At 38.1% G+C, this 72089-nt stretch overlaps 1 long non-coding RNA gene and 5 pseudogenes across 2 annotated transcripts; 4 read left to right on the forward strand and 2 right to left on the reverse strand.

Moving 5' to 3' along the window:
* The first annotated feature begins 3106 nt into the window (after positions 1-3106).
* Positions 3107-4909, forward strand: LOC148937191 (uncharacterized). The gene is made up of 3 exons (XR_016138598.1): positions 3107-3773; positions 4244-4501; positions 4703-4909. It is a non-coding gene; the product is annotated as an uncharacterized LOC148937191 (long non-coding RNA).
* A 200-nt stretch (positions 4910-5109) lies between these two features.
* Positions 5110-7213, forward strand: LOC148937192 (myosin light chain kinase, smooth muscle-like; annotated as a pseudogene). The gene is made up of 3 exons (XR_016138671.1): positions 5110-5439; positions 5606-5711; positions 5991-7213. The product of XR_016138671.1 is annotated as a myosin light chain kinase, smooth muscle-like (transcript).
* A 13001-nt stretch (positions 7214-20214) lies between these two features.
* Positions 20215-21955, reverse strand: LOC148937193 (uncharacterized; annotated as a pseudogene).
* LOC148937194 (uncharacterized) lies at positions 20999-22661 on the reverse strand (annotated as a pseudogene).
* A 1609-nt stretch (positions 22662-24270) lies between these two features.
* LOC148937195 (uncharacterized) lies at positions 24271-25961 on the forward strand (annotated as a pseudogene).
* Positions 25962-27436: 1475 nt separating this feature from the next.
* LOC148937196 (uncharacterized) lies at positions 27437-30299 on the forward strand (annotated as a pseudogene).
* Positions 30300-72089: the final 41790 nt, after the last annotated feature.

The raw sequence follows: 72089 nt of genomic DNA on the forward strand, positions 1-72089 counted from the left end.
GCAAAGGGTGAACCTGCTTCAAAAAAGGTGAAGACGATTCCATCAGCTGGGAAGGTAATGGCGACTGTTTTTTGAGATAGTCAGGAATTGTGTGTATCGACTACCTTGAAAAAGGTAAAACAATAACGAGAGCGTATTACGCATCATTGATAAATTGAAGGCAGAAATTGCAAAAAAACGATCGCATTTGAAGAAGAAGAAAGTGCTGTTCCAAGACAACGCACCTGCTCACACTTCGGCGGTCGCCATGGCCCAAATTCACGAACTGCACTTCGAATTGGTTGACTACCCACCGTATTTACCAGATCTGGCCCCAGCGACTTTTTTCTGTTTCCTAAGTTTAAAGTTTCGCTTGGAGGACAGAGATTTTCATCGAACGAAAAGGTCATCGCATACATAAACCCCTATTTTGCGGAGCAAAACGCCAACTAGCTTTTGGAGAGGTTAAAGAGGTTAGAGTATCGATGGGAAAAGTGTATCGACTTAAAAGATTATGTTGAAAAATAAAACTATATTTGACCGAAAAAATACTTGTTTCTATGTTAGGCTCAAAACTTTCCAGACTACCCTCGTATATGAAATATGTCCATCTTATATATACAGGATGTTTCATTTTAAGTGATATGGTCGATTGTCTCATAAATCGATGATTTTATTGAAAAATTTTTCGAATGAAAGTTGCATGGCTTGAAGGGAGACACATGATAGAAATGTGGACTTGACCTTGAGTGACCTTGTCAAACTCAGATCAAGGTCATTAATGTTTTTTTAAATGAAAATCGCTATTTTTTATTACATATTCTTGTAGCTTATCTCGAGAGTTTTCCGAAACACTATAATAAAGTTACTTTTCGTTAAGTACTTGTTAAGTTATGAGACAAGACCGATCACTGATCCGGCCAACTAAGGCAAGACCGATCACTGATCCGATCAACTAAGGCAAGATCGATCACTTACATCTTGGGTTAAAGTGATATAGTAGGGATGGAATTTATGTCTTTGTAAAATCCACACAGTGATAGGAATTCCTAAATTACGTTGCAGTTCTCTAGTCGAAATATGAGGATTCAAGTTTTGTCATTGCCAGCCATGCATAGCTATCACTGCTAATACACGCGGATTAACGTCATCTTCAGCATTTATTTGCTTGCGGTTTCTCTTACGGATTCTTCTACGCTCTCGTAATAAAATTCTTTATATCTGCATTGCATTTGGATGTCGTCTAAACGGATATTTATTATGAAACAATCTTTCTGCTCTACAATAATTTCGTCCAGTTTCACCAAGCACAAGAATAATATCAACGATTTCACAAATCAATACACACACACACACACACACACACACACACACACACACACACACACACACACACGCACGCACGCACGCACGCACGCACGCACGCACACACACAGGGTGTTTCATTTTAAGTGGTATAGTCGATTATTTCGCGAATCGATGATTTAATTGAAAAATTTTTCAAACAAAAGTTGCATGTGTGTGTGTGTGTGTGTGTGTGTGTGTGTGTGTGTGTGTGTGTGTGTGTGTGTGTGTGTGTGTGTGTGTGTGTGTGTGTGAGAAGGTAGTTTTCAGGACTTTTCCTAACACCCCAATTTTATTGTATAGATGTTGAGTACGTTTCGCACAGATTACGATGCCATCAAAAAAATTTGAATAAAGTAGATATTTTTCAAAATATAAACAATAATATATGTGACAGTTTTCAGGTCTAATAAAATTTTCAATGAAAGCAAATAAAAAATTATTTTTAATAGTTGTATCGATTAGATGTGGCATGTATGAGTAATAAAATATTCAACACGTATTTGTTTAAATTAGAAATTAAAAGAATTATAATAATTTTTTGATGTCCTGAAAACCGTTTTTCAATAGATTAATATGTTCTCGAAAAGCCACTTTCCAGACTTCTATGCATTATGCATTAAAAATTTATGCATTAAAAAATAAAAGTTTTCTATATTTTGTCTTTTTATATAAAAACAATAAAAGAAATAATACTAATTGCACAAATTAATATTGTTATATAGTATTATAAATATGCAGAACATATGATATATAAAAATTATATGACCTGAAAACTGCCTTTCAAACAAATGTTGGATCACTATTTGGCACTTATCAGTTCCATGAACTTTTTTAATGGAACATGCCAGATTGATTTGTTTTTATATCTATTATTATTATCTCAATCTATCATTATTATCTCTCTACAATTTATTAAAATTTGATTAAATAGAGTATGTCACATTATTATAATTAGTAAAATATTTATCATTTTCTATCGAAAATATAAAAATTAGTCAGCTTTAATAAATACATAGTACAAAGTTATACATTGATTATTAAAACATTATTAGATTAATGGATTGATTTATTATAAGTGAAAACTTTAATCAGTGAAAAGTAATCTCAAAAAAGAAATAAAATTTTATAAAAATTATAATTAAGGATTAAAATTAGAATACTCCATGAAAATTTGAAGAACAATCTAAACAATATGCAAATCTAAAAGCCATCTTTATTAAGAAGTTTCTATTATTATACGAGAAAACATATTTAATTGACAATTTAAATTATGTCATATGTGAATACATCTTTGAGTCCTTAAAATGTTAAATAATGCAATTATTCATCTATAGATACAAGATTATTATTAACTATGTTACTGTTTTCTGTATTTTAATAATTGAAATCAAAAATATGTATAACTTATGCTATTCTTTAAATTTGATAAAATGGTTAAATTTATATTACAATTTATAAAAAAGTATAACTGACATGTGTCTGTAGTTAATAAATTATGTTTTCATGTAAATTATGTTGCAGTAAATTGTTGAAGATAGATTATTTTGCAGTTTGTCAATGATACTTTAAGCCAGAATATTTCTTTTTTTTAATTTATTAAAAATCAATTTCCATCTTTAATATTATCTTTAGTATTCAAATCCTTGAAAGTTATGTACTATTCTATGAAAACACATACATACATCTAGTATTAATAAGTATTAGAATTGTTTTACATTTTAACAATCGAAAGGCATATTCATATGCACATGTTAGCATATCTTAAATGATGAACATTACATCAGGAGACACGGTAGTGTCTCGGGTGTCAAGTCAACCGAGAACACTGCCGTGTGACTTTACGCGAGTCGTCGAGGTTCGAGCATCTGAAATTATCGAATCTCAATAACGGCTATACTGATCAAGTTCTAAGTAGGCTTGATCGATAGCTTGAGTCCGACTTGCATAATAAAAATATTTTTATTTTTCTGTTACGTGCCCTACAAGCAGAGATATTGCTACACAAAGTCCGATTTTTACTTTAAGAAACGTCATTATCGTCGCCTTTGTACGGCTGCAACGTCTGTCACGAGATGTCATTATTAATTTTATCGACTCAGCGAATTATCAGATTGATAAGTCAGAGTTATTGTAGAATCTAGCAAATCAATGTTCGCTGGGTCCTACAGTGACTCTGATTTATCGGCCTGATTTATCCGCTGAGTCGATAAAATTGATTGATGTAAACACGGTAGTGTTTTTGGTTAGACCTCTCGGGTATATAATAATAAATACGCGTATATTAAAATTAAAAAGGAAACATTAGCAGTATTAATAAATAATTGCATACTACTATTATTCTTTTTCTGCACGTCCGAGTGGTGGCCAACGATGTTGACGTTCGCGGCGAGTTTGACAATTTGTAATAATTTCGGAGTGTAATTCATGTTTGTGTCTATACTTTGCAGGTAAGTTCTATTTTTCATTTTATCAGAGAACAAAGATATTATTCTTTTATTCAATCTTATCTACATACTCTTATTATGTCACTCTAGAAAGATCAGTTCCAAATCGAATAAAAATGAAAATTTGTCAAAAAAATAACATATCTAGAGAACTATACATATATTATAATTTTGAATCATATTTCTAATCAACTATTTATTATTAGACAATTACATACATACATACATACATATATATATGTGTACATATATATATATATATATATATAAAATTGCAAAATTTACAAAGAATTTAAAGATTGATATTTGATAATTTCCAACTTATATTGATCTTAAACTATTTAATAACAATATATATGTGTGTATATATACACATTGTTTGATCGGATTGCATGGATGATTATTTAAGTTTATTATTTTTTCCAATATATATAGAATATATGAAATAATAAGATTACATGTTTATTTATTAGGTATAATAGGATATTAATAATCAACTTTAACCCTGTATGGATTTACAAATTTCCCAATGATGTTTTCGTCAGGCCTTAACTGTAATCTCTCTTTCCCCAGTTGTTTGGGTTATCCACAAGATAGTGAGGAATTAATTCCAAAAATGGCGCGTGAGTCAATCATTCTTAATGTTTATGACATAGTAAGTTGTAATTTGGGATACTCCACTTCTTCATATAATGGCAAACAGAATTTCACAATGATTTTCATCATATAAGGTATATACACGAAATAATATAATATATTTATATTAATCATTAGCGATTTTTTGAAATCGGCAGAGGTGAAAAACCTCTTAAAATAATTAAAAGTACAGACGCAAGTATTCATAATACTTTTTAAAAATAAAATCAAATAAGGACTCTCGATAAGAATAAAAAAACAATATTATTGACATGCTTTTAAATATATAATTTCAGGAGTGTTAAAATCAGCGATATGTCTGATAAGCGAAGCATAAAGAAATACGGCTCGAAACTTGACTCTACTAGTAGTAGTCTATCTTGATCCAGAAGCACCACGAAAAAACTTATTCGTTAGTATATCGCTTTACTATGTCATACCTCTAAGGATTAGAAATATCAATCGTTTTTTTATCTTTCTATTTCTTTAAATTAACATTTATTTTAATATAAAGAATAAAATTTTACAATATTTTCTGACTTCAATATTCCATTAGAATAAAGAACATAATTAACAAAAAGAAAATTTCAAAACTATATCTTTAACAAAAAAAAATATTTTAAAAGATAAAAATGATCACACATAGAAACTTTTAATGTTAAAAAAACATAGAAAGATGCATCATGTTTAATCCGATTTGTTTTTAGCCGTGGAGAACGCTGCTAGGAAGAAGCAGAGCGATGACAAATCGCCGAAGATCGTGGACCATTTAACAAGCAAGTATATGAAAGATGGCGAGGCTCAGTTGCCGAATAATCGGTGCGAAGAAGTTCGACGTAGTGTGGCTGCACAACAATAAGGAGATTAAGCCTAGCAAAGATTTCCAATACATTAATGAAGCAAACATTTACAAGCTAGTCATTGCCGAGATATTCCCCGAGGATTCCGGCACTTACACGTGCGAAGCTTTCAACGATGCAGGAGAGAGAGCTACTCGTCGTGCACGTTAAGCATACTCGATGAGAATCTGCTAGTTTTATCAACCATATCACAGAAAAATTGGCGAAGACGATCTTTGTTCTTCATTTCGATTTTACTTTTAATTTTACTTTTAATTCTATTTCCTTTCTTATCTTAATCTTTACTTTTCCTATCTTTACTTTTCATTTTCATTTTCATTCATTCCGTATTTCTTCCAGCTCCAAACGAAAAGCCCAGCGTTCGCGACATTCCCGCAGTCTGCAACAGTGAGTGAAGGCGAATCGGTTACTTTCATGTGCAAGATTGATACTGCGCCTTTGAAAGGTAAAATGGTTTTACATAGCAAGGACATCGAATGTAGACTGAGCATTACTTTAATTTTAAATCATTTATTATATTCAAATAATATTTAAGTAATTTTTTTAAATCCAACAAAATTTTTCATAAAATATACTTTATAATTAATTACATATACGAAATATTCTTGTTCATGTTTGACAGCTTATCTAGACAGAAATATAAATTTTTATCCTTATAACGATTCTTATCTGAATCTTCTTTTTTATCAGTAAGCAAAATTGAATTGTGTTAAAAATTTCCCAGTGACTTGGTTGAAAGATGGCAAGGCAATTCCCGAGACGAGCAACAGATATCACTTCAGTTCAGACGGTAATACGTCCTTCGAGTTCGGCATCAAAATATACACGGCGAGTGACGTCGGTCAATATGTGGCACGTGCGATCGACCAGAAGGGTGAAACGAACTCGGCATTCGCAGTCAACGTCGTCAATCCCGGTGAACTATGAAATCAATCTTGATATCGGGTTACAACCGATTATTATCACGATCGACTCGAAGTATTTATGATATATTCTTCAGAGAATATCTTTCCCGATTAATTTGCGAATATATGTTAAAGAGCGCACGCTTTTCTCGATGGATCTATTTATTCGAAAGCGTTCTTCAAAAAAGAATATATCTTTTCCGCATGCATCCAACTCGCGGGCAACCTCCAATCGATCGTTATCGCGCTTTCCACTTTCTAGCCTTTCAGCTTCTGCGAGATTTAATGGGAGTGCACTCGCGACGCGAACAAAGAGCTAGTGCATCTCATTCACAGCGAACATTTTTAAAATATATGATCCTTAATATATATATCCTTGTATAGAAAGAAAGAGAATAAAAAAGAAAGAAAGACTAATGATAATCTTTCTTTTTTCTCTTTCTCTCTCTCGCTCTCGCGTTCTATATATCTATGTAAATTATTCTGTGTTCTTCTGAATACTATATTTTTTTCTGTGTTTGTCATAATATCGCATGATCCGCGCGAATCATCAGAACATAGTCGTGTTTCGTTGCCACGACGAGAATCCGAATTCGCCATTTTCGCACACAATTACGGATAGCATGTACAACTTATTACGCTAAAATATTCGGCTTTGCTTGTATTACACGACTCGGCATACACTCGAGTACACGCGGCTATTTAATGAGCACATCGCGGTAGCATCTGAAAAAAAAAGAGAAATGAAAAGATCCTAAAGACATCAACGTTCGCGGACGCAATTTTCCCGGTGAAACTTGCCAGCATCCTCGAACATCCAACCAATAACCATTTTTAATATCACCATCCAAAAATTTCACTGCGGAAATCCTTCGATAGCATTAGAATGAATACGCAAATATCTGTATACGATACTATCGCGATGCCACTTTATTCTATATTCAATATTAATTACGCACTGTCATGTTTTACTTGTTTGAAGACTGTTTTCGTCAGAAAATTTAAACAATAAAATAAAATTAAAAATAATTAAAAATAAAAATGTATCTATCATTATCCATACTTTATTATTATACTTATTATATTTATTTTGACATAGTAACTTAAAATTTATAACTTTCATAAATTTTTCATTTTCGAGTTATATTCATGTTTTTTTTCCTCTTCCTCTTCCTCTTCCTCCTCTCCTTCTTTGTCCAAAGTAATATTCGGCGGAGACCAACTCGTACAAAAATTGTATAAAATTATGCTCTCGTCTTCGCCTCGCCGCCCGTGATCCTCTTCGTCTTTCTGTAACATAAAATACAATTTTTCTTAAAAAATAGTTTACCATTTAAACCTGAGTCATTATCGTGTCTTTTGATTATTTAATTCTGATTAGAAAATTATTATTATTTGACCTTGAGAATTTGTGAAAACGGATGTTGTGGCAACGGATGTTTTGACGGGTGCTGTGACGGCAGGCGCTGCAGCCGCGGACGCTGCGGCGGCGGGCGCTGCGGCAGCGGAAAATATTGCATCCTCCGAAAAATCAAATTCCTGAAATGAAAGTTAAAATGTTTTAAAAGGTTAAAGGTTAAAGTTAAAAGGTTATATTATTAATATTTAGAATGTTGTCTATTATACGAATATATAAGACGTGTTTTTAATTCATTGATTGATTAATCGCATAATGTTGGCGTATAATACGATTTATTAATCGATGAAGTAAAAAACTCATCTGTAATTAAAAAATATGAATATAATAATGGATTACTTACGTCTTCTTCGATTTCCATCTTAGAAAATAAATGAAAATCAAACAGCATTGCCACTCTCATATTATCATACAGGACGCGACAATGCTTGCTGCGCGGCAGAAGTTGTCACAGCGATAGCCAATCGTTCTTTTGCTCTTATGGAAAGTGATATTGATTGGCTATTTTTCGGAGACTTCTGCGACGCTGCAAGCGTGTCGCGTTTTGTGTGCAGAAGCTATTAGTTCCGGCCTACAATGTATGATTTAAGCTTTGAGAAACTGATCAATCATAATCAATTGTTCTTTTCACATTCGATTGTAATTGGTCAATTTTTTATGGCTTAAAACTTAAATCATCTATTGTAGACAGAGACTTATGATTTCTATTATCACTATTTTTTATTGTGTATATATATATATATATATATATATAAGTATTACGCCACAGGAAATCGTTGATGCATGCGATTATAATATCGATTGTAATATCGAATATATTAAAAAATTCATTGACATAGTTCAATGTCTTACAAGTATAAGTATTACGCCACAGGAAGTCGCTGATGCATGCGATCATATCGATTGTAATATCGAATGTATTAAAAAATTCATTGACATAATGCTTATGAATAAATATTAATGCGATTTATTTATTGTGATATTTTAGTATCTTAATATATAATCAGACAGAGAGACGGAAAGAAAGAGAGAGAGAGAGAGAGGAAGAGAAAGAGAGCCGAAGATTGCAAGATAAAAATTTTTTTATTTAAGAACATATAATAAATAAATTCAATTAATTTACATATTTTCATAAAAATCATGAAAAAATACTAAAATTAGTTAATTAATTGAATAACTAAAAAGACAGTTATGAAGAATCTGAAGTTAAATTGAAATGTTCTGAATTTGATGTTAAATTGAAATTGAGATGTCATGTAATAAAATGATAACATTGTTATATTTTTATACTCATCTAAAATCATAATTTTAACTTCATCATTAATTGTTTTATTTGTATAGACATATTAGGTCCTTTTAGAATATCATTTGTCTCTTTTCAACATTGATACGTTTATGTAACTTTTATGTAACTTTTATTATTATTATTTATTATTATTTAAACCTGCAAGAAGAAGAAACATTATAATAGATAAATATCTTTTCTTCATAAGGAGAAATGAAAGAATTGTTAAATTTATCAATCAATTATTATACGACTATAAAAACAATAAAAACAATTACAAAGAATCTAAAGTCAAGTTGAAACCTTTATATAAAATGATAATGTTAATATTAACATTTCAATTTCCTATTCTTCTGAACTTTATTCTTTGTCGTTCAATTGATTAATTAATTTTAGCATTTTTTAAATAAAAATTACATGAAAGTTATCAATATCAAAAGAGATGTTATTGAATAATACTCTAAAAGGATCTAGTATGAGTGTATAAAAAACGATGTAAAAGTGACATAAACAATACTCTCAATACAAAAAGGGATATGTATGGGTGAATGAAATCGTTTAAATTAAAAGTGAAATTAAAATATGAGTGAATGAAATCGTTTAAATTAAGAGTAAAATTAAAATAGAATATAAAAATATGTCTTAAAATGAGTATAAAAATATAAATGTTACCATTTTATTATATGAATATTTCAATTTGATATTTCTAGATCATATTCATACATATTTATATAATACATATCTATATAATATAAAATAATTAACTTTATCTAACTGTGATTGGGAAAAAATGCTAAAATTAATTAATTATTAATTGAATGACAAAGAAATAAGTTCAGAAGAATAGGAAACCAAGTTGAAATGTTATCATTAATTATTAATATTAACATTATCATTTTATATAAATGTTTCAACTTGGCTTTCGATTCTTTGTAATTGTTTCTGTAGTTGTGTAATTAATTGATAAATTTTGTAATTCTTTTATAATGTTTCTTCTTCTTGCAGGTTTAAATAAAAGTTATTAAAAATAATAAGTTAATAAAAATTAGCAATGTTCAAAAGAAATAATACCCTAAAAGAATCTAATATATATATATATATATATATATATATATATATATATATATATATACAAGAAAACAATGTTTAAAAGAGCCATAAACAATACTCTAAAAGGACTCGATATGTATGGGTGAATGAAATCTTCTAAATTTAAGATAATATTAAAATATAGCTTTAGAGTATAAAAATATATGTAAATGTTCCTATTTTATTATATGAACATTTAAATTTGATGTTATCTAGATTTCTCCATCAGTTGGATAGAGCTAGTTGTTTTATGTTATATGAATATATGTATATTTGAATATATGTATTTGAACCTAAATAACATAAACCTGTGAATATGTATTTGAGTATGAATCTAAATAACATAAATCTGAATAAAAAGATATTCTTAGATCATAAAAATCGTATAAAAAAATACTAAAATTGTAACGGAACGTCCCTGCGCGCTCGGATTTTTGTCGCTAGGCACGGACGCGGGGACGTGCGCTCGGATTTTCGCTCGTCGGATGTCGGGTTCGTATCGGTATGCGCGTTGCCAGGCAACCGGGCCCGCGTGTGTGCGTTGCTAGGCAACCGCTGACGCTCGCCGTGACACGTGGGGCGGACGTCGCGGAAAAGTCCGAGAACGCTCCGACTTTCGAGATGAGATGGAGGAACAATACTGAGAACTCTCGGTATTGTCGGGAGGAGGAAAATCTGAGAACACTCTGATTTTCCTCAGACGGGAGATGCAAGAATATCGAGAACGCTCGGTATTCGTTGCGAGAGCGAGAAAGCTGAGAACACTCCGAATTCTCGAGGAAGGATAGAACAGGAATACGGAGAACGCTCGGTATTCGCTGAGAGAATCTTCTCTCGCTGTTCTGGTCGGAACGGTTGTCGGTGTTGGTCAGGTCGGAGGAGCGGATAGGACTGGTGTCTTGTCTTAAAATTCGTCGGGTATTTATACCCCTATCCGCGCCACGTGTCAGCGTTTAGTTTGTTAGCGTTTGTTAATATAACAATAGCTGTCACGTTGTCGCTGCGTGACAGCTCGTCGGCGCGCGTGTGTCGGTCGGTCGTGGTCGGGAGTGTTCGGGCGGCCTCGGATGGCGCGGGCCGCATTTGCGCGCGCTAGTAACAGAGCATCTTTCGGATGCTCTGTTACATCTCTCCCCTTCGTTAACTTAATTGTTCTCATTTCGAGCATCACACCTCTCGCTTGTAATGGCACTCACCCTGCCTGTTGAAACGCAGTACAAATTTACGCGCTCCTACGCGCGCCTTGTACAAGCTGTGAGATGTGAGCCGCGAAATAGGGCACTCTTACACAGATCCCGTCGGCTACAATCACTTCGATCGGCGGCGGTCCTGCGGGTCCGAACGAGGGCATCGTCGGTCGGTGTGCGGTGATGCTGCCTCGGCCGGGACGGGAGGAACGCCGCCGCTCTCGGTGGCCGCGGGTATGGATCTCGGTCGTTCGTCTGCGGACGAGCCGGCTGGTGTGACGCGGTGATCCCGCGCTGCGACCGTGGCGGTGGAGACAGTTGGCTTTTCACAGGCGCTGGAATGGTGGTCCCGCGCTGCGACCGTGGCGGTGGATACGGTCGGATTTTTGTTGGAACGGTGGTCCCGCGCTGCGACCGTGGCGGTGGATACGGTCGGATTTTTGTTGGCACGGTGGTCACGCGCTGCGACCGTGGCGGTGGATACGGTCGGATTTTTGTTGGCAGTTTTGACAAAGGGGCGAGCTGACGTAAATCCCCCTTCGTCATCGGACAGGTCCGATAGGCTGCCGAAAAGCTCGGCTAATTTTGCCGCGCACCGGCTAGCCGGAGAGACGGTATACTTCTTACCTCCTCTGGGCGGTGGTGGTGGCGGCGTCTGGAGCAGACCTTGAAGCTTCCGCTCATTGCTCGCGGTGGATCGCTGCACCCTCGTGCCCACAGCCGGAACCACTCGTATCGGGTGGCGGACGGTGGTGATGCTCCGAACGGTCGGCTTGGCGGCTGGTTTGACCGTCGTAGTGGCGGGTCGGTAGCGATGCCCGGATTCCTCGGCGGTGGTTGCGAGTCGTTCCCAGAGGATCTCGAACTCGGGATCGTAGCGTGTTGGAGTATGCCGTTGATCTGCCATGCTGATGCGGACTTTTCCTCGGATCGGAAATCCCGCATATTTATACCTCTTTCAGGGTATAAAAAATTTACCCCGCTCGGGGACGGAGTAGTTCATGGCTTCTCGTGATTCATCAGATTTTTCACGTTTTCTGGTAAACTTGCTTTGTTTAAACGATCTTAGTTGTTGTCGGTCTCGTCGGTTTCGTCGGTTTTGTTTACGTCGTTGTCCGGAGCCGGCTTTAAGTCATGTATGTGTATATGTCGATGCCACTTTCCCCGGTCGTCGCGCAAGTCGAAAATTACCGACGATATTATTTTGCGTACGGTTAACGGTCCGGTGTATGTCGGCGCTAATTTTGCCGCGACGGCCTCGTTTTTATTAGATAGGATGTGCACGCGCCTCCACATCTTGTCTCCGACGACGGGTTTCCATGCGCGGTGTCGCATGTCGTAATATTTCGCCTGCCTCTGAAATGCCTGCGAGGTTGGCGCGGACGACCTCATATGCTTCCCGGAGGATGCGGCAATTCATCTTGGGTGGCGATACGGTGATGTCGCGTTGATCCGCGGGGAGGGGGCTGTTTATTTCTCGCTCATAATTTAAAAACGCCGGGCTATACCCGGCGGTTTCATGCCACGCCGTGTTATAGGCGAACTGCAACGCCTCAAGGTTTCGGTCCCAACGACGGTGATCGCGATTCATATATTAGCGGATCATGGTTTTGACGGTTTTGTTGGTTCGTTCCACTGGGTTGCATTGGGGCGTGTACGCGGGGGAGGTGCGGTGCGAAATATTAAACGTTTCTAACATCTTTCTAAATTGGCCGGAGATAAATTGTCGCCCGTTGTCGGAGACGAGGGTGCGTGGACATCCGTGTCGGTAAATGATGCGATTTTCGACGGCTTGCGCGACGGCGGCGGCGGTGGCACGGCGGAGTGGTTGTAATTCCACCCATTTTGTGAAACGGTCCTGCATCACTAGCAGCCATGAATGTCCATTTACCGAGCGGGGCAACGGTCCTATTAAATCGATCGTTATTTGTTCCCACGAATAAGACACGGGGGCCGTGTGTAAAAAGCCGGCGGGTCGGTTTTGCAAGGATTTGTGCGCGAGGCAATTTTTGCAATTTCGAACGTACCGGGCGGTGTCAGAAAACATGCCAGGCCAGTAGTATAATCGCGCAGCACGAGCGATCGTTTTGGCGATACCAAGGTGGCCGGCTGTCGGTTCATCATGCAACCGCCGCAGTATTTCGGTACGTTTTTCTCGCGGTATGCATTCCTTCCATTGTTCGTCGGCCGGGACCTCGCGAAAGTCGGTCGAATGTAAGAAATGGCGCTACAGCTTCCCGTTCTCGATCCGGTATTCGGGGAAATCGGCAGGTCTTTCCTTCACCCGGTGGAATTGCCGCTTATACCAGGGGCATGGGCTTCCTTGGCGAGTGGAATGAACGGGCGTCTGTCGGGAAAGTGCGTCGGCCACGCGGTTCAACTGCCCCTTCCGATATTTGATATCGAAGGTGTATTGCTGGAGCTCGAGCGCCCAGCGGCCTAATCGTCCCGTCGGAGACTCTAGGCGTTGCAGCCATCGGAGGGCCTGGTGATCGGTTATCATCGTAAATTCATAGCCCTCCAGATAGCCGCGCAGATGTCGGATTCCCCACACGACTGCTAAACATTCGAGCTCGGTCGCGCTATAATTTCGCTCGGCCCCGAGCGTTCGGCTAGCGTATGCGACTACGCGTTCGCCCTCCTCCAGGTGTTGTGTCAATACCGCCCCGAGTCCGTGAGTGCTTGCGTCGGTCTGTAGTATGAACCGCCGCTTAAAATCCGAGCAGGCGAGGACTGGGGCGGTAGTGAGTGCCTTTTTTAGTTCGCGGAATGATTTCTCTTCCGCTGCTCCCCATTGCCATTTGACGCCCTTTTTTGTTAATATGGTCAGTGGGGCGGCGGTGGTGGAAAAGTTCGGTATGAACCTTTTGTATCACGAGGCTACTTCCACGAATTGTCGAATCTATTTGACATTGGTCGGTGCGGACCATTGGGTGATGGCTTTTATTTTGTCGGGATCGGTCTGGATGCCGCGGCGGTTAATTACATGGCCGAGGTATTTAAGCTCGGTAAGGCAGAAATGGCACTTCTCGGGATTTAACCGGAGGCGGGCGTCGCGCAGTCGACGAAAAACTTCTGCGAGATGTATTAGATGTGATTCGAAAGACGGGCTGGCGACGACGATGTCGTCTAGATATACGAATACGTTTGATTCGAGTTCGGGACCGAGTATGCTATCGAGGAGGCGTTGAAACGTGGCCGGTGCAGAATGTAGCCCGAACGGCATGACTTTGAATTGCATCAGCCCTCGTCCGGGCACTGTGAACGCGGTTACCGGTCGGCTTTCGGGGGCGAAGGGTACCTGCCAATATCCCTGTTTGAGATCGAGGGTAGACAAATAGCGCGCGCCGCGAAGTTTGTCTAGTGTAGCGGCGATGTGTGTCAGCGGATACGCGTCTCGGTTACTTCGTTTACCTTGCGGAAATCGATTCAAAACCGTCGCTTGCCGTCTTTTTTCCGAACGATCACGACGGGGGAACTCCACGCGCTGGAGGGGGCTCGATGATGCCTTCATTCTCCATCTGTTGCACTTCTTCGTCGATGATCTTTTGCATCGCGGGGTTTCGGGGGCGATATCGCTGTTTGATCGGTACGGGGTTTTTTACCCGGATGACATGCGTAATGCGGTCGGTGGGCCCTTTTACGCCCTTGAATTTGGCCATTTCGACATTCAGGAAGTCTATTAATTCGCGTTCTTCTCGGGGCGTGCGGCGTGCCAAACCGGCGGTGACGGCATAGGAGGGGTGATATTGTCCGGTGGTTGCGGAGGGAGGGAGTAGTGTCAAGCGGAGGCGGGCCCATAGGTCGATACCGATCAGGATCGTACTGTCTAGAGTCGGTAGGATCTGGAAGGGCGGATATCTTGATGGTGAGTGGTTAGAGGTAGCGTAATCTTCCCGTTAATATGGGCGAGTGCCCCATCGGCTAAATGGATCTGGCTTTTGGCGGGGGTAACTTCGCAACCGATTTCTTGAGCGTAGCGCGCGGTCTCAGAATTTATCATTGAGATTTCGGACCCTGTGTCTATGAGTGCGGAGAAGTTTCGCGTGCCGATTCGGACGCGGATGTGTGGTCGTGGCGTATATTCTACGTCCGCGAGTTTTCCGGCCGGGGTGTGTTGTTGGCGGCCCCGGCCGTCGGGGCGTTTCCCGGACGGGGATGGCATTCTTTCGTCAGTACCCCGTCTTTGCCGCATTGCGAGCAAAATTTCCGGGGAGGTCGTTTGCACGAGAAACGATCGTGACCTCGTTGCTTGCATCTCCAGCACGTGTTCTGGCGATCGTAGGGCATTGGTTGCGATGGCGTGGCCGTATTCACGCGTCGACATTCTCGTCCTTCTTTATCCTCTATTACGCGAGCTTTTTGTATTTCTTCGTATTCGGTGGCTTGGTCTGTAAGGTCATGTAACGTGGTTCTCTCGTTAATCCGGACGAACATTTTATACTCGGCCCTCTTGTTCTCGTAGAGTCGGTCTATTTTTTCGGGTGTCGAGTGATTTCCCGCTCGGCGCATTAATGTGAGCATATGCGTGACGTACTGCGCGAATGTTTCGTCGGGGCGTTGCCTCCGGTCGCGAATTTCTTGTGCCAATTTTATCTGATAGCGACGCGGTAGGAAGTGATGGCGGAAATCGGTTAAGAAATCTTACCAGCCCGACCATTCGTTCTCATTATTGCGATACCAGGACAGTGCATTGCCTTTAAGTAACTCGGGCAGCCCTTTTAGCATAGTCTCGTTGGAATATCTATATTGTCTCTGTAATTCGGTAAGTCTTTCCAGAAAGGAGAGAGGATCGCGGCCGTCGAAGTGACACCCCCATTTCCGGATTTGATTCATGGTTTTGGCGTGACTCATTTCTGCCGAGGGTAAGCCGGAAGGCGATGGGGTGACTGGGGAGGTTTCGGTGTCGGTGGATGTTCCGGCTTTTACGGTAGGCATGATGTGCGGATGAGTGTTCGCGTACGTTCGTAATCGGCGGCGGAGGTCTTCGAGAGTCGCGGTTGTGTCGATACCGAATGACTGTGCTACACGAAGGGCGTCTGGTTTTGAGAGAGTTTGTACCCAGGCTGGCATCGGCTATCCCCTTTTTCTTATTTATTCTTTAAAACGGTGCCTGTTCGGGCGCCATGTAACGGAACGTCCCTGCGCGCTCGGATTTTTGTCGCTAGGCACGGACGCGGGGACGTGCGCTCGGATTTTCGCTCGTCGGATGTCGGGTTCGTATCGGTATGCGCGTTGCCAGGCAACCGGGCCCGCGTGTGTGCGTTGCTAGGCAACCGCTGACGCTCGCCGTGACACGTGGGGCGGACGTCGCGGAAAAGTCCGAGAACGCTCCGACTTTCGAGATGAGATGGAGGAACAATACTGAGAACTCTCGGTATTGTCGGGAGGAGGAAAATCTGAGAACACTCTGATTTTCCTCAGACGGGAGATGCAAGAATATCGAGAACGCTCGGTATTCGTTGCGAGAGCGAGAAAGCTGAGAACACTCCGAATTCTCGAGGAAGGATAGAACAGGAATACGGAGAACGCTCGGTATTCGCTAAGAGAATCTTCTCTCGCTGTTCTGGTCGGAACGGTTGTCGGTGTTGGTCAGGTCGGAGGAGCGGATAGGACTGGTGTCTTGTCTTAAAATTCGTCGGGTATTTATACCCCTATCCGCGCCACGTGTCACCGTTTAGTTTGTTAGCGTTTGTTACAATAGCTGTCACAATGTAACAATGTAACAATAGCTGTCACGTTGTCGCTGCGTGACAGCTCGTCGGCGCGCGTGTGTCGGTCGGTCGTGGTCGGGAGTGTTCGGGCGGCCTCGGATGGCGCGGGCCGCATTTGCGCGCGCTAGTAACAGAGCATCTTTTGGATGCTCTGTTACAAAATTAATTAATTAATTGAAAAGAATCTGAAGTCGAATTGAAATCATGTAATAAAATGATAATACTCATATATTTTTATACTCATTTTAAATCATAATTTTATTAACATCATTGTTAATTTAGAGTTTAATTTGTACACACATATTAGTTCCATTAAAGATAATCATTTATTTCGCTTTTGGACATTAATATAATTTAACATTAACATAATTTTCATGTAATTACATATTTACATAAAAATAGTGAAATAAAAAAGTACTGAAATTAGTTAATTAGTTGAAAAGAATCTAAAGTCGAATTGAAATGTTCATGTAATAAAATAATAACATTTATATATTTTTATTTTCCATATCATATTCATATACATATACATTATATATTTTATATAATATAAAATAACTAGTTTTATCTGTGGTGGTGAAAAAATGCTAAAATTAATTAATTAATCATTAATTGAACGACAAAGAATAAGAAGAATAGGAAGTTGAAATGTTAATATAAAAGTTACATAAAAATTATCAACGTTCTGTACATATTTTAGATTCATATTTATTCATATACATATCTATATAATATAAAATAATGATAATGTTCAGAAGAATAGGGAATTAAAATTTTAATATTAACATTATTATTTTGCATAAATTTCGTAAATTTCATTAATTCGCACATATTAGGTTCTTTTAAGCTGATATCAGGCTAGAGATTGAGTTTGCGATTAGATTAGAATTTAACCAAAAAAGAAAACCAATCTCATGTTTAGTGAACTTTGTTCGGATAGTTTCTCATGTAATTGAATGACTACAAAGCAATTACAAAAAATCAGAAGCCTAATTGAAACGTTTATATAAAACTTGGTAATATATTAATATTAACATTCCAATATTCAAATATAAACATATTTACATAAACATATTTACATTTGCAACTTGGTTTCTTATTCTTCTTAACTTTATTCTTTGCCATTCAATTAAAACTTTGCCATTCAATTAATTAATTAGCATTTTTTCCACAACACTTAGATAAAGTTAGTTATTTTATATTTTGCGAATATGTATACGAGTATGAATCTAAATAATATAAGCTTGAAGTAATAAAATTTACATATTTTTCATAAAAAATATAAAATAAAAAAATTGAACAACTACAAAGATAGTTACGAAGAATCTCAAATTAAATTGAAATGTTCATATAATAAAATGATAACATTTTCTTGAATATTTTTATACTTATCTAAAGCCATAATTTTATTAATCTCATAGTTATATTTATACACACATATTAGGTCTATTTATGGAATCATTTATATCTCTTTTGATAACTTGTATATTTAAAGAGGAAGAAATATTGAAATAAATAAATATCTTTTGTTTCATGTAATAATGTTAATTCTTCTTAATTTTATTCTTTACCATTCAATTAATTTTGTTTTATTAATATGTATATAAGTAGTATTAATATGTATATAAGTGATAAGTAGATAACATAAATCTGAAATAACAAAAAGATATTCTCAGATTCTTATCTTATTTAATATCATAAAAATCATAAAATAAAAAATTACTTAATTAGTTAAACAACTACAAAGACAGTTACGAAGAATCTGAAATTAAATTAATATTTTAATCTCATCATTAATTCAGAGTTTCATTTATACAGACATATTATAAGTTCTTTTACAGTATCGTTTGTGTTTCTTTTCAACATTGATAATTTTTATGTAAATATTATTTAAACCTGCAAGAGGAAGAATTGCAATAGATTCCTGAAATCATTTAGAGATGAAAATTCTAATACTAAAATGTTGAGTCTACACTAATGCAACGGATCTAAACGCGCAAATAATGGACAACTCGATTGAACATTTTTAAACGTTTCCTATTTGAAAACTATTGTAGGCTCAACATTTTAATATTATTATAATTTTCGTATGTAAATTAAAATTTTTGTATGTAAATAATTTCAGGAATTTGCCATTAGCAAGTGGTGCGTTAGGTCTGAAATATATATGTATATATGTTCTTATATGAAGAAATTTTTACTTTCACAGAGATTTTTTATTTTCACAGAGAGAGAGAGAGAGATTGATTGATTGATTGATTAGACTTTATTTAGCTTTCTCAGCTATTTTGCAAATACATGATACACACTTAAATTATACTTAATACATGCTCTTTTAACATTCGTTTAAACATTTCTAGTTTTTCACATCTTTTCATTGTGGCTGGCAACGCGTTGTACATTTTTACTCCTTCGTAGAACATACTTTTTTGTGCTCCTTGTTCTACGAAATCTTATTATAATATCTCCGGTTTGTCGCGTTTGTCTATCATTTTTACTCCCCACTAGCTCTAATTGATCTTTTAATTGTTCCGGTAGCATGTTATTCACAACCTTAAAGATAAACGTACACACATTATAATATAGCCTCTGTCTTATGGACATAAACTGCAGCGTTTGCAGCATATGTTCCACCTTGGTATATTTATTACACTGCAGTATGACTCTCATAGCTCGGTTTTGCGCTTTTTGCAATTTGCTTAACTGCGTTTCACCCATGTCAATCAACAACGTCGCACAATACTCAAAATGAGGAGCTATAATTGTCTTATATACCGTGCATCTGGTGTAAGCCGATATAGAACTACCTATTCTATTGAGAAAACTCGTTTTTTTCCCTATTTTCTTTAGCATATAATCACAGTGGTCGTTGAATCGAAGTCTATCGTCAATAATTATACCTAGATACTTCATCGTTTCCACACGCTCTATCTCAGTTCCATCCAAGCATTTCAACGTAATATTACCTCTTAGCTCTTTTCTTATACTTCTAACTATCATGTATTTCGTTTTCCCTGCATTCATTTTTAATTTATTTATATTCATCCACTTTTCTACTATAACAAACACCGTATTCATTTTTCTTTCTAATTCTGCGCTACTTTCTCCCTCCACATATATTAAAGTATCATCCGCAAACATTTTTATCTTACATTCTTCTGGACAGACTTTGATTATATCGTTTATATAAAGTATAAATAACAAAGGTCCCAATACAGATCCCTGTGGAACTCCATATTCCGTTGCCATTAATTTTGACCATTTATTATTAAATCGCACCTGCTGTGTTCTATTCTTTAGATATGAGTTTAACCATTCAAGGACTTTTCCTCTGATTCCATATTGATATAATTTCCCTAATAATCTTTCCCTATCTATCGTTTCAAACGCTCGCTTCAGATCCATGAAAATTACCCCTACCATTCTCCTTTCACTGACTATCAGTTTCCATTCGTCAACAATAGTCTGAATCGCTGTTTCACATGAATAGTGTTTTCTAAAGCCCGATTGAGTTCAGTTATAATACTATTATTTTCCAAATACCTTTCAATTTGCTCTTTTACTACCAATTCTAACACTTTCTCAAATATAGGTAACACATTAATAGACCTAAATTCACTCGCCTTCTTGGCTTTATCTACTTTTGGAATCGGTATTATTGTAGACGTTTTCCAACTTTCTGGACAGCAACCATCTCTCAGGGAGTTATTTATTATATCAACAAATTCCTCTTTTATTACGCAAAACGTTGCTTTTAATATATTACTAGTTATTCCCTCTTCCGTGCCTTTCTTATTTGGCAGTCCTTTAATAATTTTCTCTAAATGCTCTACCGTGATTCCCTCAAAATTTTCCATAGTTACCATATTTTCTATAGCATAGATAATTCTTTTACCTGCGCCTGTAGACTGATCCTCTATTATAGATTTTATTATACTCTTAATACTCTGTATATAATATAAGTTAAATTTATCCGCTATATTGCATCCTATTGTATTATAATGTTATCTAATATTTCAAAATCTATATCTTTTATTTCTTTAGCACATACTGGCTCGCCTCTAATAATTTCTTTTAAAGTTTTTCACATAGTCAAAGGATTATCCTTATTAAAATCTATCATATTTTCATAATATTCTTTCTTTTTCGACCTGATTAGTTTTACTACTGCATTCCTATTAACTTTAAATTGCAACCAGCTTTGTTCTGTATCGGCGTACACTGCTTGCCTAAATGCCTCATCCCTTTTATCCGCAGCCTCTCTTATTACATCTGAGAACCATTTTTTCCCTTCCCATACTTTCAGAATTCTAATTTTCCTCTTCGGTGCCATTACATCTAACGCATTTACTATACTATTGACAAATTTTTCTGCTCTCTCACTCACACCCATACATACACACTGCCATCCCTGGCTTTCCTGTAATTTATTTTTTACTAACATAACAAATTCACCTTCATCAAACTCTTTGTAATTCCTAGCGCTAAACTCTCTATATTTACTTTCAATTTTATTCACACTCAACTCAACTTCCAGCCACGCGTGGTCCGTAATTTTGGGTTCATGAATTACTTGCACTTTTTTATTACTATTAGCAAAGATTAGATCTATAATTGTTTGACTATCTTTCGTGATTCTCGTCGGTTCGTTAACATATTGTTTCATACCCAAGCTTAACATTGCCGTTTGCAATTTCTTCGCATAAAACGAGTCCATCATAAGATCTATATTAAAATCTCCTATTACTATGCATTCACCTTTTATTACTAATTCCTCTACTATATCCTCGAAAAATCTCATGAAATCCCCGTGCGATGCGCTTGGTGAGTGATATATTACCATTATCACTCCTTTATATAATTTATCTTTCACTTCTACCGCGACACACCAACAATTCGATTCTAATTTTTGTACTAACACCGTTTCGTAAATAATATCATTCCTTACATATAGAACAACGCCTCCTGTATTTCTATTCTCAGCATTACATCTAGTCATATTATAACCAGAAACGTTCACTTCACTGTCTTCAATATCCTCGGTCAATCTGGTCTCCGATAATGCTAAGAACGCAGGATTTATTTTCTTCATAATCTGATGTTGAATCTCATCCTTATGCGCTATCAAACTCTGCGCATTTGTATACAGTATAATTTCTTCTTTCTTCTGTAGTTGCTACTTCTCCTCCCAGCCTGCTCTCCTCTTCTCTTCCTGTAACGCCCTCTTAAAAGTCGGACATTCTCGGCTGATAGCTTCATGATCATCATTTATCTTCAAATTGTATGTTCGATTTTTGAACATACAGTTCACACATTTCTTCTCTGTCGCTGTACAGACACGCGAGCTATGATTCCCCGCGCATTTGCAGCATGTTTCTTCTCTCTTACAATTTTCGGCAATGAAAATATCCCCAGCACTTAAAACATCTTTTGACACTGATGTGATTAAATGCAGGACACTTCTTCCATCCTACATTTAGTTTTGTTTTCTGCAATATCATCTCGTGTGTCTCTTCATCTACTTCCATTATTATTGATCCTTCTTCATTTCCTCTTCTTTGATCGTTATTCTTTACTTTGACCATTTTCTTCACAATTCGCATATTTACTGTATCTATTTTATTCTGCTTCTTTATCGTATTTATGAGCTCATTATCATCTAAGTTCATCTTTTCTAAATTTATATTAATAATTTTTATTTTTGGTTTCGATTTAGACTCCGTCACTTTGTAATTCTCTCCCAGTTTAGCTTGAACTGTCTCTTTCAACTTTTTTACCTCCAAAAAATTTTGGTCACGAAATAATATTAAGTTTTATAATCCTAAAGCTATTGAGAAGATTTATAACAAACTTGATATTAAAAATCACGTTGAAAAACGGTTAGAAGCTGAAAGAATCGTACGTATGCATATTCGAGATAGTTATATTCGCAATATGTAATGTATAAAATATTAGCTTTACTAAAAAAGAAATCAGAAGTATGCTTGAGTCTTGCTATTAAATGTAAAACAATTAGTGATAAATTAAGTGCATTTTGTGGTAAATCGAGGCATACAACTTCGTCTGAAAATTATTTTATCGATTCTATGTATCGTAATATTACTTTATCACAATCTCTGGAATTAAAAGATCAAAATACAAATGTATTATCTTTAATAAAAAAACAAACAAAAAAAACATGATTATGTAACGAATTATGTAAAATTCATGATCCAATTCTAATTGATCGTTATGAAACATTCCTTCGAATGATAAGTATATGTACTTTCAAGAGAATACCGGAATTATTACAGAAAATTCATAAATATACAATAAAAGAGAATTCAAATACGAAATTGGGTCACACACATATTTGTTACATTGATACAACTCTTTGCAAAGCGATGTTTCTTCCTGTTCAATTGTTATCACCTCATTTCTCATTAGTCAGATATTTTAAACAGTTAGTTTATCAAATGACAAATTTCTATGAAAAAATGTTAAATTTAGAGAAAGCTTTAACATCTGCTGATTTAGAATTTGATTTACATTAAATCAAATTATAACTTTGGCACAAGAAACAGCAAATCGTATGTACAGACATCAGTATACCGATACTACTTTGAGTGATGAAGATATTATTTATAAATATAAAAAGCTTTAAATCTAAAAAGCGTTTAAAGCTTTAACTAAGCGCTCCATGGACACTCCTCGATATGTTTGTGTATCATGTGAAAGACTTTGTTACAAAAGAAATGTATCCAAAATTAATAAGTTTAAAGCACAAATAAATATTCCAGTTTGGAGAGATTTAATGGCATATATAAAGGAAACAAGGAACAAGGTATTATTAATTTACAGTATATATGCGATTATTGTGAACGCAAATTCCGTAACGGGTTAATGCCTGCATATTGCGTTTTAAATAATCTCATTGTTCATGATGTACCCGAAGTAATAGCATCTCTTAACACATTCGAAAAAATTCTCATACAAAGAGCTAAGGCATTTCAAACTGTTGTTAAAATGGGAACTGTTATTAACAAAAAATTGCCTCAAAGGCAAATGATACAAAAAGTAAAAGGTAGAATTTTTCATTTACCACTTCCTTTACAAGAAACGTGGAACAAATTATGCAAGGATACCGATCCAATAAATATAAATCATGAATTATACATTTTAGTTAGAAGTATTCCGACAAAATCTAAGATTATTTGGGAAGAAATAGTAAATGTTAAAAAAATATTTGATGCTTTAATATGATTAAAGCATAACAATCCTCTTTATCGTTATATTATACTGCCAAAAACTCACGATACACGTTTAGAAAAATTGAATAATCCAGAATTCTAAATACAAGAAGTGGAAAACAATGATGAATTTGTTTTGGATGACGATTACAAATTATTATTGAATCCAAAAGGTACAATGGAAGAAACAAACAATAACGTAGAAACTATCTTAAATAATCAGTACAAAACAATGTTAACTCAGATTGTTGATGACAGTGATGGTCATTATGACCAATATACCATTTATCTTTTATATGAAAAAAAAAAAACACGCGAATCTGCTACCAACCTATATCAAATGTTAAAAATTCAAGATTTGCCTTTAGATAACCGTGAAAAAGATTTAGATATGTTGTGTTTCCCAGATTTATCCCTTTGGTATTAATGGACAATATCAAACTAGATCAATTAAACTTCATGATCATGAATTTATCAAATGTCGTTTAAAATCAAAACATCCACAATATAGATTAAACCAACAATATTTATTTTATTTATTAAATAATGCGAATATACGTCAATTAAATCGTGGTATTTATCATAAATTGAATATAACTAATTTGCGAGACCGTTACACGGCTTTAGAATATTTAGAAGCATTGCAAAAAGATTTATTAGAATCTGATTTAAGTACTATTTTTTCTACTTTAAGAAATACAAAACAATATTGGCATAAACCAAAAAATTATTTAAATTGTATGACGCAATATTACGGTCCTGCAACGTGGTTTCTAACATTGAGTCCTAGCCAGTATATGTGGAATGAATTAGGCGAATATATTCGTGAAGTAAATGGATGGTCTAATGAGTCTTCTTTATCTACCAGTGTTCTTATTGCTAGAGATCCTGTATCAACATCGAGATTTCTCGACAATAAGTTTCGGGCAATGCTTAATTTTATTTGTTCCAAAGATCCGATTGGAGAAATAATACATTACTTTTGGCGATGAGAATATCAAGATAGAGGTATTCAACATTTTCATTTGTTACTTTGGGTTAAAAATACACCAATTATTGGTGAATCTTCTCCAGAAGAAGTGTCTACATTTATTTTACAACATATAACTTGTAAATTGCCGGATAAAAATATTTCACCATTATTATACAGATAGAGAGTTAATACATATCAACAACACAAACATAATGATTATTGTCTTCGTTCTAAGAAGGTAGGACGCAAAGTTGTTCGTGTATGTCGTTTCGGTTATCCGCATCCTGTTACAGAAATATTTGTTATAAAAGATGTCATAAGTTCAATAGCAGGTAGGAAACAATTAAAATATAAAAATAGGTTTTATGACCTTCCTCGAACCGATATCGAAATTGGTATAAATGATTATAATTCCATTCTTCTTACTGCATGGGAAGGAAACATGGATATACAATTTATAGGTGAAAAATCATCTATACTTACTTATTATGTTACTAAGTATTTGAATAAGGTAGGAAAATGTGAATTATCTGATTCTGTCCTTGATAGTAAAAATAATAAGAACAAATCGCTGGCGAGCTATCTTTGAAATATTGCTTTGCGCTTCATGAATAATAGGGAATGTGGAGCTCTTGAAGCTGCTGGACACATTGCTGGATATTCCATTGGGATATGGGATTGATCCAAATACGACTGTTAGATGGTTAGATGTTAATCAGATACGATACAGGAAAGTTAAAAGCTATAAGGAAATTAAAATTCTTGATAAAGATTCTACAGACATTGTCGCGCCCACTATTCGTTGCAGGCACGATGTAGACGGGAGGTTACCCCGAATACTATTTTTGAATATATTATTCTCACACGGTAAGGATCGAGGATTCGGCCTCACGTAACACAGAACTGAATGAGGACTCGGCCTCGCGTTACTATCTCTTATCGCACGGATCCGTGTACTACGCTCGTCAAACTCGATCTGCCCGTATTCAGACGCGAGCTTATATATATAACAAAATCGGGAGCTGCAATCTAGCCAATCACAGCCCGATCCTGTGGCGGTTCTGTCCTTGTCGCGAAGTTCCTCGAGCCGCGAAACGTAGGCTCGACGATATAAACAAGGGCAAGAATACAAAAAGAGCCGCGACATGTGTCTTTTTGAGATACATAAGAGGCGGCGTCTTGTAATATGATTTTAGCCGCTATTCCGTCGCAACAGACATTTTATTCATCTTTAATAGATAATCATTATCCAGAGAGACCAGAAGACTTAGAATCGATGTCATTATATGAATTTGCACAGTGGTTTGACATTACAAAAATAAAACCACAAAGTAAAAAAATTGAGTTCTTTAAGATGACTAATGGTCGTTATCTTAAACGATGACAGCGTGAATATCTTATTAATCACTATATATATGATGTTAAAACGCGACCAGAAAATTATTTCTTTTCATTACTTCTTATGTTTAAACCATGGCGGAAAATAGAAGAACTTAAAAATGGATATGATACTTATGCGGAATCATTTCACAATGTAAAATTCACATCTTGTGAATGCATTGCAGTATCATGAAAAGTTAGAGGAATTGTAAAAAACATTTGAAACTGCAAAACAATTACTTCAAGAACATTTAGATAATTTAGCAAATCAAAATGTGTCTCAAGATGATCCTGATAATCCAATAGGTGTGCAAAATGTTGAAGCTGGTGAAGCAATGCAAGATTTTAAAGATCTTGGAAACAAACAGGAAATAGATATATCTGAAATGATTTCTAAACTGAATATAGATCAAAGAAGAGTATTTGATAGAGTCATTAATACCATTACGTCAGATAAATTGTTATTACGATTATATGTTAGTGGAGAAGGAGGTACTGGCAAGAGTTTCCTGATTAAAACAATTAAGTGCTGGATAAAACAAAATCTTAATAAAAATACTGCCATAACAGCACTAGTATAGCAGCATTTAATATAGATGGTTTGACAGTTCATAGATTACTGCAGTTACCTGTTGAACATGGTCATACTCCTAAATATAAACAATTATCTGACCACGTTTTGAAAATTATACGAGCCGATCTCAAAGATGTTATTCTTATAATAATTGATGAAGTATCAATGATATCAAATTTGATTTTAATGTATATACATTTACGACTATCCGAAATATTCGATACTACTGACTGTAATGATGGTTGGTTTGGTCAAAAGCATATCCTTTTATTTGGAGATTTGCTTCAGTTATCTCCCATACATGAAGATCCTGCTTTTATACATTTATCAGATGAAAAAATTCGTAAATATCTTGGTTCTTTAAGTGCTATTAATCTATGAACAATTTTATTTGACTATGACGAATTGACGATCAATATGCGCCAACAAGGAGACGGATCTTACCGTGAATTACTCTCGAGAATTCGTGTTGGTTTATTAACCAAGTATGATTGTGAAATTCTCGAAAAAAGAAAAATATCTTTTAAGGGTGAATCTTTTGAAGAACGAGTAAATGAATTGTGTAATTTTATTAATAATTTGCCATCTGATACCGTTTGTTTATTGCCTACTTGTCATATGTGTGACGTTCTTAACACTGCAATGTTAAATCGTATTGCTTAAAAAAAATATTATTAATAGCTGAAGATACAATTGATTGTATTTCATATATGAAAAAAAGGTTAATAAAGATATTGACAGATAACGATGATGATAATACTAGAACAGCTGGACTTTCAAAACAAATTATAATTAAAATTGGGGCGAAAGTTATGATAAGACGCAATATTGATGCTAGTTTGGGTCTTGTAAATGGTACAATAGCTACAGTCATTTCAATTGTACAAGATACTGACTATATAGAAAAGATAAAATTCTTCTTTTACCATTTGGTTTGGAGTATTTTGTTGAAAGAGTGAGTGTTAAGTTTCAAGTGATGGATAGAGCATATGTTATTAGAAAACAATTTCTATTATCCTTGAGTTATGGTATCACTATTCATAAAAGTCAGGGATTAAGTTTGCAAAACACTATTATGGATATAGGTAATTCCATATTTAATTGTGGTCAAGTGTTTATGTTGCTTTATCTCGAGTAACGTTTCTGGATGGATTGCATTTAATTAATTTTGATCCTTCATCCATATTTGCTAGTGAAGAAGCTATTATAGAATATAATCGGTTAAAACGAATACATAATCCAGAATCAGAAATGATTACTGTTTCGAAGGAGCGTTATCGTAAAATTAAAGTGTGTAATGGATATTATTGAAAACAATTACTTCTGTTCAAGAGTTAGATCAAAAGGCTCTCTCAAAAGATACCAAATGGATTATGTATGGTTTTCAAAATATAGACAAGGTTTCATGTTATGCAAATGCAGTATTACAATTATTGCATTTACAAGTTATCAGAAAACAGTTGTTAAATTATGATAAACTGGATGTATTAAATTTACTTGCACGATATGAACATGGGATGAACAATTTGGATACCTATGAAATACGGAAATCTTTAGGAGAGAATTTTTCGGTTGCTATAAAACGAGACGCACTTGAATTTCTTACAGCTCTCTGTACAAAATATGATTATATACAAAATCTAGTAAATCATCAAATTATTGCAACTTGTCGATACAATTCATGTGGTGATACAAAAGTTACTACTAAAAATAACACTCTCCTTTCCATTTCTGTTAGCAATATGAAAAAGAAAAGTTTTGATCTTTAGGCATTACCTCACAACTGCTAATTTTATGACTATCACTTCAGCCATACGAATCAGTTGCAAAATATCTTAGCGATGAGATTATTAATGCATTTTTTTCAGTGCATGCAATGTGAGGCTGAACAACAGAATTTTGACTCATTAGTCTTTAATACCATGTTCTATGAGAGCATTTTAAGAAGAGGCACCATCAGCTGCGGATTTAAGAAGTGAAGTACAATGTTTAATGCGTGGACAAAAGATACTTGGTTAATTCCAATGAATTATTCCAATCATTGGATTGCTGATAGTATTACGTAAAGAGAAGGTAATAATATATTTTAACTCATGGCAATCTCTCTCAACAACGTTGTTATAAATGGAATATTAAGATTTATCAATATTAAACTAAATGTTGTTTGGCATGAATGAACGTTGTATATGAATGATATATCATCACAAATAACAATTGGAATGAATGGAAATACCAACGTTATAATTGTAGCATTTATATTTGCAGCTGGGCGGCGCTTCGACGGCATAATAGATCAGCTGTTTTATAACAAATAACATTTTGACACAAGAACAAAAGCCTGGTATATATACCCGGCACATTTTCCGCCTGACATTAGTCCCCTCCAATCATCTGACCAGTTTGATTCGATACTCCGATCCGATCCGCCCGACATGAGAGTTCTCGTCTTCATCTGGAATACCAAGCGTTCTCGCTATTCTCCCTTTTCTATATAAAAACTCTGAGCGTTCTCAATCTTTTCTTCTAACACAACAAGTGTTCTTGTTACTTCGAATTAATATTTGAGCGTTCTCGAATAATCCTATCCACATTGAGCATTCTCGTTCATCCTGCACGAATATTTGAGCGGTCGCAAGTATTCCTCCTACATCATGAGCATTCTTGTCCTCCACCTTCGATATTCGAGCGTTTTCGAATATTTACTCTATGCAACGAGTGTTTTCGTTGCGCCATCCGAGTAACGAGTACTCGCGATATTCTCTCCTCGACAAGCAAAAACACGTGTCGTGAAGGCTTTTTCGGTTGCCTAGCAACCGTTCCAATCCGATCACTTGATAACACGCGAACCCAGTTGCCTAACAACGCGCTGCGTCGCCGACCCACGCGTTATCCCGCGAGTGTACACAGCCGCTTAATTTAAGATTTTGACCATTTTTGTATCTGACCCGAACACCCTCCCGAACAACTCACCCGAACATTGAAATCGAACATATCGAACGTATCGAACATATGCAAACGGCGTCACAATAGCGTCTTTCAATCTGTAGCATTTAACTTCTTACTTCTAAATAAATTGTTTATTTATTTTTGTTAACTAAACCCTAGCATCTGCAATTTTTTTTCCGAATCCCGACATTCGACGAGTATATCCGAATCCCAATCTACGTTCCCGCTTTCGCATCGATTATTCCGACCAAGCAGGGACGTTACAATGAAAAGTACAAAAAAATTATAAAACGATAAAATTATAAAAACGCAAAACATGTATAAAAATGATACACACACACACACACACACACACACACACACACACATATATATATATATATATACATGTATATATATTATTTTTATATATATATATATATATATATATATATATATATATTGTTGTACCCCGGATGGGCTACAACGTTAATTTTTAGAGATAGTTGGGTCCGTTAAGCCTAAGGAGTTGGGACTCCGAGCAGGATCAAACGAATGGAAGAGAATCTTGAAATCACTAACACACTTTCTTTATGATACTTGATTTATTTAACAACTGCACAATTTCTTGGTTTTAATTATTGCTTATATTATTTCTTTCACTCACGGTTAAACGTCGGCGGGCGCGTATCGCGTTACTCTGGCGGCCGTCGACCGAGTATGTCACCTGAGACGTTGATAGTACGGCTCGCGTGAACTTCGCTGTGCTCGTGTAATATCTTGCGCGATAATTATAGTAACGATTCCGAACGACACGTAATGTTTGATTGATTCCCGACTCTGACTATTCCGCCTTGTGTAGCCGGTTATATAGTCTGATCGATGCCTGGTCAGCATTCTGATCGTTTGCGTCGATCGGTTGCGTGATATTGATCAATCAATATCACGCTCGATTTGATCATCAAATTTAGGAATTTGCTGATCAGCTTTTTCGCAATGTTCTCGCGATGCATTTCTTCGGTCTTTCGAAAGACTTTTCGAGGTTCATGCAACCTAATTTTGTTGCCATGCGGACTACTTTTATTATTGGTTGTAGGCCTGGCTACAACAATATATATATATTATATATATATATATATATATATATTATATATAATATATATAGCATATATATATTATATTAGGTGTACAAAAAAGTTCTGAGCTTTTTTTTGTAAAATTCAATCTTTATTCAAAAACCAACCAAAAAATATTAATCAGTGAAATATTCCCCGTTTGCATCAATGACCTTTTGCCATCTTTCGGGTAGCTTGTGAATTCCTTGACGATAGAAGCTCACCGGCGTCGAAGCGATAAAGTCATCAATGCATTTTCGTATCTCTTCAAATCTCACGAAATGTGTATCAGCCAAATGATGCTGCAGCGACCAGAATAGGTAGTAATCGGAAGGCGCCATGTCTGGGCTATACCGCGTATGGGAGAAGTTCCCAGGCTAACGCAAAGATATGGTCCTGAGTCGCTTTCGCAACATGTGGTCGAGCATTGTCATGAAACAAGATCACTTTACGACGTCCTTGGCCAGTAAATTGCCTCCAAATGGCCTCTTTTCTTCTAATGCATCGCTCAAATTGATCAATTGTTGTTGGTAGCGGTCTGCCGTGATTGTTTCACCCGGTTGTAACAACTCGTAAATACAACACACCTTTCCAATCCCAGATACAGAGCAAAACCTTCTTGGCGTGAATATTGGGCTTCGGCGTCGATGTCGAAGGTTGACCAGGGTCAACCCATGATTTTCTATGTTTAGAGTTATCATAAAGAATCCACTTTTCATCGCCTATAATGATTTTCTGCAGAAAATATTTTTTCCGGAACTTTGAAAGCAAAGTGAGTGCAGTGTCACGCCGACGATTTTTATTGTCTTCGGACAATTCATACGGAACCCATCTGCCTTCCTTCTGAACTTTTCCCATCGTATGTAAACGTACGGAAATGGTTTGCTGCGTAACGCCAAGCTGTTTTGCAAGCTCCTTTTCAGTTTGCGCAGAATTTATATCCAGCAGTGCTTGCAATTCATCCATTTCAATCTTTTGAGGGTGTCCAGCACGCGGTTCATCTTCAAGACTGAAATCTCCTTGGCGAAATTTTTGATACCATCTTTTACATGTAGTATGACTTACAGCGTTCTCTCCATATGCAGCACAAATCATTGCAGTGGTTTTAGCAGCATTTTTCTTCAGATAAAACGCGCAGTGGATGGAAAATCGAATATGCTCTTTTGTTATTGCCATCGTGAACACTACTGATTTTTGAGGTTATGTGCATCAAACGCCAAACCGCATTTTAGAAGGCCAAATGTCAAATCAACGCTTTAAAACCGCAAAGGGGAAGATATATAAAATTTAAATTATTATTTCAATTGTATGAAATCTAAAGCTCAGAATTTTTTTGTACACCTAATATATAGTATATATATTATATACTATATATATATAGTATATATACTATATATATATAGTATATATATATTATATATATATATATATATATATATATATATATACAGGATGTTCCGCGAGACTTCTTCCATCGCTTATAAAAAAGTAGATGACAGAAAAGTCCTATATCATTTTGTGATATTCGGAATAATAATCGAGATATTAAGCGGCTCGTAGCTATTGCCATTTAAAGTAAACAATTCCTTACGCACCAACAATGATTGCCAGGCGGGAGTATCTTACCGCGCGCTTGCATTTGCTGGTCGGGCTAATACAGTGATTTTTAATAATTATTATTTCGATTATTATTGCGAATATCACAAAATAGTATGGGATTTTTATGTTCATCTCGGTCCCATCTATTTTTTTACAAGCAGTGGCAGAAGTCTCACGGAACACCCTGTATATATATATATATATATATATATAACCCCATCACGTGTAAATAGTATACACAAAAATCCTTTGTTCTTTCTATTTCGTTATTTTTTTTTAATTATAAATCACATTATAGAATATGTCTTTATTCGTTATCATTTGGTAGTATAGCTCGTTCCCTCTTCTTTAGATATAAGCAGCGCGACAAGAATGAGTATGTGTGAGAATGCGTACGCGAGTAAGGAATGAAAGAGTGAACCACGGCATGACTATACACCACACGCCGACCCGACGGAACGTAGGCCTCCCGGGGGTATATAAGCCGACCGAAATCAACAGACGAGGAGTTCTTATCCCAAGCTCGAGGCGTTGTGTCGAGAGCAAACCTTCCGAGTTGTCTTGGACTTAGAAAAATCCTCTCCGGTCGAGGCTTTGTCTCGACCTACACCGGTGCCAGAAGCAGTGCCTCCAGCACATTCAGTCCACCCAGTCAAGACGTTGTCTCGACCCGGGGTCAGAGGCGTTGTTTCAAACACATTCCAACCGACCGATCAAGACGCTATCTCGACATATCTCGCGTCCGAGTTGTCTCGGAATGCAACCAAACGAGACGCAGTCTCGTCCCTCCGCGGTCGAAGCGTTGTCTCGATCAAACCCAGCGCCTCCGAGCACTGAAGATACATCGACCGTTGTCACGATCCCACCAGCCATTCTCACGGCCACATCGGTCGTTCTCATGATCACGAACATCTTTTACGGCGGACTTGCCGCACTAGTGTGTAACATAATCCATCACTTTAAGTTTAAATCTAGGAAGACTGAACCGCGCCTCATACCGCGCCGATTTTCATACCCCGATTATATCGCGCCGAACCATACACGCGCGCGTCGATTGAATGACTGAATTCGACTGCCGAATCACATCACATTGTACGTATTATTTTTTATTTTCTTTTTTTATAATAAACCCTTGATTAAATGTTATCAAAATTCTCTTGAGTGTCACAATTTTGTTCCTTTCCCTATTCCCGAGCCTTGGCATCGACCGAGCTATCCGGTAGGCGGAAAACCAGGCAAAGCCGAACGAAATCAGCTCCGTTACAACATATATATATATATATATATATATATATATATATAAAATGTATATATGTATACATGTGCATGTGCATAGCATCATGTGATACCCCATGCATTACTCCATTTGGAGTTCCATATCTACATGTATGTTTTTATTTCTATATATGTATATATATATATATATATATATATATATAAAATTATGATTATTATGTATTATTATGTATATAATTTTTATTATGTTAATTAGTAAAAAATTATGCATTAATAATGAATATAATATAAATTAGTAATATAAGGTATGTATAGGTATGTACTCTGATAGCAAAACCTACAAAAACAGATTTTGAGCAGAGCTTGCTATCAATATTTGATGATAAAGAAGCAACAAATGCACACAGAGTCTGTAATATCTGACGTCTGTAATATGTGAGCAAACTGCCCTCAAAAATAGGACAAAGCCTGCTGATAAGCTATGTCAGCAGATTGCTAGTGTTACGTCCAGAGGACTTCACGAATTCTTCTCTTTCGGAGAAAGATAACGGCTGCTAATCGGGAAATGAAGCGCCTCGACTAATTTAAAAAGATCCTAAACAAATATACAAAAATTCCTCTCAAGACACATCTCGCTATCAAAAAATAATTCTTCTTGAAAGATAGCTTTGTCGACGCCAAAAGCGTTTATAACATACTAATAAAATTCGAAATATTAACAAAATTAAATTCTTGACGGATGAGAAACGCGTCGGATCATTCGAGGGCGACACTTCCCAAACTGGTGGGGAAACTAAGGAAATGCTAATCAAGAAGAAGCAATTAGCGGCACACCAATGAATAATTGAGGGTGTGGAATGGCGGATGAAATTTTCATTAATTAATTCGGTCATTCGCTAGGAAATCCGGAAACATAAAAACAACCACAATCCACAGAACATCGCTCCCCTCCTTCCTCTATACTCGCAATTTTTCTAAACTATTATTCGACAGCCAACGCGGAAATTCACGCCCTCAGATATTCCCATCCTTTTGAAATCCTTTATAAATCGCGACTTGGAGCGGATCTCTCTCTTCTCTTCGCTCCACACCTTCATGGACGAGATCATTCAAAGTTGTTGTAGAAATATTCCAGTTAGAATATGTGCGCGAAACTTTATTTTCCGTGTGATTCACGATCCAGTCAAGCCACCTCAACTTTCGTCAACCACCTGCAACCCGCCACAACAAAAGTAAATCCGTCTTTATCATTCTTTTCTGCAGTTGACTGGCTGTTTGGTTCGCAAACTTAAATCTTAATTTAATTGTTTCCTTAAATCACTCCCCACAGTTTTCCTTAAATCACTCCCCCACATTTCAAATTGGCAAGCTGCCATCTGACTCGGTGAAGCTGTCTCCCTCGATTCCTCAACATTTCAAATTAGCAAGCCGCCGACTGACTCGGTGAAGCTGTCTCCCTCGACTCCTCAACATTCCAAATTGGCAAGCCGCCGATTGACTCGGTGAAGCTGCCCTACCACGATTCCTCAATTCTTTTACTTCTCTCAAATTCACTCACCCTCTCTCTAACTTAATTCTTACACTTATCATAGTGAACTAAACAAAAGTAACGGCCGAATAAACAAATGTCGGGCATTGCGACATCGTCGGGAGAAACAAAACAAGCGGATTCGTCGCGAAACTGAATACGCCGGGGTTAATCAAGATAGAACCAAGACTCGCGAATATTTCTTTACAAGACTACGCCATCGCTCTCCGCTCCGCTAATTTCATCGCTCTCCCACTCATCCACCACTGGGAGTTTTTTACATAAAAAGAAAATTTAAGCCCGACAACCAATTTTGGGAACAAATATCGAAACATCAACTTCACGATATTATCCCAATGTACATTTCCCGTGACCCTCTTCCTTATCTCGTTCCCGTGAAAGCTTTCCGTAGCGCTCATCCTAATCCTCCGCCACCTTCAACTCGATCCCGTTGACATGTTCATCATAATCAGCTTTTTGACCAAATTAAAGCAATTGGAAATCTAGAGACCGGATTTCAACTATAAGTTTTTTATAAATGAAAGTTTTGTACCGGATTTTCAACTATAAGTTTTTGTAAATAAAAGTTTCATACCGGATTTTCAACTATATAAATTTTTGTAAATGAAAGTTTTGTACCGGATTTTCAATTATATAAGTTTTGTAAATGAAAGTTTTGTACCGGATTTTCAACTATATAAGTCTTTTATAAATGAAGGTTTTATAAACAAAAGTTTTTCATGTAACGAAAATATTCAAATGTATATTCTAATTTTCGTCTTCGGTTGCTATTTCATAGGACCATAGAGTTAAGATGTCTGTATTTTCTTCTTTTTATTATTAAATCATAGTTAATCCGAATTGTGTTCCAATCTATTTGTTTTAAAAGAAAATCTTGATCCCGAACCATTCTCGGGCTCCTGAAGATCGCACGAGATCCATCCCTGGTTAAAGATATTCGGTTTTCTGACAGTTCTCTTAAAATCATCGACCGCGCTAGCGCAGGGTTATAGCGTCATCGATGTTGACCCGTTCCCTGTGCTCTTAAGGCGCGTTTGCGGATCGACCCCACGACGTCGATTTGAGAGAGCAAAACAGTTCCGTATATTCACCCGAGTTCCCCCTCCTGACCAAAAATATTATCTCTTCTCTCGAACCTCGGACGTAACACTAACAAAAACCGAGCAGAGCCTGTTACCATCATTTGATGGCAAAAAGGCAACAAATTGCACACAGTCTGTAATATCTAACGATGTGAGCAAACTACCCTCAAAAATATGACAAAGCTTGCTGACATGCTATGCCACCAGATTGCTAGCAAAAACCGAACAAAGCCTGCTGATATGTTATATCAGCAGATGGTTCCCCACCCAGTGATTGATAACGCCAAACTGTTCTGCAAGCTCCTTTTCAGTTTGCGCAGAGTTTATATCCAGCAGTGCTTGCAATTCGTCCGTTTCAATCTTTTGAGGGCGTCCAGCACGCGGTTCATCTTCAAGACTGAAATCTCCTTGGTGAAATTTTTGATATCATCTTTTACATGCAGTATGACTTAGCGTTCTCTCCATATGCAGCACAAATCATTGCAGTGGCTTCAGCAGCATTTTTCTTCAGATGAAACGCGAAGTGAATGGAAAATCGAATATGCTCTTTTGTTATTGCCATCGTGAACACTACTGATTTTTGAGGTTTTACTGAGGTTATGTGCATCAAACGCCAAACCGTATGGCATTTTAGAAGGCAAAATATCAACGCTTTAAAACCGCAAAAGGGAAGATAATAAAATTTAAATTGTTATTTCGTATTTGTTTTTGTATGAAATCTAAAGCTCAGAACTTTTTTGTACACCTAATATTTCTTTTAAAATATTTTTAAATATTTACAAACTTATCATTTTCCCTCCAAAAAGCGAAAAAGAAAGATTAACCATTTTCAGGCTCTTACAAAAAATACTCAATCCGACAAATTTGTCTATTCAGAAGTTCTTTCTTTTATGAAATGAAGCTAACCTATTCAAATGTACAATCTTATTCCTTGTTTATTCGATTTCCGAATACAATAAACTACATCATTTAATTTTTTAACTACCACATATACCTTCCCAATTACTTTGCAACTTAGGGGCTCTACCTTGAACTCTTCGAGAATTAAAAAGCTAAACCTTTTGATCGGCTTCAAAACAATCGTCTATCCTTACGATTATAATAAAATTTCGAAATTATATTGCTGAAGACGTTCCAACATGCCAACTGTTCCTCCAATTCCCTAAAAGACATCAACCATCATAAAGAAATATGGTCAGTTCTAATTAAAAACTCTCGTCCATACAAATAATGATAAAAATTTTCCAAAAATCCACAATCGCTAATAACTCGCGACAAGTCACACAGTAATTACTTTCTGTTTTGCTAAAAACATGGCTATAATATGCGATGACCTTTTTCTTACCTTCTTATATTTGAGACAAAACAGCGCCAATACCGTAAAGAAGCAATATCAAAAATAAACTTCCCTATTTCAGACAGAAAGGATAAAATAGGAGAAGAAACCAGAAATTGTGCATAGAGTCTATAATGTCTAACGATGTGAGCAAACTGTCTTCAAAAATATGACAAAGCTTGGTGGTATATTATGCCACCAGATTACTAGCAAAAACCAAACAAAGCCTACTGACATTATACCAGCAGATTGTTTTAACTTTTCAAATGCCTCCTGACACTGTTCCATGTAAATCTACATTAATTTTCCGTTAAAGAAAACAAAGGCTTAGCAATCAAAGAAAAACCTTTCATAAATTTTCTGTAATACGAACAAAATCCTAAGGAGCTACGCACCTGCTTATTCTGAGGAACAGGCCAATCCCGTACACACGCAATCTTCTCAGGATCTGTTGAGAACTCTTCTCTAGAAACCTCATGACCTAAATATTTTACCTTCCTACTAAAGAAAGAACATTTTTTTTGGATTAATTTTCAAATTCGCCGATCTCAAACGAAGAAAGACTTTCCGAAGATTACCTAACATTCCCTCAAAAGTTTTGCTGTAAATAACAACGTCATCTAGATAGAGTAAACAGATTTTATTTAATACTTGATGAAGAATCTTCTCCATTAATCGTTCAAAAGTTGCTAGAACATTATATAGTCCAAAAGGCATATAATAGTGAACTGCCATAAACCTTTGCCTATCGAAATGCCGTCTTTTCCTTATCCTGGAGGACGCAGTTTCACCTGCGAATATCCACTTTTCAAATCAAATATAGAAAACCAGGAATTCCTAGATAACCAATCAAGAAGATCATCGATTCTGGGCAACGGATAAGAATCTTTCTCGGTGATGGCATTGAGTTTTCTATAGTCGACGTAAAATCTCAATTTCATCTTTCATCTTTCATCTTTCTTTCATCTTTCATCTTTCTTTTTCATCATAACCGCAGAAGATATGGATTATGAGAGGACTATGAGATTTCTCAATTATACCTTGTTGCTTCATCTCCTCAAGAATTGTTTCCATCACGCATTTGCCAAGAAATTCGCCTAAGAACCTTTAGATTAGGGTTAGATTTCCCAACCGTAATAGAATGCTCAATTACTGAGCAATTTTCCTGCAACAATATTTTCAGAAAAGACTGAAATTCAATAAATTCAATGAATTCAGCAAAACACGTTTTTTGCCAAATATCCAACTTTTCAGAACTCCTCTCAAAGAATTCTAACAAGAAATCTAGGACTTTACTAATGGGATCGCTTATCCACGAACAAGAAAGTTTTTTCCTTCTTGTATCTCATCAAAAGCTAAATCAAAGATTATTTATAGACTTATTTTGTCTAACTTTAGAGAGAAAATCTGCCCCTAAGATACATTTATCACTAATTTTTGTTACATACATGGGGAAATCCAATGAATATTTACCAAGCTTTACTCCAACCTTAAAGTCATGGGAACTGTACTTCACCTGTAGGATATTTTAATTTCTTACTTCCAAAGCCGTTGTTGATCTGATTTAACAAAGATTGCTAGAATGCTTGCTAGAATTGAAACATCAGAGCCCATATCAATCTTAAAAATACACGTTTGCCCATCAATAGAATCCCGAAAACAAAAATCATTTGAAGTCCCCCCCCCCCCAAGCAAAGTCCGCAAAGAAAAATGTCTTTCAGCCGAGTTCAATGAATTTTCCCTGACCGAGCTTGGCTAACCCGAGTTTCCCTGCTTCGAATTAAAAAGTGAAGGGCATTATAGGGGCATATGCCAGAAATGTCCCTTGGATCCGCATTGCCAATACTCTTTCACTTACAAATTTTGAAAATTTTTTTGTTTTATAAATTTCCTATCCCTACCGTAAAAATCCCTTTCTTTTCCTTCTGCAAATCTGCGCTCTTTTTTAAAGTCCTCCCGTTCGTATCCCTTGTCCTTTTTCTCTTCTCGAGATTTCGAAAAACTATTTTCTTTTATTACTTTAATAGCTACGACCCTTTCCACCACCACTCATAATGACGTGAGCCCCTCTAATTGAAGCGTTCGTTTAATAAACCTGTCCGTGAGTGCGACAATAAATTGAGAACACGCAATCTTATCTTGTAAAGCCGGCGAACACTCGGGATAAGCCAAACGAGATAAACGTTCCAAATTGGATCCCAAAGAAGCTAAATCTTCCCCAAAATTTTGTCTCCGATTTGTAAATTGCATATAAAAATTTTGAGCTGAAAATTTCTCGCCAAACTGTAACTCTAACCTAGACACGAGCTCGGAAAATCGCAAATTCTTCAAAACCTTACGCGCTTTTCCTCTCAAACATGAGGCTAATACGATTCCTTTTTTCGACTCTCCTCAAGTTTTTGCTCGCACAATTAAATTAAATTGAGCTAAAAAATCGCGTAGCGGGACACTTCCGTCACACGTATCTTCAGTTTAATTCTCAAATTTCTTTCGAACAAATTAGACTGGCCTGGCATTTGGCGTAACTTCTCTAAGCGCTGTAAAAATTCAGCTTCACGCCGCTGTTCACTCCTTCCGAAGAAGACGGAATTTCTCCTGCGTAGAGCGAAGAACGGCCTCCAAACTCGACATCTCGTCCTCCTCCGGCGTGCGCGTATAAATCCTTTTTCTCGCCACTCGTCCTCCTTACGGGAGATCTTCGTGCCTCATCCTTTTCGATTTCGGCCTTTCAATACTTCCCGACGCGACGTCCATTGTCCGCTATCCCGGACGAGTCCTCAAAAATGTCACGCTTCCGCGGCAGTCACTCGCACAATACTTACTCACGTGACACGCGTAAATAAATAGAGACCGTATATAAAGAACAAATTTTAATAAATTCAACAATTTACACAGCTCGTATAATTTCAAAACCTCTCAAAACCATCTCTCACGAATCTCTCTGTCGAGTTTCTTCAATCCATAAATCAATAGTTGTAAACAACGGTGCGTTGGCAAGGAACGATCTTCATTGTTCAAACATGGAGACAAAAACGAGCGGATCACCATTCGGCCACAACAATATATTATATTTTAAGTTTATTACATTGTTGTTACATTATTGTTATTAAGTATACAGTTAATAATAATCATTGAGATATGGTTATATATTAATAAGATATAGATAGTAACATATAATTATAAAAATTGTATTGACACATTGCTATAACATACGCGATTAGATATACATTAGGTCTGAAAATGTATTTAATTACACGCGTATATGTTAGTATTATTATTATATTTATTATTGTACTTAATATTCTATTTATCTTACTACTATAAATGTTTTTAAATTAGTATAAAAAAAATTTCGTGCGGCACGTACAACACAAGTCCAATACGCAGAGTTGTTGAAATATATGGAGACTCATTCAGAATTTGCTGCAGGAAAGTTTTTGATTAAAGAGGGTAAAATCCATCATACCCAACAATGGGAAGAATTAAAAGACTTTTTAAATTCATTAAGTATTGGACCTGGAAAATCGACAAAGCAGTGGCAGATGGTATGTAATTTAAACAATAATTGAAAATATAACTGCTTTAATATAATCGGCAAAATACATCATCAAAGCTCAAACTTTCATTTTCTGATACTTTTCTATTGCTAGTAATTAAATGGTATTAAAATATATGTAATTATACATATATTATAATATCAGTACATTTATTGAAAATACGTTTTATATCGTAATTTCTATGTAATTAAATTTTATTACTAATACGTTTATCGAAATATATATTAAAACAGTTACATTTTCAATTATTGTTGAAAGTATATAACGAGTATTAGCATAAGAACATTATATATATTATTATACATTACTTTTGTTTAGATATGAAGGAGAGATATGAAAAGTAAGGCAAAAGTAAGAAAGAATGAAATTGAAGAGGGAATTTTCCAGTAAATTCAGAACCTTTCGATAATTTAGAATAAAGTGTCATCGTTTATATAGATATAGATTACATACAAGGTTATATTATATTTATACGATGCTGTAAAAAATACAAAATTATAATAAGTGTTATTAGACTGATATGTAAATAATAGCTAAGTCGATTGTTTTACCTTTGGATAAACTGTGGTGATTTATCCGAATTATTATTAAATAAATTTATTCATTAGATAGCAATAAATCATGCATATAAAAAATAAACCACGTGCATGTGCAATTCTGAATCATAAGCCAAATGTAGACTATTATTTATATGATATAATCGCAGAAATGCACGTAGTTTAATCTTTTATGTGCATTATTCATTGCTATCTAATGAACAAATTTATCTAATGGATAAATTATAGTTTATCCGAAGGTAAAACAATTGACCTATTATTAGCATCTAGCACAGATCGAAAAGATATATTCCTACATTAATTGTATTCAATAATTAAATAAATATTTGAAAAATCTTACCTTTTGCAACTTTGGTAATTATTTAGTTTAACCCTTCTCAGCGCAAAAGTGAATAAAATTATGCTTATTCGACGCGCTTTTGCACAAAAATGAATCTGACAGAAAAAAATGTCGCTCCCCGCGAACCGAGATATTAATCGTTAAAGTTTACGACAATTCAAGTTAGGAAATCTATCATATCGACGAAATTTAGCGACATTAGTATGTGGACATATGTGCATGCGCTTTAGTTACTTGTCGCAGTAGAGCACCAAATTTAAATGATATGAAACGAATGCATATCAATATTATTGTTGTATATTCGAAGTCGTATGCATAATAAATTTATTTGAATTTGCACTTGCATATAATCAAGAAGAATTAATAGGTTTTTTAATCTAGCATGGTGTTTTGGCGTCAACAATGAAATATAGTAAATGTGGAAATAAAGAGAACATTGATAAAGAAACATTATTGTATCGATATAGAAAACTTTCTAAAATGTGTACATGAAAAACGTATCTCTATGCAATGCACTTTTAAGAAAAGTGTCAAAATAGGTCATAAAAGTCATCTCGACATTGCAACTGTTCGTAAAATTATCGAATGCTTTTTGTTATTGCGACATCCTCAAGAAAAAACGCAGGACAAAACTGGCGTAGCAACGGCCACGATTGTTGACTGGTTCAATTTTTGCAGAGAGGTAAATATATCTTAATAAATATGTATTAAAAAAGATATATATTAATGTATTAAATAAAATTTAATATATTATTTCTATTTACAGATTTGTGTTCTGGATTGATAGTGAAAAACTTGGTGGTCCAGGGGCACAGTAGAAATCGATGAAGCAACATCATATTAATACATTATATTAATATAATTATAATTATATTCGCCGTCGGCGGGGGAAGGGGAGGGGGGAGTCACTAAATCAATGTGGAAAACTCTCGTTTCGTGTGAAAATCATAAACGTATGTGAAATCAAACTACTACAATAGATCTCGTTTCGCCCTACAATGGGGGAATGTTGAGAGTGAAGTAGACTTCGTTTTAAGTTGAAAATAAAAAATCTGTGTAAAATCGTACAATTATAGGACTTACTGAACACAATACGATACCGATAGAGGCGAGTCAATAGGTGTGAAGGAAATAGAAAATATAGATTTTGAGATTTTAGGTGACACTGAGGAGTGCGAATTTGCGGATAAATTTAATTTATATTATATACAAAGTATCAATAGTATAGTAGAATCTATAAATATAAATAGGCCCGGCGACATAAATAAGAAAATTATTTATGTTAGCGAAGATAAAGGAATTATGGAAAATTTAAAAACAATCAGATTAGAGCAGTTACAGAAAGTTGTTAGGAACTGTCAAAAAAGAAAGATACGGAAGAGGGAATAACTAGTGATATATTGAAAACTTTTTACGTAATAAAAAAAGAATTTGTGGATATAATTAACAATTATTTGAGAGTAGGATAGGCTTTCCGGAAGGTTGAAAAAATTTCTACCGTAATACCGACATTAAAGATAGAAAAAGCCAAAAAAGCAAGCGAGTACAAACCTATCAATATGTTATCAATATTTGAGAAAGTGTTAGAATTAGTAGTAAAAGATCAACTTGAAATGTATTTGAAAAATAATAGCATTATAACAGAACATCAATCGGGATTTAGAAAACATTATTCATGCGAAACTGCGATTCAAACTGTCATCGATGATTGGAAATTAATAGTGAGCGAAAGAAAAATGGTGAGAATAATTTTCATGGATCTTAAGAGAGCGTTTGAGACAATAGACAGAAAAAGATTATTAGAAAAAATGTTTCAATATGAAATTAGAGAAAAGGTATTTGAAAAGGTATTTGGTTTAAATCATACTTAAATAATAGAAAACAACGGATATGATTTAATCATAAATGATTTAAACTTTTGACCGAATATGGTGTTACAAGGATCCATGCTAGGATCTCTATTATTTTTAATATACATGATACAAATGATATAATCAAAGTTTGTCCAGAGGAGTTCAATATAAAAATATTTGCAGATGACACGCTTATATATGCAAGTGAAGAAAGTAGCGCGAATTTAGAAATAAAGATGAACACAGTATTCAATGTAGTTGAAACATGGATGAATATAAATAAGCTAAAAATGAATGCAGGAAAAACGAAATATATGAGATAGAGGTATAAAAATTAATAATTAGAGGTATAAAAAAGGAAGTGAAAAGTAATATTGTATTGAATTGCTTGGATGGAACTATAATAGAGCGTGTGAAAATAATAAAATATTCGGATATAATTATAGATTTAAACTTGATAATCATTGTAACTATATGTTAAAAAAGATAGGGAAGAAAATAAACTTCTTGAACAAGAATAGATAACTCGATGCATACTCGATGTACTAAATGTATGATATATAAGACAATTATAGCGCCGCACTTTGAGTATTGTGCTACATTATTGATAGCAATGGGAGAACTCATTTATTTAATTTACAAAAAGCACATAATCGGGCTATGAGAGTTATTTTACAATGTAATAGGTATACTAAAGTAAGAAATATGTTGCAAGCGTTACAATTTATGTCAATAAAACAGAGATTATACTGTATGTATGCATATTTGTTTTTAAAATTCTGAATAACTTATTATCGGAACAGTTAAGAGATAAGTGTAGAATAGGAAGTGAAGGAAGACAAGCAGACAATATTGAAATTCAATTTAGAAGAACAGCTAGTGCACAAAAGAGTATGTTCTATGAGGGATTAAGATTGTATAATGCATTACCAGCAGATGTAAAGCAATGTAGCAGGATTGATAAATTTTAAACGAAAGTTAAAGGATTATGTGGTAAATGGAATAGAATAGTTACTTGTTTTCGTTGTTGTTTTGTTTGGCGTTAATTTCAATTTTAATTATATGTTGTATTAGTTATTAGCATTAGTATTAGTATTAGTTTTTGTTTGTTAAAGTAGCTGAGAAGGCTAATAAAGATTAATCAATCAATCAATCAATCTCTCTCTCTCTTATACCGGTGCGGACTACTTGAGACCTCCTAATTTCATTGAATGTTCTCGAAGGCTCCCGGATTCATTATCTACGCATTTCTCTATCTCTCCTAGTTTTCTTTTTCTGCCTTTATCATGTGCCAAATTTTTTTTATTTCATTCTTTTCCTTTTCCTCTTAGTGAATCAATCAAAAGTGCCGTCTTCTAAAATTTGACAATTTAACCGTTTATCAAAACGATCCCGTCGTCATTATAGTGGTAGAACCCGGCGGTGTTCCAGAAACAAAAAAGCGAAACGAAACAATCTATCGAACTGCTACCGTCAACTTCTTCTACCATCCCTCTTAAATCTCCCTCTTCTCATCTTCCTCAATTAACCTCTACTATTCCCTCTTCTGAATCTCCTCTCGACTCATTTTCCCAACTTTTCTCTGAGTTTTCCACCGGTCCTGCTGGAAATCCATATTATGCATTTGACCCTGAACCTATCATCGACTTCGAAATCCTATTCTCTGATCCTTTATTCTCCGATAACGGAGAATCCCTGTTTCTTAATAGATTTCTTGATAGATTTCCCTGAATTCGATCTCTCAACCCTTCCTCCAGAACAAATTCAAGCCTACTCTTCTCCTTAATTTTCCATTACACACACACACACACACACACACACACACACACACACACACACACACACACACACACACACACACACACACACACACACACACACACACACACACACACACACACACACACACACACACACACACACATATATCAATTAAATAATGTCATATTTTCGTTTTTATTAATTTAAGTTTATTATCAAATATATTTTGTAATGTATTACCGGGTAGGATCATCGCTTAATACACTCTTACACTCACACTCTCTTTACTAGAAATCCTACCCGATGGTCGCCGAATGATTGTAATACTCGCGATAACATACATGTACAGTACTTGCCTACATCATTTCTCCTGCTTCTCAAAAACACAAACATTAACCATATTAAACATTTAATTTAATTTTAATTTCTCTTTATTTCGCTTAAAACCCTTTTGTCTCATTCTCCCCACCCCACTGATTGCACGAGGTTTATTCCTGGTAATAAGAATTAAATTTCTTGACCAAAAAATGACCGATCACGCGCGTCTGTGGAATAGCGTCATAGCGTTCTTATATCGATGATTTAGTGCCAAGACTTATCAGTGCGCTCGGACTTGAAGGATCATGTTTCCACGCTTGGCCTTTAAGAAAGCAGCTATTCGCATCCTTCCAAGCCATTCGTACTCCATTCGCATTTTTAATTTTTAATAATCAATTTTTAATTTACCGGGCTGGATGTAACATTGTGAATTTTCGCATTAGCAGAACATTATGTTAACACATTGATAACTGTTTCTTGCTATCTTGAATATTGATTCGTTTCTTGCAGTATTGATGGAGATTATCACTTGCACCCTATTAAATATCTTGACTTGACTTTGGACATTCTCCTGCCAAATATAACAATGACGTTGGTGTCATGCATATTTTTCAAAACAAGGAGAAAGAATAACTTTCTCCATAAATCATTTATTAATTATTACATCTTGTTCATTTTTATCTAAATTCACCGACTATGAGGCGCCGAGAAACCTTTCGCCCTAAGAAAAATGTGATTCTTCATATCCCATATACAGCCAATAAAATCCCACAAAAATTGGTTTTCTTCTCTTCGCTCCATCCCACGTGTCACAAAAAATCGCATTTCATTCTCGACAAGTATTCCTTTTAGACCCGTCATATTTCTTTTCGCAGACGCTATTTTGTTTTTGGACCCTGATCGGTCCCAGACACTTTCTCCCCCTTCCCCTACTTTTCGTCTAGCATTTCGACAACCAATCGCACACTTGGGGCACTATGGCTAGAGCCAATCACACGCCGGGCAGCTACGGAGTCAGCCAATCAGAACGCTCCCACTAATTACCTAATTATCACCTCCCACGACCACCGACCAATCAGAACGCTCCATTTCCACATAGCTGCCAGGGAGGCCACGCCCCTGGCGCCAGGGAAAGTGGTGAGGGTTTGTTTTGACGCGCCATGGCTACCCACCTACTACTACCGGACCATAAAGATAATGATCGTGCAGTATGTGGGGCGCAACCAGAAAAAGTGGGATGAAACGTTGCCCAAATTACAGTTCGCACCGCTTCAAACGACGCCACCGGGTATTCGCCGGCATATCTAAATCTCGGACGGGAGCCATATTCGTTCATCAGCGCAAACCAACCCGCCGCCGTCAATGCAAAATCCGTTATCAGCGGCTCGCAAACGCGTACGAGCTCGTCCACATTAATCTGGCGCGAGCCTTTCAAACGCGGAATTATGACCTAAGACGACGGGACTGGCGACCTGAGATCAGAGAATGGGTGTGGAAGCGCGACCACCCCTTCTCCAGTAAGCGTGACGCGTTTAACGCGTTTAACGCGAAACTTGCGCCTCGATACATTGGGCCCCTGGAGGTGAAGGCAGCCATTTCCCCCGTAATCTATGATTTACGGAGTAAACGTGGGAAATGGTATCGGCACGTTCATCTCCAGGACTTGAAACCGTCACCTGGCAAGACCGAGTCCGATAGCGCCGCCGAAACGTCGAACGACGACGCCGACACGACCGACACGATGCCGATCGTCACCACCGTCACCATCGACGAGTCCCCGGCAATCACACCAGAGAAAAGAGGCAAACCGCGTCAATGAAAAATAACATCGAGGCCCCGGACGTCCGCGGAAAAATTCGAGCAAGACAATAACATATAACTGCAGAAAAACGAACGAAATCCACGACCGCCGATGAGCACCGCGGAGAACGATCTTTCCAGACATAGCTAATTAGTTGCGAACCGCCGCCATGAAGAGTCGAGCTAATATAGTCGACGAAATCGACGCGTTCTTAGAAGAGCACACGCCACTGCCGTACGATCCGACTCGACCAGGGCTCGAGGAAATCTATCTCGACCTGTTCGGGTCAGACTCCGACACGATAATCGAGCCATCGTCAACCCACCGACGCAACAAGACTGATACTACGGCAAGGAGGACCGTGCCTAAAGTTGGGACGAGCATCTAACGCTCAGACGCGGCCTAACGACGAAAGGCCACGGAAGCACCGCCACCGCCGCCGCCGAAACGATGGCGCCGGCAAGATGGTATCGGTGGCCATCAACACGCCACCGATACCAAGGCCGCGAATAGTGGAGGCCGCCACCCAGACCATCACCGAACAGACCGTCGCTACAACCAGCCGGCCCGATACGGCTCCTGTCGATCTCGGTGAAAGTCCTGCCGGGAACCATCGTGCAAATACCACATTTCGTGGTACACAAGAATCGGAAATACCGGGCCGATATACGAGGGAGGAAATACGTCCTGCGTTTCAACGCTAATGGAACGTTAAGGTCTAGTCGACCGGCGTAAAAGCCACTTGCTTCTGGCTTACAAGGGGGGAAATGTAACGGAGCGCATCCCTCCACTCCGTTCCTCCTACGACTTTCTCCCGATCGACCATTCGTCGGGGACCGCCGAACATCAGACGGAATGCGGCAGTGGCCGCAAGAGACATTTATGCCTCCCTTTTTTTAAACTATAATATTCGCGAACTCCGAAGCGTCGGAGCAGAGTACGGAAATATCGCGTAAATACGATTATTTTCGTGGTGTTCCTCCCCGCGCCGCACCATGTGTTACGTCGCAGGCGGTGGCGAGATTGCCAAAGCAAATCGCCACGTGGCACTGGACCAAGGCGGGAATACGCTCGCCTCTCGGCGACGCTGCCAGCGATCGAGCGGCAAATCGCCAACAGCGGTTCGGAAGAATTAAGGAATTAAGGAATTAAGGAGTACGAAACCCTGATTATACTGCTCAAATCCGCGGGAACCCCTCCGATAATGTCAGCGGCGAATTATTAAGTTCTCAGGAAATTTCAGTGAATTACACGGCTAACGTTGCGTTTAACCAGACGTTGGGCGATTATTAGACTGTAAGCGGATCAGTGCAACAGAGAAGTTGGTTAGCCGGCGCGATAGGATGCCGTCGGGAGCGGGATTGGTCTCGTCGAGGTAGTATCGCCCGCAGATGTTCTCTATAACGTTGCCTAATTCCCTGAGCACTTCTAGAGACACAGTAAAAACTTCGGTGCAGTCAGGGCAGAGCTCAATGTCGCGGACTATTACAAGACTAGCGCGGCAGCAATCGCAATGATCCCGGGCGGAAGTATACCCGAACTGGAACGCGTGGGCCAATTCAAGACGATACGTAAGAGTTCCCTCTGGTATTTCTTCCTTACATCGAAAGCAAAGATATTCGGCACTATTAGGGAGTAACTCGGCGATAGCGTCGTCCACGCGTCGATATCCGAACGTGGTAAGGCAACGCACCGTGCTCCTACGGTATCTGTATACGGCGGCCGGGTGAGTGCGCGAATCTCGTGGCTCGAGAAAGCAAGGCGGGCACATTACGTCAAATAACGGGAATTAATATTACGCGGCGAATATTCAATATTAAAATGATATTACGAAACTGGAATATTTCCGTGCGTAGCGATAAACCGGCTCAAAACCCTACATGCCTTAGGAGAAAGTGGCAAGGGCGGCAAAAAAGGGTCGGTCGTAAAACCCTTCCGGTCGGGCGATGCAACTATGCGACGGTCGGTCGACGCGAACAAAACGAGTGACGCAACCCGAAAGAATCTTGAACGCGAGTACTCTTATATTCATTCACGTCTAATTCCTTTATACTCTATATTTTATTGAAACGCATACTCTATATTTTATTGAAATGCAAGATGGGAACGCGAAAGCAACCGGGAATAAAACTTGATGTATGATTTTCACCTATCTTTCGGTGTCCGCTCTGCGCAGATACTCCTCGAGGGAGATGCGTGGTCCGAAACTGCTTCCCTGGTAAGCTGCTACGGGGGTGGACGGGGCCGGTAAGGCGCTCCAGAGGCGGTCGTGCACGAGAAGTTCGTACTCGCCGTCGTAACTCACTTCCTCGCCGATGATCGCGTTATGATCGTAAATCGCGGCCACGTGGAGGTCGTATTCAAGCCGCCGAAGTGCGTTGTTACGACCCGCGCGATTCCTCCGTGCTTTAGGCATTCGGCAGAGGCTCCAGGCGTATATTGTATTTAATTAAAAGATTAGAATTACCGCGTGCTCGAAGTCCAATGTTTCCTTCGTGGTAAGTGCGGATAACGCACAACACCTTGCCCCCGGAAACGATTGGAATTCTCGCTTTAACTGCTAATTATTCGGTAAAATAAGGTTTGAGTTGTTAATGCCCGTTGCCTCTTTAGCCTCGCGAACACTTCCGATTTCTCGCGGCGATAGGAAGGATGATGCAATGAATGACACGTGGCGAATACACTGTACTTACTATATTCAAATATTCATGAATCGAATTACACTCGCGTAACACTTGGTTAAATTTAGAGCAATACAAAATTTAGAATTATACAAATGATCACTTAATTAACTTAACTAGATTGAGACGAAATAGAATTGACTTAAAATTAGAATTGGAATTGGGATTAGATTTGGATTGACACTCGCACGATGTGTACTACTCGACGGCGCGTACAAGAGTGAACGAGCATGGCCGCGCGTTGTAACGCGTGCCTGCGGCGGCGCTGTTGCGCAACGTGGCGGTAGCGTGGGTACGCCAACGCACGTGGCGCAAGATGGCGGATGGCGTGGGCACGCCAAAGCACGTGGCGCAAGATGGCGGATGGCGTGGGTACGCCAAAGCACGTGGCGCAAGATGGCGGATGGCGTGGGTACGCCAAAGCACGTGGCGCAAGATGGCGGATGGCGTGGGTACGCCAAAGCACGTGGCGCTCGCGACGGTCATAGCCTATAAAGCTAGACCAGACGCACATATCTATAATGGTCGTTGGTCGGCCAATCAGCGCGCGGCTGACTGGAGATGATGCGCAACAGCGAGCCTTATCGTAGTATTAATAATTTTACAATTATTTAGGTTCATTGTTAGCATGATTTATTTATTATTATTATTTAATTTTATTACTTATATTTATTACAGTGTATATTCACTGGCGGTAAGGCGCAACGCGTGATATGTCAACGGCAGGAGAGCCGGTTGTTGCCAACTTTGGCTTGAATAGTGGCGCTTCTGCGCAGGTGGGAAAAGGGGAAGGAAAAGAAATTTTTACGTTGGCTCTCCTGACGTTACACATGCGCCCCGCACCGTCCCGCATTGCGCCACGACCGCGTCCATAAGCGCGTAACCAACCCCGCGCTGCGCCGTTACCTGACCATCGAATTCTTTTCCTATTCTTTTATATTCCCCGCTCCGATTCCTTATCATCCCAAAAACCAATTAGATCCGATCCTTTTCTCCACTCCTGAGACAAGGGATGTTAACTCCGAGATCAACTAATCCGACCGATCCGATTGAAAAATACCGAGGTCGATCTCGAGTATAAAAAGGCATCGCTCTCCATAGGGAATTATCCTGTTCCACGCTGGCCTTCTGAGAGCACGTCTCAAAGAAAGCGAATTTCCGAATCGAGTCTGGTAAAACGCTTGAGTTCTGTTGGGGCTCTCCCCAACGCGCCAAGTTCGCTTGAGCTGGCCGAAAGCCGTCTCCGAACTTTTCACGGCAAGTCGAGAGCTGCTCGGATGTCCCCAGCGCATCGAGTCCGTTCGATCCAACTCCGCCGTCTCTGAATTCCATCGCTGGGTATCGAGGTTCTCCCCGTACCATCGATCAATTCCGAGCACCGGGGTACATCCCGGTCGGCCGAGTTCACTCGGTACCGACACCTCCTGTCACAGCTGGGGCCCTCCCCGGCTGACCGAACCCACTCGGCACTCTCACGACAGACGAGGGATACACCCCCTCCCCCCTGTTAGCCAAGTTCTCTCGGCAGGGAACGGGCCCATCCGTTCTCCGACCTGAACGGTCCAAATACCCCGCGAACATTTCACCCTCGCGACAACGCCCGCAACACGCGTACGCGCTTTAAATCACCGCAGATTTAAAGGCCCGCGACGAGCACATGCGACACCGCCACCGCCGCGCGCGCCCCGCGCCCCCGAATTCCGCGCAGCGACTAGTATCGCGCCAATCGCCGGAGCGATACCTCATTTGTATCAAAACAGTACACACGTGCCGATCGCCGTCTCGCCCATTCATGGCCAATTCTGTTCGCGAAGATTTGTGCATTCCATCGCATCAACCACTGTTAATCTTTCTTTGACTGAATAAACCATTGTTACCATATAATTATCGCCTAACAACTCGATCAAATTGATAATCAAATTTCTGTCTCCAATGTCCTCGCTTCCCTCTCCTGGTAACCGACTGACCGCTATCCGCGCCGGAAAACGAAACCGTTTTATAATTTTAAGTGCAATTTTTAGTTTCTAGTTTAACCAATCATCGTAATAAAAATATATCACTTTGACGAATTTCGGAAAAATCATTTATTACTTGAGTTAACTGTGTTAATCTTTATGTGCGTTCGATAGTTTGTAAGAATTATAATAGTTGATAAAATGTTTTACATCGTATTGATTTTGATAATCTTTGTACCAGAGAATAATTTGATTAAGATATTGTTAAACTATAAATTTAATTTCAGTTTGTTACAGCAATTGTAAATTGGCTCAATACATTCGGGGCGAATGCAGCATCAGAATGGCCGAGCTGTAAGAAATTTATTGTACACATCCGCAAAATCTCGGTGGTCCGCTTCCGCACGATCTCCGCGTTATTAGGCGAAATTGACGACTTTACAAATGTATTGTTCACCTCATCAAACGACGACGCCTCGCTTTTCTCTGATCCTCTTTTCTCACACTTCTGAATGGCTTTTGCGTCCACACTTTCCTGCACTGTCCTGCGGAAAGTGATTTCCTCGCGATCCTGCGGCGACACGGCACAGTCATCGCCCCCTTCTTTTTCCGAAATTAGCGCCGCAGCACGATCAGCCGACAAACCTTTAGTTTACGCGCGTTTATGGCTTGCATCTAGGACCCGCATAGCCTTCGACCCTGTGAGTAATTTAAAAGAGCGATTTCTTCTTCATAGCTTGGCTTGTGATCCGCGAGGGTTCCTCTACAATGAGTCGATTTCTCGACAACAGGTAGCTATCTCCTCCGGTTCGACATTACTTCCCCTTCGGATTTCTAATCAGCCTTTCAAAATTCGAGGTCTCCTCGCAGTCTTGCGTGGAGTGGCGCCTCTCCTTCAGTCGTTCTTTCATTCCCAAATGAAGAGTGGAAGTATGCTCAAAAGAAGGAGAAAAAAAAATAAAACTTCTGATACAATAAATAAAATTATTCCTAAATGTAAACCTTCATAGACTTTAAGAAAATGAAATGAAAAGTTGATTCTCGAATAACATCTCGTCATCATTGATATATATATATATAAAGTAGTGTACAAGGAATTAAAAGAATAATGATGTAACAGAGCATCCGAAAGATGCTCCGTTACTAGCGCGCGCTAATGCGGCCCGCGCCATCCAAGGCCGCCCGAACACTCCCGACCGCGACCGACCGACACACGCGCGCCGGCGAGCTGTCATGCATCAACGACGTGACAGCTATTGTTTCTTAACAAATGATAACCAACTAAACGGTGACACGTGGCGCGGATACGGGTATAAATACCCGACAAATTTTAAGAAGAGACACCAGTCCTATCCGCTCCTCCGACCTGTCCGTCACAGACAACCGTTCCGACCAGAACAGCAAGAGAAGATTCTCTCAACGAATACCGAGCGTTCTCCGTATTCCTGTTCTATCCTTTTTCAAGAATTCGAAGTGTTCTCAGTTTTCTCGCTCTCGCAACGAATACCGAGCGTTCTCGATATTCTTGTATCTCCCTTCTGAGGAAAAATCGGAGCGTTCTCAGACTTTCCCGCGACATCCGCCCCACGTGTCACGGCTAGCGTCAACGGTTGCCTAGCAACGCACACGCGCGGACCCGGTTGCCTGGCAACGCGTATACCGATACGATTCCCGGCGTCCGGCATATCCGTAATCGAATCGCGTTACATCGCAAAGCGACCGGCAAAGAAAACGGCAAAGAACGACTGCGCAAAGCGAGAGGCGCCACAAATTTATTGTAATTAAATTAAAAGCCCGGCGGCCGCAACACATCTCCCGAACCCGGCATCCGACGAGCGATAACCGAGCGCACGTCCCCGCGTCCTTGTCCAGGGATCCGAACGCGCAGGGAAGTACCGTTACAATAATATAATTTATTTCATGGAATCAGCATTATAGTAGTCGGCCTGGTTTCTGCAAATACATTGCTACAGCGATTGCAATTTTGCATATAAACATCGACGATTTAACAGAGGGGTACAACCTGCCCTGTCTCCGCGTCGGCAGCGGCATCCTCTTCGGTTCTGACTGAGGCTGGTCGTCGGGAGGCATCCGTCTTACATCGGCATCTCGGTAGTTGTCAATCTCGCCAAAATATAATAGTAAATGGAAAAAAAAGCGAAAAACAATAATAGTAAAAACGAAAACAAAGAAATCCACGCGAAAATATAAATAGCTTGCGCTATCCCGAGTTCCTGCACTCTCTCTCCTCAAACGGATGGACGCAGGAAACAATAACTCTTTTAATCGGAGCTCCTTGTGACGGACGATCCCAGAACGCCACGTCACAATATATACGTACATACATACAGTGCAATGATTCGCGGAGTCATAGTAGCGTGTAATATTATGACATTAAGTCGATAGCCGCGCGCGGACGAATTTTATTAAAATATCAACAATTATAAAAATAATTAATAACTTTTTTTAGGGTTCTACTTTCTTTTTTCTTTTTAGTAAAATTTAAATATTTTTTTATTATTATCTCTTAATATATTTACAATCTGTCTAAATTTGACAATAAGTAAATCATATAATTTAGCTCTAGAACATGTTAACATATTTGTAGTGATAGTGATCTAGTCAATGAAATATGCCCTTTATTAACACAATCCTAGGATTGATTTTATCTATCAGATTATGTTGTCTTTATTTATAAGATGATTTAAATCTATTTATAGAGTCCAAAGATTTAAATTGTTTCAATCTCCTCTTATCAGTTTTCTCTGAAAGAAGCTTGAACGCAAGCTGGTTAGGATGAGAATCTAGTCTGAGTATATATTATACTTTACAGCTAAACTTTTGATTGTGTCCTTAACTATTGCTATTGCTAAATCTCGACGTATAATTTCGTTGGATACAAACCCTGGTGCATTCATCAATGTTCGAAAAACTTTTGGCTGGAATCTTTCCAGAATTTCTATATTGGAGTTCGAAGTTGATCCCCACAGTTAGATGCCATATGTCACACTGACATTATAATTAATTTATAGAGCAAGATTTTGTTACTCAGAGAAAGCTTGGATTTGCGTCCTAATACATCTTTCTGATTTTATGATCCAGTTCTTTTTTTTCATATATGGATCTTCCATGTCATTCTACGATCTAAATGCATGCCTAGATATTTTGTTGACTCAGCTTATGAAATTTCTGTGTTGTTCAATTCAATTGTAGGACACGTTTCTTTGTTCAAAGTGAATGTTACATGAATAGATTTATTCTCATTGGCCTTAATGCGTCAAATTTTCATCCACCCTTAAATTTCCGTGATGTTTTTTTTGTTCCTAGATGCTGTTATTGGGTCTTTGTGCAAAGCTAAGACAATTGTATCATCAGCGAAAGTGCTTATAATTGTTTGATGAGATATTGGTAGATTGGAGGTGAACAGGAGGTACAGTAATGAGTCTAGTACATTCCCTTATGGCACACCGAACTTGATAGGTTATATTTCTGAGTATGCATCCTGATATCTTATTAAGAAATGTCTATTAGTACTAAAGTATGACTTCAGTATTGAATATCAACTATGCGGGAGATATTTCTTTATTTTGTATAATAGTCCTGGGTGCCATATCTTACTGAAAGCGATATATCCAAAAAAACTGCAGAACAGTACTTTTTTCTTCTAGCATTGTTGATTTTTTATGACTTTATGAATTTGCTATTTGTGCCACTTTTCATATGACTGGGAAATAACTTAGTCTTAGTATGGTATATATATGGTCATATATAATGATTAGAAATTTTAAGGATTTGTGTGGGAGTTCTTTTAAAAGAGTTCCAATGATTAAGTTGAACCTCGGGGCTTTTTTTAGGTTGTTGTAAATTACATTTTTAACTTCTTTAATAATTATTTTCCGAATAGGCATCTCCATTTGCAGTGGCGTCTCAAGGAATTCATGGATTTCAGTTTCTTGTTCTTCAAGTAATTCTTGAGGAAATGGCTCAAAGACTTTGATTAAATGTTCTGCAAAGAGTTTAAAGAGTTTTTTTTTGCCCATTTTCCGTTACTTTGACGTATAGATGGTATTTGTCACTGCGAGTTTTTGATTTTTCCCATGATTTTCCAGAGCGAGTAGTGTGGCTTCAGTGGGAGATATTCTTGCTAGGTTTTGCTCACTGCTTATTAATTTTTTTAATTGCTTAACTGCTTTGTTGAACTTTGTCTTGTCGTAGGATGATCTTGTTGTTTGCCGGACTTTTCTGAGTTTTCTTTTCTCGACGATTTTATTTTTAACGTTCAACGTTGTACAATGCATTTCTATTTTAGTGTCTTGATTTTCTGGAGTCGATTTCCATGCTGTGTTTTGTATTAGTGTGTTATAGTTATCAATTGCTGCTTCCAATTCCTTATCGGTTTTAATGGAAATATTGCAGTTTGTATGTTTGTTTAGAATGAAATCAATTGGAACCTCTCTAAAGAGATTCTAATTGATTTTTTTTATAAGGTTGAAGGTTTCTCCTTCATTGCTACTGCCGCGGTTAACGTAACTAATATTGAAGAGTGATCACATGATAAGTCAAAACATGATTTCGCTTTAAAATAACGCTCGGATATGTCTTTTACCATACAAAAATCTAAAACATCGGGTATTTTCCTGCAGTCTGCATGCCAGAATTGATTCTCCTGTAGAAATCGTAAGTTGTTTTCTAGCAATGATTAGTATAATTGTCTACCTTTTGGAGTGAGAATATGAGATCTGAATCTCCACCACAAATATTCGCATTATAATCTCCTCCAGCGACAAACCTACTATCAAATTTTAAAGAAATTAGTGTATTGTTCTTGCTTGATTAAGTATTTCGGCGAGCTATATACAGCAGCTAAAATAATCGATTCTATCCAGTCTTCTATTGTTATGCTTGTTGCTTGTAAGTAGTTTTATATATAGTTTTCGTTTTCATGATGTTTAATTTTTTAATTTTAATAATTATGGCTGTGCCACCGTGGGCTATTCCATCTGTTGTGTACTCGTGCTGTAACTCGGATGTTGTAACTCAAAATGTTTAGGTAGCTTTTTTTCGTAAAATGCGTTTCTGATATGAACATTATATCTGTCATGTTCGAATATAAAACATTTTAGCTCTTTGCTTCTTTGCGCCAGTCCATTAGCGTTCCAAACTCCGATTTTAAGCGTGCAAGTCATTATTTTAATTTAATTTGGCAAGTAAGCAAATTGAACATAACGTCCATTTTGCTCATTAGCTAGATGATCATTTCCTTCAATTTGTATTGTTAGTTATAAATATTGTTAGTTGCAAATATTGTTAGTTTTGTCGCGAGCGCAATCACGCTCACCGCTGACAAAGCGGATTGCGGCAAGCGATACTTTATCCGATGAATTATTATTTTACCAAGCGATAGCGATTACCAACGCTACCGTGCTAATCGCGCAAATATTGTGTAATCGTTCCACGTGAAGCAACTGCTAACCGGGTTGCGCGGCCCTTACGCGGAAAACCGCGCGATCCAGAAATATATCGCGAACGCTGACGAACATATTGATGACACGGCAAGGACCGGCCGCCTGGAACAGGATAAAAACAGAAGACCGATACTAGGAGAGGACTCGTCGAGATCCGCCGTGCCGTCACGTCTGTCCTAATTAAAAAGGACAATCTGTATCAAGTTTTAATAAAATTTATTGATTATCAAACAAAGTGGTGAGCGCCTCCTTCCCGCTGACTCCTTGACCGACCCGCACAACATTTCTGGTGGCAGCGGTGGAATCATTTCGCAGCTACACCCAGTCATCTGGAAGGAACAAACGATCGGAATTCAAAGAAAAGGAGTCGACACCCCTGCGGCAAGAAAGAGCCGGTAGTGTTACAACGCAGAGCATATCAGTGACACCGGAGAAGTCACGACCTACCGCAACAGCCACGTCACAAACATGCGAATTGCAAGCGTAATGTAAGTCATAGAAAATTAAGGCAAGCGCATTAGATAGCGAGAGAAGCGTGTAGGTAGATGTCGAACGAGGGAGTTAACCAAACTCCTGCCCAAAGAAACACGTCGTGGCTACATAGTGCGTCAGCCAGCCGAGCGCTCAGCCCGAGCCCTCTGAGCCTCGAGCAGAAAATTCACGCGATCCGCGCGATAACGTACGCCGCAATTTAAGTAATTATTATTCCGACGATAGTCTGACGAGTCAACCGGAATTACATCCGAACATTGTAATTGAACGCGTGTTTTTGCTTAGTAACATAGATAATAGCCTACTACCGAGTAGTGAGAGACGCGACGACGCTCTATTAAAACCAACAGACGCAAGATCTGACCATAGCGACGGCACGAACGCAAGTAACCTTAGCCGCGGAGAATTCTCATTGACATCTTACGATAGTAGCGTGTTCGATCCAACCGAATTTTACACCGCCTCACGAAACATAAATCCAGCGGAAATGGCAAATCAACCCTCGGGCACACCGTTAAAACCGATCGCGGAAGAACAACAAGTAGCAAACAAAGAATTAGACGACGAAGTAAAAAGGATGAGAGCCACTTTAAGCCAGGCACACTGGAAATCTGACCCGGCGGAATCATCGCACGACGCGCGAGATGCAATGTTGGTCGAGTTGATAGAAGGCATGCGAGCACTACAGGGCCGCATAAGCCAACTAGAAGTCGTTAATTACGATCGGAGTGCAGAAAATGACGAACCGATAGAAATGACATACGGGCGTACACGGGACGATGTCCGACATTCACGAGATCCCACATACGTTTATGAAACTAAAAGAAGCCCGCGATATGATTGTGGAGATGGACGGATCATCGCGGAACCAAGTTCAAAAATTTTTAAACGCAAGCACGTATGCGATGATGAGTGAAATAAATCCTGCCGACGAAAAATCATTATTAAAAGCGATCTTGTGCACGAAACTAACAGGGAAAGCCATGCACGATTTTCAAACAAGGGATATACGCACGTTCATGCAAGTGAAACGCGAGATCGAGATGTGCTATTTGGCAAAGCGTAGCACTACGCACATTCAGCGAGAGTTTAATATAACCCGTCAAAAATCCGGGGAAAGCGCGCGAGAATACGGACTCCGCGTTGACAAACTAGCAATGGAACTCTATCAATCTATGGTAGAAGAACGCGAGCACACTGCGGAGCAACGAAAGGCAATCCTAGATACGATACAAGAATTAGCTCTAGAAAATTTCCAACTAGGATTACGTGACGAGATACAAACAATAGTACGATCCAGGAACTATACGAATTTAACAGCCGCGATGCGCGACAGCCGAAGAAAAATTAAAAGGTAGCCAATCTATAAAAATGTACAATAACGAGAAAGCTAGAAGCAACCAAGAACAGTATAGAAACCGCAACCAAAAACTGGAGTGCCACAAATGTGGTAGGCTAGGACATTTGGCGAGCGACTGTCGTTCAAGCCGATACACAAACAAATATCCGCTACCGCGAGCCGAACGACCGGCGTCGTAAATAATATCGAGAAATACTGCTCGTACTGCAAAAAGGCAGATCATAAGCGCGACGAATGCTGGTCACTGAACGGCCGCCCGAGAAAGGCAGCCGAGACGCACGAGACAGGATAATGAAAAAGGGCGACAAATAAATACCGCTGTAATAATGAGAAAGAATAAGCAGCAAAGGGGGAGCTATGAACCTATCGTTCACAAACAGTGGCGACGACGAAGAAGAAGAGAAACCGAGAACAAAGATAACGCGAACCATACGCGAGCATCAAGTGACACAGGTGAATACGCCTCACATAAACGCCACGTTAGACTTGATTACTCTGCCGATGCGAGAGACAAAAAAGGGAAAAACAAGTTTCCTCCTCGATACAGGCGCCACTTTGACATTAATAAAAATAGGAAATCTAAAGGGAAACACACTAATGCGCGAAGAGCGTTTAGCCCTAACCGGAGTTACGGGCCACAAGATACACACACTCGGAAAGATAAGAGCAACGATAACGCTAGGAGACCGAGATACGGCACACTATGTATGTGGTAAGAGATGACTTCCCAATAAATTATGAAGGGATACTGGGACTAGACTTTTTGAATAAACAGCAAGCGAAATACGATCATGGGAAAAAACAAGTCCGTATTGGCAACACAACTTTCAAACTCTATCCGTACAAGAAAACCATGCTAATGCCTCGCAGTGAAACCATAATTCAGGCAGTAACCGATCGGAATAGCATTGGAATAGTAAATGCAGTCGAAACTAAACCCGGAATTTTCATAGGAAATTGTTTGGTCATACCAGAAGAAAATGTATGTCCAATAAGTGTGATAAATACCACGGGAGAATCCGTGGAGATAACAACGCCGCTAGTCACGGTGGACGAGATAAAGACAAAAGACGCCGCACACATGTATGTACCATGGAGGTGTCAAGTAACAAAACAAGCGACGAGCCCATTCAAGCTCGTAAAAAAAAATTGCACAGACAAATGCGAACCGAGCATTTAAATAAAGAGGAAAAGAAAACCTTGCACCAGATTTGCGAAGATTTCTGTGATATCTTCCACCTAGAAAACGACCGCCTATCGTACACTAACGCAGTAGCACATGAAATAAATACGCGAGCAGATAGCGCGCCGATGAATGTCCGACCATATAGATTACCAGAGAAGCACAAGGCAGAAGTAAATAAACAGATAGCGAAAATGCTGGACGACGAGATAATCCGTCCCAGCACGAGTCAGTGGAACGCACCCTTACTAGTAGTACCAAAGAAATTAGACGCATCTGGAGAGCGAAAACTACGAATAGTTGTGGATTTTCAGAAATTGAATGACTTAACAATTGGCGATTCTTTCCCGCTCCCGAATATCACTGACATACTAGACCAACTAGGAAACGCGAAATACTTTACAATATTGGATTTAGCATCGGGATACCAAATCAAATTCCCATGCATGAGGAACACAAACAAAAAACAGCATTCTCCACACCTTACGGGCACTACGAATTTAATAGAATGCCTTTTGGATTAAAAAATGCGCCTGCAACATTCCAGAGACTTATGAATTCCGTACTAACCGGATTACAAGGCCTCAAATGCCTAGTCTATCTAGATGACATCGTAATATATGGACCAAATTTGAAAGAGCATAACAAAAGACTAATTGAAGTATTCAAAAAACTAAGAGACTAAGAGACAATCTGAAACTACAACCGAATAAATGTGAATTCTTAAGAAAGGAAATGACATACTTAGGACACATTATCTCCGAAAACGGTATAATACCGGATCCTGCGAAAATAACGGCCGTAGCAAATTAATAGCATTTCCAATATCAAAACGGGTAAAAGATGTGCAATCCTTCATAGGATTAGCCGGGTATTATAGAAGATTCATCGAGAATTTTTCGAAGATAGCAAAACCACTGACGAAACTAACAAAAAAGGATGAGAAGTTTGCTTGGATAGCAGAACAACAGAACGTATTAAAACATTAAAAGAAAAGTTAACGACCACACCAGTTCTAGCTTACCCGGACTTCACTAAACAATTTATAGTAACGACAGACGCATCCGGATACGCCATCGGAGCAATATTGTCGCAAGGGCCAGTAGGCCAAGACCAATCAATTGCATACGCAAGCAGAATTCTGAATAAAGCGGAACAAACTAATATTCTGAATAAAGCGGAACAAAATAATACAACGGAGAAAGAATTGCTAGCCATAGTATGGGCCGTCAAACACTTTCGACCGTACCTCTATGGAACAAAATTTCAAATAATTACAGACCACAAGCCATTGATCTGGCTATTTAGTATAACAGACCCTGGTTCACGATTAATCAGATGAAGGCTCAAATTAGAAGAATACTATGAGGTGATACACAAGGCCGGTAAAGGCAATACAAATGCTGACGCGCTCAGCAGAAACCCGCGCCTGACACACAGATAAACAGCATCGAGCGCGACAAGGAATAACGCGAATATAACAAAGAAGACAAGGAGCAAATAATGTACGAATATCATAACGCCCCCCTCGGAGGACATCAAGGTGTAACACGTACCATAAATCGAATACGACTAATGCACAACTGGCACGGACTAATACGAGACGTGGAAGAATACATCGTCAAATGTGAATATTGCCAGAAAAACAAACTAAGCAAGAAAATCAAAATGCCTCTAGTACTGACCGACACGGCAGAAAGACCGTTTCAAAAATGCGCCCTGGACATCGTAGGACCACTCACGGTCACCATGAAAGGAAATAAATACTTACTAACATTTCAAGACGACTTAACAAAATTTAGTAAAGCAATACCGATATCAGACCAGGAAGCAAACACGATTGCCAAAGAGTTCACCACAAAAATAATATGCGAATTCGGAATATCGGAGACAGTACTGACAGATCAAGGAACGAACTTCGTCAGTGAAATGTTCAAGGATGTATGCACCCTCCTAAAAATAACGAAAATTCAAACAACCGCGTACCATCCTGAAAGCAACGGAGCCCTGGAGAGATCGCACAGGACTCTGATCGAATACTTAAGGCACTATATAAACGAGGATCAAACCAACTGGGATGAATGGATCCCATACGCGATGTTCACGTACAATACGACACCGCATACAGCAACGGGCTATACACCGTTCGAATTGATGTACGGGCACCGAGCAACATTACCTACGGCCCTGGCAGCGCCGCCGAAACCATATTATACATACGATAACTACGCGCAAGAACTAAGAGAACGACTCAGAGCCACACAGAAAGTAGCAAAAGAACATATTCGCGAAGCAAAACAAAAAACAAAAAACTATACAGATAAAAATACGAATACTAAAACCTTCAAAGTAGGAGATAAGGTCCTCCTGCATGACGAAGCAGTGCGCAGAGGACGATCAAAGAAATTGGAAGCACCATGGATAGGTCCATATCAAATAATCGAGAAAACCTCTGATGTTAATTACAAAATTAAACAGAAACGAAAAATTACGACGGTGCACGCGAACCGACTCAAAATATTCATCGAAGATTAGCAAACAACGCATACGAATAATTACCCGCAAAAAAGCAAAAAGCAAAAACAGTAAAATAAAGACATTAATAATAATGACAGCATAAATTAGAGTTAGTAAAAAGAAAAAATACAGGATTCATCAGTCACGCAGGACAGCGACGAACCGCTGCCCGGTGGCAACGCAAACTTGCACCCGCAACGAGTCGCGGGGGTAGAGCTCGCAGACGGGTGGAGGAGGCACAGGAGACCTCTCAACGCAGATTGCTTGAACACGGGGACTCCCCCGTCCAGACGACCGTGGACGGCCACCTGGACGACATCCTCAAGGCTACACGTTGGGCCGCCAGACGGTATGATCGCTGCACGCACTCGCCACACATAACGGGAACATGTTCCCGACCACACCTAGTACACTGCATAATGGAAAATCTAAACTAAAAACCGTCCACGACGCGCGACAGACCACGGTCGACGGCAGAAAATAAAAAATAAAAAAATAATTTATAATATTAAACGTAGCACACAAAAAAATGCACGACGAGGATTCACGGAAAAGTAACCTGAACCCTAAACTTGCAGGATGCTCCTTATGTGGAGAAGAGCAGGACAAGCGATACCTGACTCTCAGCATACTCTTGACTGGGAATTGTTCTCACACCAGCCAGGAATCTACTACGAGGAAATCGGTCAGCTGAGACAGGCTGAATCGGCATGGAGATTAGTGATAAAACTGAGCGCAAAAGAATTAGAGATCAGACACCAGCAATTGCAAGACTATATGGAGGAAACCGCAATACAGTGTCGAAAAATAATAGGCATCGCTCAGTTAGGTTGCCGAAACATTATGAGGATAATAGAAAGAAAAAATACCAAACTGATCACGCTGTTGACACAAGTAGAAACGCTATACAAAACGACTGACAAACGACGAGGGCTGCTAGATGCGGTCGGGTCGGTCAGCAAAATATTATTCGGAACGATGGACGCCGACGATCAGAAACTAATAGACGAGCAACTGCAAACGTTACGAATAAACGGCAAGGTACTGCAGCACACGGTAGCAAATCAAATAAAAGTAATCAACGCCACAATAGCGTACTTGGACGAATTAGAAAATACTCTAAATTATAATGAAAATCTGATAATGAGTGCGACAAAACGACTAGAACAACGGTTAACCGAGTCCACACTACAGGCAGACGTAGACGAACACTTACTAATCCTGACAACGATAATGAACTATTTAACGAAGGACACAGAAAATGTAATAGACTATCTGACATACGGGAAAAACGGAATGATACCGACACGACTACTACCCATCAAACATATAATAACAGCCCTCAAAGAAGCGGCTACACAATTAATCATGGGATTACACTTTCCTTTTAAAATCCAGATTGAGCACTGGCAGACCATACATACATACATCATTTTTAGCGCGTATTCAGATAGTCCATACATATATACAATCTTGCGATTTCCGGTAGTAGCATACCCTACATTTAAACTAGTTAAAGCAATACCGTTACCAGTACACGATCATGCGAATGTATTCGCCTATATAAAAATAAACCATCTCTTGCTAGCTATAGATAAAGAGAATCACCACTACAAATTACTAGAGGAAGTAGAGTTAGAACGCTGCATACGAGAAACAAACACATACACATGCGAACAGAACTTCGCGACATATTATGTGGAAACAACAGCACATGCGAGGTGCAAATATATACCCATACACCGGGACAGTTCAATTACTGCGAAAAGAACCATATGATATCTAACACACCGTTGTGGATAGCATTGACGGAGGAGCAAGCGTGGCTCTACTTCACGGCACAAGCAAGAAATTAGCATTAAGTGCGAAAAGCAAATAGAAGAGAAAATTATATTAGAAGAAACCGGAAAATAAAACTAAAAGATAATTGCAAACTAATCACACCAAACGTAATATTAAAAGCACGAAAAATTGAGGGAATAAAATATATCCAAAACTACCTCCCCGAATACAATATAACATTAGATATAAAAAATAAAGACATATAGACGATAAGAATAAGCTAGCGAAAACCGACATGTTACGACAAATAATTAAGAACCCCGTAGATTTAACCAAGTTAAGCATAAGCCTAGAAGAAATAAGAGAAACTCTAGAAGATAGCGATTATAACTTACTCAAAAATAAATACACTGTATACTCTATGGGAACAGGCACCTGCGTAGTAATAATAACTATAATAGGATTAATAACATGGCGCACAAACAAAAACAAAAATAAAAAGCAAAAGAAAAGCGAGACCGCACAGAGGTGCCGCGACGATGCTATGTTATATTAGTCATAAGCACACGATTATATTACAGTTACGCGACAACATATGTAAACTAGCAAGTAAGATCACCTTCCATCGAAGGGGGGGGAGGGATGCCGCGAGCGCCAAGTAAGGGACACATGGAAGCCGAACCCTCCATGGTTCCCTTCCATCAAAGGGGGAAGGATGTCGCGAGCGCCGAGAACGCAATCACGCTCACCGCTGACAAAGCGGATTGCGGCAAGCGATACTTTATCCGACGAATTATTATTTTACCAAGCGATAGCGATTACCAACGCTACCGTATTAATCGCGCAAATATTGTGTAATCGTTCCACGTGAAGCAACTGCTAACCGGGTTGCGCGGCCCTTACGCGGAAAATCGCCGTGCGACCCAGAAATATACCGCGAACGCTGACGAACATGTTGATGACACGGCAAGGACCAGCCGCCTGGAACAGGATAAAAATGGAAGACCGATACTAGGAGAGGACTCGTCGAGATCCGCCGTGCCGTCACGTCTGTCGCGGTCCAAATTAAAAAGGACAATCTGTATCAAGTTTTAATAAAATTTATTGATTATCAAACAAAGTGGTGAGCGTCTCCTTCCCGCCGACTCCTTGACCGACCCCCGAAATGACCCGCACAACAATTTGTCCTGTATTATTATTATTATTTATATCGCTGTTTTCTTTTATATGCTACAATTGCGGTGACTTATTTCTTCCTTATTTATCATTTGAGCATAACTAATGTTAAGCTGAAACTTATTGTGACCTTATTCAATGATATAATATTTTATTTTGTTCCACTTCTGTACTGTACTCATCTTTCTTTTTTTCCCTTAGTTTAGGGAAAAGCCTCTGTTGCAGTTGTTTGCTGATCCCTTTGTAGCTTGCAGGATGATTACTTCCACAATTATGACATTTAATTTCTTTGATTTTGTTTCCTCTAGGGCAGTTAATGGTCAAATGAGTTTCTGCACATTTTATGCATCTCGGGCTTCTAAAACAATAGTTTCTTGTATGCTTGGTACCTCGTATATTGTGGTATGTCTTCTTTTATATGGGTGTTCAAACTTAATGATTGTATTCAATAAGTGTTTAATTCTGTAAATGTCCTTGTTGTTATTTTGCTGTTGTAACTCTACTCTCTAAAAAATAGTGAGGAAAGATTTTTGTTTTAACTTCAGAAATATTAATTATTCTTATAACTTTGTGGTTGAGTGCTTCTATTTCGTTTTTTATTTCTTTTATATCTGCTGTAGGGTGCATGTTTTGTAAAACAATCTTAGAACTTTTATCCATTTTATGTTAATAAGTACAATCATAGCTTCCTTTTTGTTTAAGAGTTTCCAGATAATAATAAATAGATACTTTTCTGTTAAAAGAGGTTGTATTTTAACCATATTTTTTAAATATTTTTAGTGTGTGTTTGTCTTTAGCAGTTTGATCGAGCACATCTATTAGTGGGGTTATGTTTTCGACTCCCTCTATGAAGATCGGGGGTGTTTATTATTTTATTTGTTAAGATAGTACTGTTTTCGATATTTAATTCTTGGTCATCCTCGACAACTAACTTATCATATTTGTTCCTGATACTTAGTGGTATGTTTAGCCAATAATCGTTAATTCGGATTTGCCTTTTGTTAGCTAAGATTGTTTCCGGATTACTTCTCATCCTTTTCTTATTTGCAACTTTTTGCCAATTTTAATTTTGAGTGTATTTGTGATTTTCTATCTTGAATATGTTGTTGTCTAGAAGAGAGTTGTTGCTGTTGTAACAATTGTAACTGGGAAGATCTAGTTTGTGAGGACTGTTTCTTTTTTGGAATCCTGAGTGTTTATTCTCACTTATAGTTGATACGTTCCATATACAGTCGCGTTTGCTATTGGCTCGTCTTTCATGCCAGCAGCGGCCGCATGTTCCTTGAATACGCCTGCGCGACTCCGCAGCAGGGTATCATGGCCGCGTGAAAATTGCTGAGCTATATAGGTTAGGCCAGAGGCTTGTAAATTTGATAAATATAATTTGATCGCTTGCCTTTCTTTTAATGGAGGAAAGACGAGGATTTTGCCAGGTTAAATTCTGCAAGAAGAATGTTCTATGGAGACAAATCAGAGACAGAAATCTGATCCTGTTTAGAGAGTAAGATCTAACGTGACAAGCTTTACTCACCGGTAGTTGGTGTCTAAATTTAAATATTTAAATATTTTTAAATTATTATATTATTAAAATTTAAATATTTTTATTATTATTTATTCTTTGTTTAAAAGTGTACACGTAAAATCGTAAAGTACAACATGCTAAAAGTGAAAGTAATCATAAGATACAACTATTGGGTTGTCGGAAAAGTCATGACGTATTTTTTTTATATTTTTCAAAGGTCATTTATTTATATAAAGAACAAAATCAATCAATGATATATTGCCTGTTTTGTTCGATAACCTTTTACCATCTTTCAGTGAGTTTCATAATTCTTCGTTCATAGAAGGCCCTGCCTTTATTGGCGAGAAACTGAACAAGATACTGATTTACAGCCTCATCTGAATTAAACATTATACGCAAGGAGTTTTGAAGAGAGTGAAACAAGTGGAAGTCTGACGGCGCAAGGTCAAGCGAGTATGATGAGTGTGATAACACATCCCAATCCACAAGCTCCAATAATTTTTGACGGGTGGTCAAACTTGGTGTGATCTCGTTTTTTTGTGATGGAACACAACTCCTTTACGATTAAGCTCTGGATGTTTCTGGATGATGGATTCATTCAAACTGTCCAATTGCCGACAGTACACATTCGAATTGATTATTTGATTCCTTGGTAGGAGCTCGAAAAGCACGATAACTTTAAAATCCCACCACTGCATAACCTTCCTCTGATAAATGTTTGCTTTTGATGTCGTTTGAGGCGAATCATGTCGGGACCAAAACCATTTGTGCCACATTGTTGTAAACAATCCACTTCTCATCACCAGTTATCAGTCAAAAAAGGATCATTTTCCTCACGTTTAATGAGCATATCGCAAATGTTTATACGCGCCGTCAAATGAACTTCTTTGAATTCATGAGGAACCCAAATATCGAGCTTGCTTAGGTATCCCAGCTTCTTCAGGTGAACGCTTGAATGATGGATGTTTAATGTTTCTGCAATCTCTCGTTTCGTGAATTTGACTCGATCAATGCCTTTATTTTGACATCATCAACCTCGGTTCCCTGACTGAGTAGCGTCGTTGAGATCAAAATCACCAGCAGGAATTTCGTGAACCATCGTTGGCACTGACGTTCTTGTAGAGCATTGTCATCGTAAACTTTACGCAACTTTTCACAAGCTTGACGCACATTCTTCCTTTTACGGAAGTAAAACAGTAATGTATGACGAAAATGCACAATTTGATCTTCCATCTTCAACTTATTATAAAATCTCCAAAACTCAACCAAATCGCTCAATTTTTTTTTAGAATGAAGCTAGAACTATCAGCTGTCAAATGACATAGCAATAACATAGATGCGAATGGCTCTAGTACCAAAAATGAACTGAGCGCCATCTGTTACAAAAACGCATCATGACTTTTCCGACAACCCAATAAATATGATCTAATTATTTAATTTTTAATTTTAAATAAAAAATATTGCATTGAATTTTATTATGTCTTTTTCTATTGCGTATAATACCTAATCCATACATAAATTATATTTCCGTTATCGCTTTTCAAATTTCTAACTATATAAATTTATAATTTATTACATATGTTACATTAAAAATTATATATTATATAGATATATACTTACAATTGGGGTCACGTGGTGCAATAAGGAGAATTAACACACATCAGTGCATAGAGCCACAAAAATCAGGAGAAAAAGAAGTCTATGGGAACAGAGGAGAAAAACTAAGGCAGGAGGCCCAAGAGAAGGGTGCAACAACCTAAGGCAAATAAGGGAGAGAAGATAGGGCGGAAAATTTGAAAGTTATCAAACAGAGACCAAAATCGCAAAGAAGAGAGGTTATGTCAGCGAACACAGGACGTGGCAGATAAGGTGATTATAGATCGATTAATCGATAAGAGAAAAAAGGAAAAGATAATTAAAAAACGGTAAAGAGGACAACAGATTGACCGACCGTAAGTCGGTAAGGTACCGTCACCCAGGCAAGCGGAGCTGATGAAGAAGGCAGCAGAGGGGGAAGAGAGAGACAGAGAAGGCAAAAGAAGAGGAAGACCGACACGAGCGGAACAACTGGGAAGACAGAGAGCGGGAAGCGTGGGCACAATTTCAGACTCATTTAAAAGAAAGAGGGAAGAAGAGGAACGGGAGGAAGAGAAATTAAGGGCGGAAAAAGAAATTATTGAAAATTTTCTGAAGACGAGAAAAGTTGAGAGATCTCCAAAACAAGGAAAAGGGAAAAAAGAGAATAAACAACAAGAGGAAAGTAAAGAAGAAGACAACATGAATAAGGAAGCAGAAAGAATGGATAAGATGATGGAAATCCTGTTGACAGTAAAAACGGACACGGAAGAGATAAAAAAAGAATTAAGACGAGAAATGAAAGAATTAAGAGAGGAATGGAGGAAAAAGCAAGAAGAATGGGAAAGAATGAAACTAAATTTCGAAATGAGAATAAGGGAATTGGAATCAAAAAAGGAGCAAAACGAAGAGATAAAGGAAAAAATAAGAGAGGTGTTACGGAAGGAGGAGACGCGAGGGAAAGAAGAGAGAAGAGAAATAACATAGTAATAAAGGGAGCGGATATACCAATGAGGGAAACACCGAGAGAAACTGCAGAGGAAATTGTAAAACAAAAATTGCAAGTAGAGGCACTGATAGAGGATGCATATTGGGTGAGAGGAAGAAAAGGAGGGAATTTCATGGTAGTTAAATTCAGAGAGGAGCAGCAGAAAAGGGAGGTTATGATGAAGAAAAACAAATTAAGAGGCAAGAGAATATTTATCGATAACGATTTAACGAAGAGAGAGAGAGATATTCAGAGAGAAATTGCGCAAGTGGCTAGAGCAGAAAGAGATCAGGGTGCACAGGTCAAAATCGGATACAAGAAACTGAAAGTAAATGAGAAGATATTCAAATGGAAAGAGGAAGGAGGGTTCGAGGAGGTAAAATTTTGGAGCAGGAGAACCTCTGCGGACCTCTAATTGTGAAGAGGCCCGGAGAGAAGGGAGAGAAGCAGAAAAAAGTAAAAATCCGCCCTCTCTCGAAGCCTGCGAAAGCAGACGCGAGAAGAGAGGCGGGTCAATCAGGAGAAAAGGATGGACGAAAAGAGGAAGAAATGGAGGAAGAAAACTTTTTTAAGATGTGTTTTTGGAATGTTGCAGGTTTATACAATAAGGACAGACAATTCTGGAAATACATAGAGAGATTTGACTTTGTAGGATTAACAGAAACATGGGTTGACGATACACAATGGGACAAAATAGAAGGGATATTACCAGATACATTTATATGGAGATGTCAATTTGCGACAAAAGAGAAGAACAAAGGAAGGGCGAGCGGAGGAATAATAACGGGAGTCAGAAAAGGTTTAAGGGAGGAAGAGTTGAAGGAAGGTGAAAGGGATATACAAATAAGGAAAATTTGGCTAAACAACAAAACGTTAAAAATTTTGACGTTATATAGTAGAGAGATGAAGAAAACGAGAGACAACTTGGAAAAACTGATTGGAAGTGCAAAGGAGGAGAGATTGATAGTGGGAGGGGACTTCAACGCAAGGACGGGAACAGAAGGATCGTTCTGTGGTGAAGAAAAAGAGGAGAGAATTTGGAGAAAATCCAGAGATAAATTGAAAAATAACGAAGGGATAAAGCTATTAGAGATGATAGAAGAGAATGGATGGGAAATTTTGAATGGAAACATGGAAGGAGACGAAGAAGGCGATTACACTTTCATCGGTGGAAAGGGAAGCTCAGTAATAGATTATGTTATAGTAGATTCGGAGATAAAGGACGAAGTGAAGAGCTTCAAAATTGGGACAAGGACAGAATCGGACCATTTACCGATGGAAGTAGAAGTCTACGGAGAAGGAAAGGTGAAAGAGCAAGAAAGAAGAAAAGAGGAGTGTTACGTCG

This window comes from Pogonomyrmex barbatus, unplaced genomic scaffold, assembly GCF_055798465.1.
Source record: "Pogonomyrmex barbatus isolate J1 unplaced genomic scaffold, ASM5579846v1 scaffold16, whole genome shotgun sequence".
Taxonomy (NCBI): domain Eukaryota; kingdom Metazoa; phylum Arthropoda; class Insecta; order Hymenoptera; family Formicidae; genus Pogonomyrmex; species Pogonomyrmex barbatus.